Source organism: Schistocerca serialis, chromosome 3 (genome assembly GCF_023864345.2).
Source record: "Schistocerca serialis cubense isolate TAMUIC-IGC-003099 chromosome 3, iqSchSeri2.2, whole genome shotgun sequence".
NCBI lineage: Eukaryota > Metazoa > Arthropoda > Insecta > Orthoptera > Acrididae > Schistocerca > Schistocerca serialis.
This window is the reverse complement of record NC_064640.1, coordinates 936,733,344-936,805,432: the sequence shown is the minus strand read 5'-3', so window position 1 is coordinate 936,805,432 and position 72,089 is coordinate 936,733,344.

Below are 72,089 nucleotides of genomic sequence, written 5' to 3'. Positions count from 1 at the left end.
CATATATTCACCGCAAGCCGCCGTACGGTGGTTGTTCGAGGGTAGGCTGCACCACTACCAGTTATTTCCTTTCCTGGTCCACTCGCAAATCGGGCGAGCGAAGAGCGACTGTCTATGTTCCTCCATATGAGCGCTAATTTATTTTATTTTTATCTTCGTGTTTCGTACGCGAAACGTCCGTTGGCAACAGCGTAATTTTTCTGCAGTCAGTTTTAAATGCCGATTCTCTAAATTTTCTCCGTATTGTCCCTCGGAAAGAACGTCGCCTTTCCTCCAGGGATTCCCATTCGAGTTCCCGAAGCATCTAACGGGCTGCACTAATGTCTTATATGCAGTCTCCTTTACAGATAAACCACACTTCCCTAAAATTATCCAAATAAACCGAAGTCGACCATGCGGTTTCCTTACTACAATAGTTACATCCTCGTTCCATTTCATATCGCTTTGCAATGTTACGCCTAGATGTTTATTCGACGTAACTGTGTCAAGCGACACACTACTAATGATGAATTCGAACATCCTGTTTTTCCTACTCATCTGCATAACCTTACATTTTTCTACATTTAGAGCTAGCTGCCATGCATCGCACCAACTATAAATTTTGTCTAAGTCATCTTGTATCCTCTTACAGTCACTCAACGACAACACCTTCCCGTACACCGCAGCATCATCAGCAAACAACAGCAACTAGCTGCCCAACCTGTCTGCCAGGTCATTTATGTACCAAGAAAGTAATAGCGGCCCTATCACACTTCCCTGGGGCACTCCTGAATATACCCTGTGATGAACACTCGCCGTCGACGACAATGTATTGAGTTCAGTTACGTAAGAACTCTTCAAGCCACTCGCATATCTGGGAACCTATTCTGTATGTTCATACCTTATTTCACACTCTGCAGTAGGGCACTGTTTCAATTGCTTCTCTGAAACCTAGGAGTATTGAACCTGCCTGTTTCCCTTCATGCATAGTTCGCAGGAATTTTGCACGAGTGATGCTTTCTAAAACCGTGCGGATTTGTGAACAGAAGCTTTTTCGACTCAAAAAAATTTATTATAGTCGAAGTGACAATATGTTCAAGAATTTTGCAGCAGATCGATTTAAAGAATAATGGTCTGTAATTATGCGGGTCCTTTTTTTTCTCTTATTATATACAGGACTCATATGCGTTTTTTCCCAGTCACTTGAGGCTTCGCGTTGTGCAAGAGATTCGCGATAAATGCAAGCTAAGTAAGAGGCCAATGCCGTAGAGTTCTCTTTGTAAAACCAGATTGGGATCCCATCCTGACCAGACGACTTATTTGTTTTCAACTCTTTCAGTTTTTTTCTACGCCATTGATGCCTATTACAATGTCCTCTATACGGGCGTTTGTGCGATGGTCAAACGACGGTATGCTTGTGAGATTCTCCTGCGTGAACGATATCTTAAATGCGAATTTTAAAACTTCGGCTTTCGTTATGCAGTATTCTGCTGCCACACCAGACTCGTCAACGACTGATTGGATAGAAGACGTAGACCCGCCCAGCCATTTTACATATGACCAGGAATTTTGTTGGGTTCTCGGCAGGAGCTAAGGTAGTGGTACTCTTCACGTATCGATCATTTTACAGACGCACGGAACTCTACTAACTTTTACCTGTCGTTATTTGCGCGTTCTCTCTTGAAACGAGTGTGCAACAGCCTTTGCTTCCTCTGCATTTTCCAAATTTAATTGTTAAACAACGGGCTGTCTTTTCCGTTCTGAATCCACTTGCTTCGCACATACTTCTCCAGAGTACGATTTACTATCCTTTTACTGAAAGTAAGTCATTTAGTTCAGTGTCTAAAATGGCTGTTAACAACTGCTTATTCGCTCCTTCTCGTAGAAAAACTCTCCTTCTAGATTGATTTATTATATTTAGTGACCATAGTCAGCAATCACTGTCTTTATACTGACACCGTCGATGAAGTCAGACCAGTCTGTAGCTACAAGGTCTAAAACATTTCCACTGAGTGTGAGCTGTCGAGCTACACTGCTGGCCACTGTAAATGCAACACCCTGAAGGAAGCATCCGAATCAAGTGAAATTTACACCATGGGTTTGCAGCGATGAGATATGCAACTGATTAGAATTTCAGCGCAGACGCACATCATGCGCGCCTGTGGCGCCACCTCATAGCGCCATTTAAGGCTTGGCGATTTCGACGAGTGTACGTTCGGCACGTGTGTTTACCTTGTGGTTGTTTCACAATACAATCAGTTATGCCTCGTAGACAACAGCGAACATCGTTTGATCAAATATCCGAGTTCGACAGAGGAAGGATAGTGGCTTACCGAGATTGTGGATTATCATACAGAGAAATCGATAGTCGTGTTGGACGAAACCAAACAACTGTAATGCGTGATTCTTGAGTTTCTCCCGGCGTATTTGATAGTCAAAATATCCACGGGTATGCTGCCGGTCTATAGTGTCCAACGGGCACAATATTTCGGCGATCATACATGTCGCCATCATCAGGTGAACTGACGGACTGAGCTCCTGCGAACGTGCCGGCACGGAGATCCGTACACTATGGCTGCTCAGAGGGAACTGGGTTCGGTCGCGGCGGCGGCCGATTTAAATACCCTCCGCCCGCGGCGCGCTCCCTCCGCCGTCCGCGCCCAGCGCCACGGTCGCGCGGTGGAATAGATTGCGACGGCGTCTGAGATGACGTCGGTGTGATGGCTCTGTCCGCCGTGGTCGTCACAACTATACGTTTACTCGATTTACTCTTGATTAACCCGATCGCTGGTTCCCAAGCCTTGCTAAGATTATAGCCACAGTCACGGTTTATGAGGTCGTCATTGGTGCGAATTTCGATGGCCTCTCTAACAACGCTGTCCCAGTACCGCACGAGGATTCTGGTACAGACGTCGAGATACTGGGACAGCGTTGTTAGAGAGGCCATCGAAATTCGCACCAGTGACGACCTCATAAACCGTGACTGTGGCTATAATCTTAGCAAGGCTTGGGAACCAGCGATCGGGTTAATCAAGAGTAAATCGAGCAAACGTATAGTTGTGACGAACACGGCGGACAGAGCCATCACACCGACGTCATCTCAGACGCCGTCGCAATCTATTCCACCGAGCGACCGTGGCGCGGGGCGCGGACGGCGGAGGGAGCGCGCCGCGGGCGGAGGGTATTTAAAAGAGGCCGCCGCCGCGACCGAACCCAGTTCCCTCTGAGCAGCCATAGCGTAAGGATCTCCGTGCCGGCACGTTCACAGGAGCTCAGTCCGTCAGTTCACCTGATGATGGCGACATGTATGATCGCCGAAATATTGTGCCCGTTGGACACTATAGACCGGCAGCATACCCGTGGATATTTTGATTAACTGTAATGCGGATATGTGACCGTTGGATGCAGGAGGGTACGACGGACCGACGTGGTCGATCGCATTCACCTCGGTGCACCACTGCATGTGCTGATAGGCAAATTGTGTGCATGGCAGTGACGGATCGCTCAGTGACATTCCGAACCATAGCACAGCACATTGCGTCTGTAACGCATCATCCAGTGTCTGCGCGTACCATTCGACGCCGTTTACAGCAGAGTGGTCTGTCCGCAAGACGTCCATTGCTTCATCTACCATTGACGCAGAACCATAGACGTCTCCGTCGCCAATAGTGTGATGACAGACGGATGTGGACGGCAGAATGGAATGACGTTGTCTTTACTGACGAGGCACGCTTCTGTCTGCAGCACCACGATGGTCGGATTCGAGTGTGGAGACACCGTGGAGAGAGGATGCTGGACAGCTGCCTTATGCACCGCCACACTGGTCTTGCACCGGGTATTATGGTATGGGGCGGTATTTGATATTACTCTTGCACGCCTCTAGTACGCATTGCCGTTACTTTAAATAGCCGGCGCTACATATCCGAGGTGCTGGAGCCAGTTGTTCTTCCTTACCTTCAGGGCTCGGCCACAGCCATATTTCAACAGGATAATGCGCGACCACACGTGGCACGCATTGTCCAAAGGTTCTTCGTCAATAACCAGATTGAATTGCTTCCCTGGCCGGCTCGCTCTCCGGATCTTTCGCCGATAGAAAACATGTGGTCCATGGTTGCTCAACGAGTGACCCAGATTACATCCCCAGCTGCCACACCAGATGATCTTTGGCAACGTGTGGAAGCTGCTTGGGCTGCTGTACCCCAGGAACACATCCAACGTCTCTTTGACTCAATGCCAAGACGTGTGGCAGCGGTGATCTCCAACAATGGCGGCTACTCTGGCTACTGATTCTGGCAGGAACCACATGTCACAGACGTCTGTAAACGTAATCATTTTATACTTGGTCAACATGTTATCTACAAAATAAATTTTGTTGTGCTACCTCTTGTCTTTCTTGGTGTTGCATTTACGGTGGCCAGCACTGTAGTTGCTCAAGATAGTCTTTGGTAAATGTGTTCAAAGTAATTCCGTAGATTGTCTGTACCCTTTACAATGGACTTATAGACGTCCCAGTCTATATTTGGTAGGTTAAAGTCGACTCCAACTAATACTGGACGATCTTGGTTTTTCCGTGCTACTGGTCCTAGTTCATTCTTTGAATGACGGTAAAACTGTCAAAGTGGAGTCTCGTGGCTGGTAAAAACATCGAACAATTAACTTGACATGTTTGTTATACGTGGCTAGATAACATCACTGTGACACTCAAATTCAACTAGCTTTTGTCAAATGCTATGAATACTTCCCCTCCGACAGCGTCTAATCCGTCTTCCCGATGTACGTTCCTTGGCTTACTCAATATCTCATCGCTTTCTACTTCAGGTTTCAGCTAGCTCTCGGTTCGGAGAACAATTTAAGCGCGAGAAATTTGCTAGAGGTCAATATAGTATAAGAAAGGTTGTACTTCTATATGCACGCAAGTATGTTTCACATCTCTTCCTAAATCACTGGAACGATTTCAACCAAACTTGGTACATATATCTCTTACTGTGTGCAGTGAATCGCTGTGGGAGTAAGAATCACCTGCTTCTCAAAGGAGTGGAGGTGAAAAAGCAGTGAAACCGACGACGCGAGAATACCCATATTTTATTGATCATATTTGAACTGCGTGGAAATGAAACTGCAGGGAGAAATTCGCTAGAGATACAGGTGAAATATGTGTACAAATACAAGTGAAGTATGTTAGACATGTGTAAAATACGTTTGACATGAGCATGCGTGGACAAAGGCACGGATAAAAGTTCATCCTAAAACACTGGAACAATTTCAACACTTAGTGACTTGCAACAAACTTTACACATTATTTCAGACTTTTAAGAAATTTTTTCTCTGTGACAACCACCACAAAATGACGAAAGGAAAGGCGTTTATAGCTTACTACATTTTCGTTGCTCATTCAGTAAAACTGCCGCATCAAGCATGACGTTTTAATTTATTACTTCGTGACTACTACCTGTATTCGCCACATATTTTGCAGATAGTATCCACATGTGCCGCCGAATGTTCCTACAGAATTATATCATTCTACAACACATAAGCCGGCCGCGGTGGTCTAGCGGCTCTAGGCGCTCAGTCCGGAAACGCGCGACTGCTACGGTCGCAGGTTCGAATCCTGCCTCGGGCATGGATGTGTGTGACGTCCTTAGGTTAGTTAGGTTTAAGTAGTTCTAAGTTCTAGGGGACTGATGACCACAGATGTTAAGTCCCATAGTGCTCAGAGCCGTTTGAACCATTTTTACAACATATAGTTCAGAAGATGTGACTCCATAAACATTGAACAGCGTGAAAATGAAACAGCAGGACGAAATTCGCTAAAGATGCAGATGAAATATGTGTACAAATATAAGTGAAATATGTTAGACGTTTGTAAAATACGTTTGACATGAGCGTACGTGGACAAAGGCACAGGTAAAAAGTTCATCCTAAAACACTGGAACAATGTCAACCAAATTTGGTACACATACTTGTTATGATCTAGAAAGAGCCTTCTACTAGAGCTGGGGTGGTAACATCGAGAAAGAAGTGGGAAGGAGACGATGGACAGAGAATGGGGAGAGAAGGAGATGGACACGGATAGGAAAGAGGAGGATATGGACAAAGTGAGAAGAGAGGAGGAGATGAAGAGCGATAGAGAGAGGAGGAGATGGACAGAGAGAGAGGCAGAAGGAGATGGTCTGGTAGACGGACAGGAGGAGGTGGACAGAGAAGATGGACAGAGGGAGGCAGGACGACTTGAAAAGAGAGGTGAAGAAGGAGGTCGAAATAGATGTTGGAGGAGTAAATGGCCAGAGGAGGCAGGAGTAGGTGGACAAAGATGGGAGGAAGAACAGATAGACAGAGGGAGAGGCAGGAGAAGGTGACTGGAAGGGGTGGAGAAGATGGACAGAGGGGTGGGGGAGGAAATTCACAGAGAGATGGGAAAGGAGGAGACGTACTAATAGAAGACTGGAATAAATACATATCCAAGCAACTCCAGATGTTTGTCCTTAGGATAATTTAGGTTATGTAGTGTGTAAGCTTAGGGACTGATGACCTTAGCAGTTAAGTCCCATAAGATTTCCCACACTTTTCTTTTTTTAACAACTCCAGGCATTCAGCTAATTTGCGATAAAATTTTGACAATTCAGGTGTCTTTACTGTGAATGTGGTCTGATTTCGCTATCTGTGTGTAGTGTGGCGAGTTTTTATCATGAAAGTACCTCAGACTACAACCTAGGTTAAAAAAAACACATGATCTCCACAAGTACTCTGCCACTTGAGTAGCTGCTTTTGTTATGTAGTGACCCATGGTTCATCAAAGGGAGCTCTGCATTTCCGCATCCAATAATGCAGGTGCTGATATCTACAGCGGAGACCATCACAGTGTTGACGAAGCCTTTGGTTGAGACCTTCCATAGCTCCAAGCCAAAGGATCCTGATCAGTTCTAAGAATAATGCTGCAATGTGCAAGCTCTGCTTGCACCCCAAATAGGACACCAGCAGCCTTCAGTACTTCCGCCAGCCACCTGTATCAACTGAGGAAGGTCTCAGAACCCAAGCAACAGGCGTCTTTGGTGCTGATTGAGCCTCAACTTTCAGACGACTGCACCATCCTCCGCCCTGCACGCTTGATAGCCACATCCCGGATGAGCTCTCCCCCCTCCCCACCCCTCCACCTTGCAGATATAGCGAGGGCACATTGGCTTTCTTTGCAGTCACGAACGCTGTTTCCCTAAGGGAATCTATAACACCTTTAATGTCGGCGCTGCATTTGACTAGAAAACCCCTCCCCTGTGTGCCTGCTCGTATCCTGCTGAGGGACTGAAGGAATGGCCACCTGTGCGCTCACAGCGCGAATGGGCGAGGCCAGACCGCCAGTGTCCACACTGGTCTTCCACCTCGAGCGACACAAACGCATTACCACCCACCACTCACCCTGCTGTGAGGGCGGATCTAATGCGTCACGTACACTAGCAGGGGCCTTGGTAGCAGTGCCTGTGGGCAAAGCAAGCGACACCTGAGGTGTCCCATGTGATGCGCCAAATTGTCCGCCACGGTTGCACCCTCAGGCAGCAACCCGAACAAGGCTCACCATAGCCAAAAGCGCATTTAGCTCTTCGTGAACTGCAACCACCTACTCCTACGTCAACACACAGCATGTACACATCCTATAAACTCTAACATGAGTAACTGAAGAATTAAACTATAGCAGCACTAACAGAAACCTAGATATAAGTTGATACACTGCTAATGTTTCACCAAAGGAGACTAATACTTTAATGAGTGGTGTAGCTGGCTGTTTGGAAAAATGACAACAGATTGCCTGACTCTACACTTCAAATTAACAAAAACGCGAAATTACATCTCTTAAATAGAAATATACCCCTAACAAAACATAGAGAAAGCTAAATACGTAACATGTCATAACTGTTATTTTGCACTTAAGCACAAATTATCAGTCCAGCAGCGTGTCATCCTCTTACATAAAGACAACGATCAATTCCATGTCATTGTACCATGTTTGCTTCAAAAGGAAATTCTTCACCTTCTGCTTCAAGGCCGTTGGGGCACTGTACACACAGTGTAGCTCACCCACCAGCATTCCACATGGAAAAAAATTTTTGATTGGCCCAAGCAGAGTGCCCCTTGGCAGTGTTTGTGGGTTGAAGCCGGAATTCTCGTTGGCTTATTGTTGTACACGACCTTAGGTAGTTTCCATTCGAGATGCCCATGCATTCCACCATAACAGCTAGCACTATCAAGACTCTAACGTCGCTCTTTCACGTGGAGGTTGTTTCAGACAAGGAAACCCAGTTCGTATCAGCAGAAATTCAGTAGTTTTGTGATGCCAATGCCATCAAGAATGTGAGAACTGCACTACTTTACCCTCAATCCAATGGTGAAGTGGAACGCTTCATCAGGACTTCCAATCAACAGAGGAACAACGTATGTGCTTCCCATACATAGAAGCAAGCTTTACTGCACTTTTTATCGTCCTAGCAATCCCAGCCAGGCAATGTCACATTACCACCAGAGCTCTTGCATGTACGCCAGCAATGGACTCAGCCCTTTGTCCACAGCGCTGTAATGGAAGTTTATTGTGTTTGGTCTGATATTCTTCAGAGTTTTTTTACATATACAGATGTTGGAAATGAGGCGTAATGACTGAAATCATGGGCCACTCTTTGTGTGTTGTACAGGATCCCACTGGGCTGCAAAAACGCCATCAGATCGGCTTCGTTCGTGTACGATGCGTGATCCTGCCGCGAGTTACCTCTTTTCATATTCAATGCCCGGAAGGATCCCTTAGTCTCAGCCAACATCACCTCCCTCGGGTCCCACGCCACCGGCGCTGAGCTAGGAGCCGCTGGACGTCGATGCTGCGCCGTCGCCGTCACTGCAGCGTCAGCAGGCTCAGGCGTGGCGGCTGGGCCCCCTTCGAACTGTCGCCTTCAGGTGGCCGCCGTTAGAAGAGGCCTGGGCATGCATAGGTGGTCACCCTATGGAGGGATTTTCGGCTGATTTTTCGAGGTATCAGCAAGAGGAATATCAGGGTGCAGGCAGGAGCTTGTCATCAGCTGAAGTTTCGGTTCCTGCATCCTCAGTGGCACCTGCACTGGGACTCGCCTCCTCCTCCCCCCCCCCCCCCCCCCCCTCGTCGGCCACTCTGCCATTACCACCAGTCACTGTACACCACGATGGCTAGGATTTTTTTTGTTTTTTGGTTGTTTTTTTGGGGGGAGGAGGAATGTTTGTGCACTATTGATACCACACAACTAGGACACGTCTAGAAGCTGGCATGTGACTGCACTGGCAATATGCCATTGGCTCCAAGACGCACCCTCTTCAGCCCATGCTGCCAGCGCCTCCACGGTGCTGACAAAAGTATGCCGCACCGAACTTTAGTCTAGTCTGTCTCTTGGTTCAGTTCCGCCTGTCTAGTCGAAGCATTGTGAGTTATCCTTTGTTGTTACTATGGATATCGAACCGGCCTATGTCAAAGGCTAACTTTTGACTGTGCTCTGGAGCTGCTATTAACCAGTTAAGTAAAAGAAGTTTCTTGAACACTTCGTGTGCATCTCATTATTTCGCTCTCTGTCTGAGAACCCACCAACTTCTTGGCATCCACCACCGGGCCAACCAAACACATTTAGTCGTTCTGCAGCAATTTTTATAATGATAAACACATAAAGAAAGTTTTTTATCACCCCAGTTCCCAGAACTCCTGAAGACAGACGTTGACTGTGGATATTGTATCACAGATACAGTCCCTTTGACTGTTCAGAGATGTCACTAAACCCGCTCAAAGATGTAAACAACCACACATGAGCAGCGCCTATTAGACGGAAGGGGTTCGACGGGCGATCATTTCCTGTCATTACACCAGAAAGGAGGTACACGGTTCGTGTTGTCTGTAGTTCAACCATGCCTAGACGGATAATACCAAGGTTAGATCCCGTCCGCATTGCTACTTTGTTCCAGGAAGGGCTCTCAACAAGGTAAGTGTCCAGGCGTCTCGGAATGAACCAAAGCGATGTTGTTCGGACATGGAGGAGATACAGAGAGAGAGAAACTGTCGATTACATGCCTCGCTCAGGCCGCCCAAGGGCTACTGCTGCAGTGGATGACCGCTACCTACGGATTACGGCTCGGAGGAACCCTGACAGCAACGCGACCATGTTGAATAATGCTTTTCTTGCAGCCACAGGACGTCGCGTTACGACTCAATCTGTGCGCAATAGGCTGCATGATGAGCAATTTCACTCCCGACGTCCATGGTGACGTCCATCTTTGCAACCACGACACCATGCAGGATTAGCATCACGTTCTCTTCACCGATGAGTGTCGCATATGCCTCCAACCAGACCATCGTCGGAGACGTGTTTGGAGGCAACCCGGTCAGGCTGAAAGTTTTAGACACACTGTCCAACGAGCGCAGCAAGGTGGAGCTTCCCAGATGTTTTGGGGTGGCATTATGTGGTATATACTACAGTATTTCTGAATTTACGCCGCTGGTGGTCATGGAAGGGGCCGTAAGGCTGTACGATACATGAATGCCATCCTCCGACTGATAGTGTAACCATATCGGCAACATATTGGTGTGCATTCATCTTCATGGACGACAATTCACGCCCCCATCGTGCACATATTGTGAATGACTTACTTCAGGGTAACGACATTGCTCCACTAGAGTGGCCAGCATGTTCTCCAGACATGAACCCTATCGAATACGCCTAGGATAGATTGAAAATGGCTGTTTACAGAAGACGTGACCCACCGACCTCTCTGAGGGATCTACGCCGAATCACCGTTGAGGAGTGGGACAATCTGGACCAACAGTGCCTTGATGAACTTGTAGATAGTATGCCACGACGAATACAGGCATGCATCAATGCAAGAGGACGTGCTACTGGGTAGTAGAGGTACCGGTGTTAACAGCAATCTGGACCACCACCTCTGAAGGTCTCGCTATATGGTGGTATAACATGCAATGTGTGGTTTTCATGAGCAATAAAAAGGGCGGAAATGATGTTTGTGTTGATCTCTATTCCAGTTTTCCGTACAGGTTCCGGAACTCTCGGAACCGAGGTGATGCAAAATATTTTTTGATGTGTGTGTGTCTGACACGACTTAAGGAATTTTCCTTCGATGCTTCTTCACATATTAGTCTCAGGCAGAATCTGCCATGTGTCCTTTAATTGGAATCAAAAGGGCAGTACCATACTTCATACTGTCGTACATAAAATTATGAATCGAATATGTACAGTTTCGGTCTCCGAATGTTACCATGGACATTTTTCTGAATTTAAATGATTGGTTTCTTTCACCAACAATTCATATCATTGTCCTTATCCCCCATGCATATAAATCTAGCTTGACTATGGTAGCATCTCCACACTTGTGACTCTGAAGTACCTCTGTTTCTATCGGACCATACAACTACAGTGTTTTTCCTTTTGTCCACGTTGCATTGGCTGACTTGGAATCGAATTAGGTTCAGGAGCTGCTAAAAGCTGAGTGTCTACAGAATCTAGTTCGTTCATATATCATGATAGTCTGGTTAGATTTAAATATAGATCATACTTTTATTCAGTATGTTCTGTATTCGGATAATCAAGTGTCGACTACCAGAGTAGATGTGTTACAATGATGCAGTGAAAACTGGGCATGGCCAGCGCCTCCACTACAAAAAACTGAAGTCAGGGGAAAGCAGCCCATGGAATGAATGGTGGAAATCAGGCGGCAAGTGTAATTAGATTTCACTTGCCAGTCACACACGCTACGTGCAAATTTTCTAATTATTCAAGAAATAACTGTTGAGGTGATCTTGACCTAGAATTTTTAAGTCGATTTCAGGTTTTCCTTTATTCGATAGCAAGTTGTGCCATATTAAATGTGACATGCTCACTTTCTAGGACTGTATAATTGAAGAAGATTATGAGAATGAGTCTCTCAAGTGTAGAGGTGAGGAATGAATTAGACGACACCACGACACTGCAGCATGATGATGACATAGTAAAAGACGTAACTGAAATGATCAGCAAAAAAAGTACAGCGTATACATGTGTGGACTAAGCAAGAACAGTCAGCTCAGATACTAGAAGCAAATACGAGCCTATTTTCTATTTTGTTAGGGACACCTGAGAATCTCATGTACCAGTTTCGGGTGAAACACCATCAATAGTTACTGGTGCAGCCCCATCCAATATCAGTCTTGTATGAAGATCAGTTCGAGGCAGAGATTGATTCAGTGTTAGAAGCATGCAGTATAAAGCCATCAGCGAGTAAATACTAGTACAACAGGCCACTGCTTTTTGTGCCAAAAAGGGGTAGCACAATCAGTCTGGCCTTAGGCTCAGGACAAAACAATACCGTCATCGAAATGGAGACGGACTGACCAGAAACTTTTGGCGAGCTACTCCAAAGATTCCATGAAGTTAAAGTGTTAACTTCAGTCGACCAGAGGGAAAATTACTGGCAGGTGAAATTGTGCTGGGAGTAAACAGTATTTTAGCGTTGTGGAAAGTGATTTCAGTCCGGGAAATTAGCTTTTGGATTGAATGTATCTTCATCAGTGTTTATTCGACGATTAAAGACCAAAATCGCCTTATTATTGAGTAAACAAATCACGCTTTATGTGGATGATGTATTCTTAGCTGAAAAACCATGGACAGAGCACAACCGAATTTAAATAAATATGAGTTTGGTCAGAATCAATTAAAATGTTTAGGTCACGTTGTCTCACGTGAGGCTATGCATTCAGACCCAGAAAAATTATATGCAATTGGAAAGGTTCTGGTACTGCATGTGAAGTGACAAGTGCGAGCATTTCTCGATCTCATAAATTTCTATAAATCTTTCATAAAAAAAAATATTCACCAACACCACACTTGTGAAGTTTCAAGTACAAAAGGAAGTTTGCAAGTGGAGTGAGGAGGTGAAGAGAAAATTTGAAGAAACAGAAAGAGCATCGTTGTCGGCTCTAATATTAGTTCACACCGATCTGAATAAGGATTTTTGTTTGTCATTGAACTGTTCCTGATCTAGCTTAGGTGTGACTCTCTTCGTAGTCATGCAGCTAAGCTGTAGTCGGAAAACAAGGTACTGCAGTTGATAATGTCAGCATAATTAACTCATGAACAGTTAGCACAATGGGCAGAATTTCAGTTTAAGATTATTTATGTCCCAGGACCACAGACTGTAGTGACTCATGCACGATCCCATGCTGTAATTGGACTTTTTTGAGGAAACGACTAAGAATTAAACGGGAACCAGTACAACATGATGTGTATGTATCAAGTAGCTTACTAAAAGTACATGGGAACAACCCTGGCAATTCTCATCCATGAGCAAAACACAGTCCCCACTTCGAAATTAGTAAAATCGAAAGCAGGAGACAAGAGAGAAGTAACGTTCTACAATTTCTATATGGTACAGAATAACGCATTGTTTTTCAGGAGAAATCCTGGAAAAGTGAACTGGGTAATATATTACCCAGATGAGCTGATAAATAAATTAATATGGTGCGAACACCTGAGATCTCGTCATTTCGCCCCACAGAAAAGTTTCACAATACTGATAGAGTTGGGTTCATCTTAATAATAAGGAAAGATAAATAATAAGAGTACTCATCGCCTGTAACGCATGCCAGAAGGCAAAATCACCCAGTGTTTCACACAAGTCGCCCCTGTTTCCTATGGATCTGGCACATCATCCTAAAATTGCAGTGGTGGCTTTCTTTGGGCCATTACCACAAACCACAGGGTATTTCAGTATGTCTTTGTTGTCATAGATCTTGTTTCTGAATTTGTCACTCTTACTCCTTTATGCAGTGCAACAGCAAAAGCTGTGATGATGGCAATCACAAACCGTTTTCTGAAGTGCGTAGGGTACGTTGAGAAAAGTATCTCTGATAACGGATAGCAGTTTTAATGACAACAAAGGCAGACAATCCTCAAGCAGGGGCAAATAAAATCTTTATTTACGTCGGGTTATCACAGAATGTCAAACCTGGCTGATCATTTTATGAAGAAATTACGAAAATTGTGTCAACTGTTTCGCAATAGGTAGCACTGTAGTTGGGACTAATTCGTAAATGACTTTCAGGCCGTAACGAATGAGTTACCCCATTCATCAAGTTGGATGTCTCCCATGACAGTTTTTGAAAAGAAGCTGCCGCCCAATGGCATTCGAGAACTGTTGACGTCGTGAACCGGCTGAGATTGTTCAATTCACAACTGATCGTATCAAGATAGAGACAGGGGGAAAGAAACGCAAGAAGATTTGACAGTAAGGCGGAAAGTGTGTCAAAGAACCATACTATTATGCAGAACAATTTTTTTAATAAATATTCTGATTCTTTTCGTACTGGGAGCGTTGTACCTTGAAATTCCGTTGAAACGGAGACCTTGTTAACGAAGAAATCGAACGAATTACGTCAATGCTCGTCTCCTACAATTTGCGATATAAAGGCACTCCGTCTGCAGGCCACAAGTGGCTCATCGGGACCATCCGACCGCCGTGTCATCCTCAGCTGTGGATGCGGTTAGGAGGGGCGTGTGGTCAGCACACCGTTCTCCCGGTCTTTACGATGGTTTTCTGTGACCGGAGCCGCTACTATTCGGTCGAGTAGCTCCTCAATTGGCATCACGAGGCTGAGTGTACCCCGAAAAAATGGCAACAGCGCATGGTGGCCCGGATGGTCACCCATCCAAGTGCCGGCCACGCCCGACTTCGCTTCACTTCGGAGATTTGACGGGAACCGGTGTATCCACTGCGGCAAGGCCATTGCCCACAATTGGCGATATGAGGATGCATAATTCACCCAGAAACATGAACGTATTGGTAGTCCAGGTGTCATGGTGTTAGGAGGCATAATGTAGCATTGGTGTACTGACCTCAAAATCTTTGAACACGGTAGATTCAAATGTTCAAATGTGTGTGAAATCTTATGGGAGTTAACTGCTAACGTCATCAGTCCCTACGCATACACACTACTTAACCTAAATTATTCTATGGACAAACACACACCCATGCCCGAGGGACGACTCGAACCTCCGCCGGGATCAGCCGCACAGTCCATGACTGCAGCACCTGAGACTGCTCGGCTAATCCCGCGCGGCCACGATAGATTATTGTGACACTGAGTAGGAGGGCTGTTCCATCCGAGCACAGTTTTGATATCAAAATGATATGAAAATTAATTAATTGATCAAATAATTACCCCCACCCCCAGATGACGTCATGGGTTTCCCCTATGAAGGTGTCAATGAACCTGTTTAGGAGGAAAACTTTTCAACAAATAATGGTGATGCAGCGGGATGGGCTGAAGGTGCATTTCACAACTCATACTTGTGCTGGAGCTGTTCATGGCCGGTCAATCAACAGCGCAGGAGACAATTTCGCGCGCCCACAGCCAACCCTTTTTACTGATCGCCTGTGTGTCTCGCTGTTTGAGGTTGGAGCTCGCTACAGACGCCTCCCACTGCATTGCTTGGCAAACACCCTTGTGCTCCAAACTGAAATAAAAGGTGCTCTCTTTACTGGTTCAAATGGCTCTGAGCACTGTGGGACTTAACTTCTGAGGTCATCAGTCCCCTATAACTTAGAACTACTTAAACCTAACTAACCTAAGGACATCACACATATCCATGCCCGAGGCAGGATTCGAACCTGCGACCGTAGCGGTCGCGCGGTTCCAGACTGTAGCGCCTAGAAGCGCTCGGTCACCCCGGCCGGCGCTCTCTTTATTTTGCACAACTTTGTCCTATTCCACTGCCCTGAGAGGCCACCTCGGTATAGCTGCTGTGTAGCTTGTGCATTGGTACATAGTAATAATGGATAGGGCAGCAAACCATCGCTGAAATGTAGGCAGTCCAATATATGATACCACAACTGATGTAGAATATTCCACTTTTCTAATTAGACATCGAAATTGTCATGAAAAATATAAACAGCACTCATAAACAACAGGTCATAATGTAATACTTGTACTGGGAATTGAGAAAATCATTGTAATAATACAACTAGGTGCAACTACAGTAAAAACCGACCGTGAAAGCACACCAGGAGAGAGGGATGGTAGCTGCAAATGTGTTCAGCCCCATGCGCGGTCACGGACTAACCAGCTTAAAGCCAGTCTTACCTGCACTCCAACCTCCCCTCATCTCTCCCTCGCCTCACCATAGGTAATTATACTGGACTGTTCTATCCTGTCACTGATGGTCCTCCAAGACATCCATCTGATGGCAGTGATATACTGTGGAAATTAGTCGCAGATGGACAAAAGACTCAATAACAGGATGCTTCCTGCAAGCCATTGAATGTATTTCTTGAAAATACAGTCTCCGCAGGAACAACTACAAAATTACAGAGAATTCTCCAGAATGCTTTTTCTGACCTCCACTGCTGTCCACTACCGCCATTCGCCATCCACCATCAACTGTCATAGCTGACAGCACAGTCTTTGGCCAGCCACAGTCAGAGACAGCATCTCCAGCTGAGCACATGGCTGGGGGTGACCAGCGCTATCGTTGCCGACAAAAGCTACACACACACACATTAGGCCGTGAATCCAGTGGGCCATAGAACAAAGCTATATAAATGATGGATATCACAACTGGATGCTGTTCGTCTAAAAGTGCATCTGAACTGTCTATGAGGCACGCCACGCCCCACACTACCAGTAGCACCCACCCCCCTTCCGCCTCCTACACGCAAACGCATGCTGTTCTCAGAGAGAAGGTACTTCAGAGTAACAATTGTACTTAACCGCAATGCACCTCTTATACGCGAGCATCTATTAGAAAAGGAAGCACATTCGCTACGATAATAAAAGTCCTGTTTTCACGAAAGTAGGCGCAGTTCATTTTCTTTTAGTATCATCACTAAAATCAGTATACTTTTTACGTTCGACTGCTGGCTACAGTTCACATCTACCCCCCCCCCCCCCCCTCTCTCTCTCTCTCTCTCTCTCTTTCCCCACATCCAGTTATTCTGTGAAATCCAATGATGTGAAAAGGAAAGAAACTACAGCACTGCTACCGATGACAGATGAGCAAACTGGAGAGGTCGGAGCTCGATAGCGATACATCTGATAGATATATTAACTTCTCTCACATGTGCTTTACATGTCTCATGCATAAAATCGAAAAAACTTCCACTATTTTCCTGTGAAAGCAACCAATTACTGCAGAATGTTATTCTCATTTCGAAACTTCCATCTCAGTAAAGGAAAAGCGAGAATTTAAACTTCAGTAAAACAAACACACACACACACACACACACACACACACACACACACATACACTCAGACAGTCTAACGAAACATAGCAGCGATTTCTTTCAGTGTGATGGACAAAATCACATGGTTCGAGAGCGTCGCTGGCGTTCAAATCAGTGTCTGTAAATAAATTTTCATTCACGTGTGTATTACAAATATTTCAGTCCATGAAATAACATTACAGAACACAAGCTTTCATGTTATCTCTTCACAAACACAACCATTTTACGCTGGGAAACAACAAGCTAGAATTTAAGAGGACATTGTTGTTTATACGCTATGGCAGGACCCGTTTTAGCAATACAATGGCTGCGCGGGATTAGCCGAGCGGTCTCAGGCGCTGCAGTCATGGACTGTGCGACTCGTCCCGGCGGAGGTTCGAGTCCTCCCTCGGGCATGGATGTGTGTGTTTGTCCTTAGGATAATTCAGGTTAAGTAGTGCGTAAGTTTAAGGACTGATGACCTTAGCAGTCAAGTCTCATAAGGCTTCACACACATTTGAACATTTGAGCACTGCAATGGTAATCTTGCTGGCGTTTACAAAACGTAAACAAACGAATTGTGAGGGAATGCATTGTAATAGAACCTCCTAACATCACCTGGCGGAGAACCCTATAAGGTTCCACCGATACATCGAAAACAAACACCCTCCGCGTGCTGACATCTGACATTTTTACTCCATAACTCGCCTTTTCCGTCCTATCTGTAAAGTTCGTCACCCATACTAGAACAAGAAGGCCACACCCAGGAGACCATCATTCGCAATACTTTGATTAAATGAGTCTGCAGACAAGCTCTCTAATGTGTCGTAACAGTACACAGGTTTGTTTCTAGTCTTCGAGTTTCCAATGTATCCATCATGTGCACCACTCATTGAGCCTCATTTAGGTATTAAGCGAGTGTTACTGTGCTTTTCACGACCGTGCTATCCAAAATGCATGTAGGTCATCGGGAAGAGGGGAATTCTTTGGATTTTTAATAGGCTGGTGTATAAGACACGCAAACATCCTCATATAAAGTGAGACAACGTATGGGTATGTCAGCAATATGGCCATATACGTGTGGAAAACGGTCGAAAAATATGAAAACTGACATAAAATCGTTAATCATTGAGAAAAACCTTGCAGAATTCCGACATATTGATAGGAAATATCTGCACTTTAGGCGAACAACACATGATTTTGATAGCCATAATTTATCACGCTTTGCTCTGTGACCCACTGGAATCGCCACCTAATGTGTGTGTGTGTGTGTGTAGCTTTTGTCGCCACTGATAGCGCTAGCCGCCCCCAGAGATGTGCTCAGCTGGAGATGCTGTCTGTCGCTGTGGCTGACCGAAGACTGAGCTCTCAGCTATGACAGATGGTGGGGGATGGAGAAGGGCGGTGGTGGGCAACAGCGAATGTCAGAAAAAGCATTCTGATGATGATGATGATGTTTGGTTTGTGGGGTGCTCAACTGCGCGCTCATCAGCGCCTGGACAAAGTCCCAATCCTTACGCAGGCCATTTTGTTTCACAATCCAATCTGGACGCTGTCACAAATGATGACGATGATGATGATGAAATGATAAGGACAACACAAACACCCAGTTCCCGAGTAGAGAAAATCCTCAACCCGGCCGGGAATCGAACCCGGGGCCCCATGATCCAGAGGCAGCAACGCTAGCCACTAGACCCCGAGCTGAGGACGAAAAAGCGTTCTGTAGAATTCTCTGTAAGTTCGTTGTTGTTCCTGGGGGGGGGGGGGGGACAATCTTTCTGAGAAATGCCTTTAATGGCTTGCAGAAATTGTCCTATTATTGAGTCTTTTGTTCATCTGTGACTGATTTCGACAGACCGGAGACAGTATATCACTAGCACCATGTCGATGTCTTTGTGGACCATCAGCGACAGGATAGAACACGTCTGTATCTCTACCTACGGAGGGAGGATAAAATTTGTGATAAGGTCTTATGGGACCAAACTGCTGAGGACATCGCTCTCTAAGCCTACACACTACTTAATCTAACTTACGCTATGGACAACATACACACCCATGCCCGAAGGAGGACCCGAACCTCCGACATGGGGAGCCGCACGGACCGTGCCCCCGCAGACCGCGCGGCTACCCCGCGCGGCTGGAGGGGAGGTAAGACTGGCGCTAAGGTGGTTAGCCCGTGACTGCACATCGACGTCAACACACTTGCAGCTGCCACCCCTCTCTTCTGACATGTCCTTTTCGGTCGGTTTTGCAGTAGCTATGCTATTTCAATAGTCTTTCTCAATTACCAGTACAAGTTTGCATTGCGATTCATTGTTTACGAGTGCTTTTCTTTTCATGACAATTTCGATGTTTAATTAGAACAGTGAAGCATTTGCATCAGTTGTGTTAGTATGTATTGACCTTCCTACACTTCAGTGATGGTTTACTGCCCTGTCCCTTCTTACTATGTATCAGTGTAGAACCTACATAGCAGCTATACCAAGGTTACATCTCAGAGGCAGTGGAACAGAACAAAGTTGTCACAAAATAAAGAGAGCGACGTTTATTTGAATTTCGAGTACCAGGTGCTTGTCAGGCATTGCAGTAGGAGGCGTCTGTAGGGAACTCCAACGTCAAACAGCGCCACACATACACATGTCGTAAAAAGGGGTGGATGTGGGCGCGCGAATTCGTCTCCATCATTTGCTGGAAAGTATTCCCCAACGCTTGTTTATTATATCTTCTTTCCATTCCTCATGCAGGAGGCTCAGGACACAGTCCTCAGCTGTACTCTTAGAGCTAATACACCTATTAAACTCATCTCTGTCCAACACCAGTTACTCGACAGTTGAGCACATTTCCCGCCAAAAATAAAGATAGTATCTTCCATTTCAGTCTTTCACCTGTCAAGCTACAGGTGGAACAGAGAGGTTTATTTCGACTTCTAGGTGAAGAAATTATCCTCTGTAGATTTGCTGTTTATTTGATGTACATCTGCCACTATTTTCTGGTGGTAATGTGAAATTTTTTCCAGCAGGATAACACTAGTTGTATGACTTAAATTTTTGAGCTGTATCGTGGTTTTAGGCGCTCCATGTATAGCGCTATGCAAATAGATGTGTAATTAGGCCTGATCTTTATTATTAATTACCTAATTGGGACCGATCTTTTCTCAGGTTCCCACGAGAATAAATAAACTACACTAAGCTAACCTTCCTCTCCTGTAGCTGGACAGAGACTGACCGTTTCCCTGTGTAGGGGGGTACACTTGCGCTTTTCACCCAGAAGGACTGGGGTTCTAGTCCCAGAAAGGAAACCCACCATTTTGAATTTCCAGAAAATTTCTGGATCGGGGTGGGGCTGTGACGTCAGCACAGCCTTGGGACAAAGAAATTCCCGCCATCTTGAAATTCATACGACATTTTGAATTTCTCACCAAAATTCGAAATTACCACCCATAGGGTAGGTGGGGGAGAGGGTGGGAGAGGTGGGGAGGAGAGGGGGAAAAAATGGTTCAAATGGCTCTGAGCACTATGGGACTTAACATCTATGGTCATCAGTCCCCTAGAACTGAGAACTACTTAAACCTAACTAACCTATGGACAGTACACAACACCCAGCCATCACGAGGCAGAGAAAATCCCTGACCCTGCCGGGAATCGAACCCGGGAACCCGGGCGTGGGAAGCGAGAACACTACCGCACGACCACGAGATGCGGGCGGAGAGGGGGAGGTGGGTGAGGGAGGGGGGATGGGGAAAGCGTAGGAGGAACCCACGTGTGGGCTGGAGAACAGCCATTACTCCATCTGGGGTGGGGGTAGTTAATTTATCAATTAATTAATTTTCAGATCGATTTTATACCAAAACTGTGCTTGCACTGGCTCTGTTCTCCTACCACACTGTACACCTTCCCCATGTATGTCTTTTTAGTGTTACATTTCGGCCCAGATTTCATCTTTATGGCCGGCCGCAGTGGCTTGGCCGGCCGCAGTGGCCGAGCGGTTCTAGGCGCTTCAGTCCGGAACCACACTGCTGCTACGGTCGCAGGTTCGAATCCTGCCTCAGGCATGGATGTGTGTGATATTCTTAGGTTAAGTTAGGTTTAAGTAGTTCTAAGTCTAGGGGACTGATGACCTCAGATGTTACGTCCCATAGTGCTTTGAGCCATTTGAACCTTTCATCTTTATGGGTTACAGTGCCGTCCGCTTCCAATCGGGCAGATGGTGGAACTCTTGCAAAGAGAGGATATTCTGCGAATGGACTGGCGTGCCTGTTCCTCTGATTTAAGTCCCATAGACTACGTTTGGGATGCATTGCGGAGACATAACGCAGCACTAAAGACCAACCAGCAGTTTTCAACAGTGCTAGTGGAGGAATGAAACGCCCTATCATAAAAACTCCTTATCGATCTTGTGGCCAACATGGGAGCAAGCTGTAGAGCATGTAGCGTCATCGGTGGTGATCGCACAACCTATTCAGAACCAAATTCCGCCTTTTGTATTGTTCCAGGACAATCATGAATCGCGGTGACTTCAGTGTAATTATTGTGGCCGTGCGGTTCTAAGCGCTTCAGTTTGGAACCGCGTGTCCGCTACGGTCGCAGGTTCGAATCCTGCCTCGGGCATGGATGTGTGTGATGTCCTTAGGTTGGTTAGGTTTAAGTAGTTCTAAGTTCTAGGGGACTGATGACCTCAGACGTTAGGTCCCATAGTGCTCAGAGCCATTTGAACCATTTTGTAATTATTGTCTTTGGTTAAAAATATCAGTTCTGTTCGTCTCATTGAGTATTTCTTTCATTTATTTTCTGTACTCTACTGTAGTAGTTCTTTCCGCGCATGTACAAGCTTCATCGAGCTGTGTTACTTGGCATTGACACATCATGTGGAACTTATTTTTGTCATCAAATTTGCTCATCAGTGTATTTTATGATTTAATTGTGTATATATCTCGACAGATACAGGATTCCAGCAGAACAGGAGCGCAGCAGATTTGCTTTAGAAGCAATTGCCGACATATTCTCTGTGACAGATTATGTTTCAGAAATCAGTTAATTAGTGCAGACGCTAAAAAATGGAAGTCGTGAGACTATATTGTATTTCGCACTGCTTCTAATTTACTGTGAATGAGAAGAGCATTTTGAGCGAGGAACTTGTTAGACGAATCTCTGAAGTCAGTTATCGTGATATGTAGAATGCGCTGACAGTATCTTTTCTTACGAGTTTCTGATTGGATCGCTGGGTCACGACAATATGCACAAATTTTTATTGAACCATATGTTTTAATAAGTACTCAGCGTGTAGAAATAGATGTGCAGATAGTTGTTGATAAAAGGATTAGTAATTAGATGTATGGGATAGTAGCAGTTGTAAAGTAGTATTTAGAGTATAGTTAGGAAATGAGTGAGCAGATTAGAGAGCGACGATTTTATATAGTTGGAAGGAGTGGAATGATGATAGTTCGGACTTCTTCCACTGTGATTACATTCTCCACCTAGTTCCACTACCTGACAATTTTTTTTACATAATTGTAATTAGTAATTTTTTTTATTACATTACAAAATATTATACGAAGGGTCGCAGCTGTAAAGTCATAACCTAGGAGCCTCTATATTAGTTTGCGTGAAAAATAATTTTGTTTGTAGCATTATATGTTGAGCTAACTATGTGTACTACGCTACGAGAGCAGGTACGACCACAGTCCCTGAGGACAACGTGGACAGCGACGAGAAGAGCTACACTGGCATGCAGTCTTTCGGCGTTCTGGGCCCTGCTGACCGTCCCTCGCCATTTGGGGAGCGACCTGACTACCTGAGGCGTCGACCTTAGTGGTTTTCCATTTGCTCCCCATTCTCAATTGGAGGGTGGTCCGACGACCTTGCTGACCAAGATACGGTTTGGCAAACACGAAGATAAACAGCAGAAATTCTCGTCGTGTGCCGACGGACATTGTCTTGCTGAAGTGTAAGTCCAGGATGGCTTCAAAGAAGCACATTAGAACGGGGCATAGAATATCCTCGTCGTACTGCTGTGCTGTAGGTGTGCTGTGGCTGACAGCCAAGCGGTCCTACTATGAAAAGTAATGGCATCTCAAGACATCACTCCTGATTGTCGGATTGTGACACTCAGGTTGGTATCCCAACACCGTATGGGGTGTCTCCAGACACGTGTTCCGTCGGAAATCTCATTGACTGGAGTAGAATTATTGTGTTCAGGGATGAGTCTCGCTTTGAACTAAGGCCCAATGACCAGCGAATCCGTCTCTGCAGACGCCCCAGACATCAGTGGGAAACACCCTGACTATCGTCTGCCATATAACCTAACAACCAGGAGTGATGGTCTGAGGTGGGACTGATGACCTCAGCTGTTAAGTCCCATAGTGCTCAGAGCCATTTGAACCATTTGGTCTGAGGTGCCAATTATTTTCGCAACAGGACCCTTTTGCTTGTCACGCGCGGCATCATCATAGAACAGCGGCACGTCGACGGTATTATACGTCCCGCTTTGTTTACCTTAGTGGCAAGCTATCCTGGGCTTACATTTCAGCAAGATATGGCCCACCTGCACACGGCGAGGGTTTCTTCTGTTTTGTGCTTGCTGAACCATACCTTGACCAGCAAGGCTTGAGGATCTCCACCCAAATTGAAGGTTTGGAGCATTATGGGCAGGGCCCTCCAACCAGCTCGGTATTTTGACGATCTAACGTGCCAACTGCACAAATGTGGGCACGATATCTCTCACGAAGGCATCTAAGAACTCTATCAATCAGGGCTAAGCTAAATAACTACTTTCATAAGGGCCAGAGATGGACCAAAGCGTTACTGACTTGCCCAATTTGTGAAGTACTTTCTCCTCAATAAAACGTCCACTTTCTCTGTAACTGTAATCATCTGTTTGTCTGTACATGTGCATCACATCTACCGATTTCTGTGCCATTCAGAAAATTTCTTCACGGTGCATCTCCTTTTTTTATCTTTGAATGTATAATAGAGTAATATCTGAAAAAGAGCTGCAAATATATTTATTCAAACCGTGATAAACGGTGCAAAGACCGCAAACTTGTCTTAAATGCTCATAAACGTAAAACTGTGAACATTACAAAAATAGCTAAAATTTGAATGAGGCACAACCGGAATCTGTCAGCATATACTACTATTTGATGTAACTGTTTGCAGGATGTGAAATGGAGCGATAACATGGGATCAGCGGCAGATAAATCAGGTGGCCGACTTCGTTTAACTGGTTGGATACTGGAAATGAGCAGTCTGTGAAGGAGACTGCGCACGGAACACTCGTGTGGTCCAAAGTAGATATTACTCTAGTGTGTGGGACCCGTATAAGACTAACTGGAGATTTTTAAAGTACACAATGAAAGGGATCAAAAATGATCAGAGGTTCGTTTGATCCATAAGTGAGAGTTATAGTGATGCTGAAAAACTGGCCGACGCTTTAACTGTCTCGCGTAAACCTACTTACAAATCAGCTTCAAGGGAGTAATGTAGGAATATTCTACAACACCTTACGTATCGCTCCCTAGGAACAGCGAAGGCAAGTTTAGCATAACTGCAGCGTGCAAAACGGATTCTTGTAATCATCTTTCCCCTGATCCATATGCGAATGGAATGGGAAGAAGCCCTCGTAAGCGGTACAACGGAAAGTGCCCTGTGTCACTTCACAGTGGTTTGTAGAGTATACATGCCCCTCATGACGTCATGGTGGACGTGATATTGAACTTGTATCTTTCTTCGTATGTTGCCAGAAAATACTATTTCTGAAGGTGCGAGCTAAAAATGTTGTCGAGACCGTCGTTTCAGTTTAGATTGGCAAGTTAACAGCCAGTGAATAAGAGCACCTGTGATATCATTAGTTTTCTAGTGGTTTACTCGTCCTTCTGCAGCCCTCGAGGCTCTGCCAGGAGCGGCGCGACTAAGATATCTAGCTGTCGACAAGATATTAAACATTAGAGAGTGAGCGGGTCAGCGGGAGCCGGGCTCACATCACAAAAACAAACACCGCCCCGCATCCAGAGGCACGCTGCAGGCGAGCAGCGGTGATAACAGAACAAACAGCCCGCCCCCCGGAGCCGGCACCGCCGCTGCGAGCTTTGAAAAATTGACATTCTTCTTTCACGAAACGAACAAAAAGCATTAAGGAGCGGGGGCGGGGTGGCTCGCCCGGGGACAAAGGGCACGAAAATATTGAACGGCAGGTCGGCGCTCGGCGTTTCCTCTAATTCGGGCCGGAATGCGAGGCAGGCACGCGCACGGCTGACAGTTGACGCCTAACGAGCGCAGCTTCCCGCACTTCATTACGACACAATTCGCACTCTCGCCCCGCTCCGAGCCCTAATCACGGGACAACTACGAACTTCGCGAAGGACGAGGAGGGAAAATGAAAGAAAACCTGCCACATTTGTCTGATCTCACCAGAATGAAAACTGACATTTAAATCCTACTTCATCAGAACAGCTTACTATTGTACTTCGTTTTCGTATTTACTTAGCTCGTAAACTACGTATACTAATTAAAAGCAGCGATAGTAGTTGTAATGAAACATGCTGTGATTGATTATATGAAGCTGCTGCGTCTCATGAATGGTTCACCTCGAAAGATTTCACGAGACCGGTTTGGTATTAAACGGACAGATGTACTGTCTATAGCTTTAATATTCGGCTACCCCTACAAACGCCGGCCGCGGTGGTCTAGCGGTTCAGGCGCTCAGTCCGGAACCGCGCGACTGCCACGGTCGCAGGTTCGAATCCTGCCTCGGGCATGGATGTGTGTGATGTCCTTAGGTTAGTTAGGTTTAAGTAGTTCTAAGTTCTAGGGGACTGATGACCACAGATGTTAAGTCCCATAGTGCTCAGAGCCATTTGAACCATTTGAACCCCTACAAACACGCCGCTCACGTGTTACTAATGCTTATCACATATACATGACTAAAACGAAATATTTAAGCGATTTTGCGATACCGGTACTTCTGCATTTCTTTCACCAGTGGTAATTACAAATAATGATTATAAAATACAGAAATAATGAAAAACAGACACTATAAAATAAATGGATTCAGTATCGACGCCACTTTCATATTCTTTCACTTTGTCTTCAAAAAATAAAAATTCCACTGTACAGCAACTTGTTAAAAATTTTATGATAACTGGGCGGCCATAGGTCGATCGTAGCCTGTGCGGTAAAGTCGTGGTATAAAAGGGTCCCTGTCTCTCCACATTCATCTGATTCATAGTAGACCGGCGATTGCCCCCTATGGCTTTGCGGAAGCGACGTGACGGCCAATCCACTTTGCACTCTGCTGACCTTCGAAACCCGATCTTTTGTGTAATCTCCGATATGCTATATACCATGTGTCTTGCACCGATTATCATCTCACTTTCAAAATTTACTAGCATGCGACGTCTGCCATGTTGACTACACATATGACCGTAACAAAAGGCGCTGTAGTCGCAAGATGCAGCGTCATACGCAGCACATCTTCTAGTAGGACAATCCTTCATCCGATCTGTGGATATTCTGTTTAAATTTGTCTTCTTAGTATATCTGTTTACAAGAAAATGGGCTTACGTGTTTCTTTACTCAGTCTGTTGTATTCACACTGAATAATGAGCCATTCTGATGTAAAAAAGATACTGTGGATGCGAAACCCTGTTCCGTTGAAATAGAAGGCCCTATAGCCTTAATCAGATATCCTTAAATGAATAAATAAATAAACATAATTTTTCTATCGAATTTTCTTTAACTTCATTCTTGATGTAATTGATAATTTCTTTACTCTCCTGTCCTGAATTTACAAACAATTCGCAGTGGGGCCGAGAGCTGGAAATTGTGGAGATGCTTAACTAACTTTAAGTTCGACACGTTAGCGCTATGGGCAACATATGTATCGCTTCAGTTTTTTGAAAATGATCTGACACACAGAGATTCACTACTTTTGTGTGGCTACATGTTACAGGTGGAAAGAAGGAAGATGGCGATTTTTGCTTGCACGCAACTACGACAAAAACAAAAATAAAACAGTCCGTTTTATTAGGGGAAATCAAATGAAAACGAGACAGATGGAAAAAATTAAAGAAACTGTTTATTATTTCGAATGTAGTCATCATTAGTGTTAACGCATTTATCTTTCTGTGAGACAAGACTGCCAGTACCTTCACGGGAAAATGTCAGCGGTTACCTACGGAGCCACGATTATACCCATCCGTGCACCTCTTCGTCCACAGCAAATCGGCGGCCTCTTTCTTCAGGGCTCCAAAAATATGAAAATCGCATGGAGAGGGATCCAGAGTCCATGTACACTCCTGGAAATTGAAATAAGAACACCGTGAATTCATTGTCCCAGGAAGGGGAAACTTTATTGACACATTCCTGGGGTCAAATACATCACATGACCACACTGACAGAACCACAGGCACATAGACACAGGCAACAGAGCATGCACAATGTCGGCACTAGTACAGTGTATATCCACCTTTCGCAGCAATGCAGGCTGCTATTCTCCCATGGAGACGATCGTAGAGATGCTGGATGTAGTCCTGTGGAACGGCTTGCCATGCCATTTCCACCTGGCGCCTCAATTGGACCAGCGTTCGTGCTGGACGTGCAGACCGCGTGAGACGACGCTTCATCCAGTCCCAAACATGCTGAATGGGGGACAGATCCGGAGATCTTGCTGGCCAGCGTAGTTGACTTACACCTTCTAGAGCACGTTGGGTGGCACGGGATACATGCGGACGTGCATTGTCCTGTTGGAACAGCAAGTTCCCTTGCCGGTCTAGGAATGGTAGAACGATGGGTTCGATGACGGTTTGGATGTACCGTGCACTATTCAGTGTCCCCTCGACGATCACCAGTGGTGTACGGCCAGTGTAGGAGATCGCTCCCCACACCATGATGCCGGGTGTTGGCCCTGTGTGCCTCGGTCGTATGCAGTCCTGATTGTGGCGCTCACCTGCACGGCGCCAAACACGCATACGACCATCATTGGCACCAAGGCAGAAGCGACTCTCATCGCTGAAGACGACACGTCTCCATTCGTCCCTCCATTCACGCCTGTCACGACACCACTGGAGGCGGGCTGCACGATGTTGGGGCGTGAGCGGAAGACGGCCTAACGGTGTGCGGGACCGTAGCCCAGCTTCATGGAGACGGTTGCGAATGGTCCTCGCCGATACCCCAGGAGCAACAGTGTCCCTAATTTGCTGGGAAGTGGCGGTGCGGTCCCCTACGGCACTGCGTAGGATCCTACGGTCTTGGCGTGTATCCGTGCGTCGCTGCGGTCCGGTCCCAGGTCGACGGGCACGTGCACCTTCCGCCGACCACTGGCGACAACATCGATGTACTGTGGAGACCTCACGCCCCACGTGTTGAGCAATTCGGCGGTACGTCCACCCGGCCTCCCGCATGCCCACTATACGCCCTCGCTCAAAGTCCGTCAACTGCACATACGGTTCAGGTCCACGCTGTCGCGGCATGCTACCAGTGTTAAAGACTGCGATGGAGCTCCGTATGCCACGGCAAACTGGCTGACACTGACGGCGGCGGTGCACAAATGCTGCGCAGCTAGCGCCATTCGACGGCCAACACCGCGGTTCCTGGTGTGTCCGCTGTGCCGTGCGTGTGATCATTGCTTGTACAGCCCTCTCGCAGTGTCCGGAGCAAGTATGGTGGGTCTGACACACCGGTGTCAATGTGTTCTTTTTTCCATTTCCAGGAGTGTATGACGTGTAAGGGCTTCCCTGCGAAACTTCTGCAGCGTGCTCGAAACAACCTGGCTAAAATTTGGGTGGGCATTATCCTGCAGCAGAATGATGCTGGCCATCAACATTCCCGGTGTTGCGACATGATAGCGCGTTTCAATTTTTGCCAAGTGTTCACGTACCGCTGTGCGTTAATTTTGGCACCGTGATCGAGAAAGTCAATTAGCAACGGGCCCTTGCAGTCAAAGAGAAAGGCCATCATTCATGAATCTCCCGGAGCTGGCTTCCCTGTCGTTTCGACTACGCTGCAAATGTTTCACTGGGAATCCCTTACACATCCTCTATACAGCCACGATCTCTCCCCATTCGATCTCCATATTTTTAGTTTCCCTGAAGAAAGACATTCGTGGTCGTCGATTTGCTTCGAACGAAGAGATGCATGCCAGCGTACAATCATGGGTCCGTAGGCAACTACAAACATTTTTCCATGAAGGCATCGACCGTCTTGTCTCGTAATGGGATAAATGTATTAATAGATATGGCGACTACTTTTGAAATAATGAAATAATAAACAGTTTACTCATTTTCCCATCCATCTCGTTTTCATTTGTCCTCTTCTTATAACTCAATTAATAATAACATGACAGGCTGCAGAAAAGGTATTTAATGAAAAAACTGGAACCGTTTGTTTACGGTCACACACTTGTAACGGTATTTTATAATAAATGAAATTAAAAACCACAAATACTTACTTAACATAGTGATATGACACGTCTGCAGACCTGTTCCGTCGAAAGACTCATAGATTTTAATGGCAACGGAAACATGCAAGATTTGCGACTCTTTAATAGAAGAAGGAAGGTTAGGGTTTAACGTCTAGTCGGCGAAAAAATCATTAGAGATTTGAACGTGTGAACGAGGATCTGAACCGCTGTACTTCTGAATGCGACTCTAGTGCTTTAGTACTGCACCATTCAACTCGGTAAAAGTGACTCTCTTTAGCCACAGTGTTTTCAAAGCGTATATGATCATCCACCCTAGTCGGCAATCTTATACCATTTTTCCGCCGTTTTTTGCTGTTTCCTTAAAATTTGTCCTTCGAAAGCTGTCGTTGATCTCTCCACACATAAACCGTACCATCTGAAGAGTCGTCATTGAAAGATGTTCAGCTGCTACGTTCGGTGCACTGTTTTCTCCAGTACCTTAGATTGGCACGCCGGGCGTGTTATAGCCTTGGTATTTCCTGTCCTCATTGCTACGTAGGTGACTGATGTCTACAACGACAGGGTGAGGTATCTGAACTAATGCACAGTTTTACTGCTTTAATCATCCTTTTCATAGCAATATATTACCATATGAAGCTAAATGAAGGATGCCACATTTTTGATACTGTTATACAGATGTTAAAAACTGTTCAGCTACAGGAAAAGGACGAGGTGCATTCATGACATTTCTTTTCATTTCAAGGGAGTAAAAGATGCCCACGCTCCCTGTCGCCAAATATTAATATGAGGTGACTTAGCACCATCGAAATGAGCTGACGTGTTATCTCATCAGCAACTATAATGCAGGAATTTGTAAGTTCATTGTTGAGATGGTTGCTTTCTAAAGGCCATAACCGAGTTCCTTTCCACGTTTGTATAATCTAAGTTTCTCTTCTGCCCCTAATAACCTCATCATAAAAATGGATCTTTAAAGACTGCTACCTTTATTCTTTCCATGATGTGCAAAGAATGGTCGTACCATATAGGTGTATCGGACAGTGCTAAGAAATGGAGACAATGGGCCTAAAATGAAATGTATATTGGAAACAAAAATAGACAAACGGAAACTTACCATGAAGACAAAACAATGGTTCGGTAGCGGAGACAGAAAGGAATTAATATGGAAGAAATACTTACTGCTTGGCTGCAGTATGAATTGCTTAGGGCACTGAAGGATTTATGTTCAAACAAAAACATGTCGGTTGGAGTCAAAAAGATATCTTCAGAGTTATAAAAAAAATGAACAGTACCTATGTTAATCTGGAGATCACTGGAACCGGTTTCAGATATCTATGAAGCAATAGATGGGCTGTGAGATTTCCAAACCAATTAAAGATATAGACGAGAGAATATTGTAGCACGACCCCGCTCACACACTGCGTTACTAAATGGTTGACGTAGGTATAACATAACAATGCAGATACAAAAAGTGAAGACGCTCTAAAGAATAACCAGTGTCGATTTCAATAACTTTCAAAATGCCTAAGAAACACTTGCGACTTGACATCTAGTGAGACTTGGATGCATTACAGGAAATCTGGACTAATTTATAGAGCTCGAGAAAGATGTTGATAGTGTAGCGTGGAATGATAAATCAAAAGTGGGATTGGAGTGGATGATTAAACCAGGTGGAAATAAAGACGTGGGAAACGCAGATCGTTTCACATGAGTCAATAAACTATGGTGCAATTGTACATTTTTATTGGAGCTTGTAAAAAGAGTGGTTGGGAACAGGAATATGGATACAATGAAGGAGAATGACAATAATATTATGTTCCTGGACTATATTAAAGAATGAATTGCAAAAACTCTTTGGGAATGTCTGTTTGGTGAATAGTCTGTTATAAATGGACCGAAAAGTTTTGAAAAGTAGCAAAAATGAGGGCGAGATAATTTCATAATAGCTGGATTAAATTATTCCATGGAGATAAAACTTATATAATCGTGGTTGGTGGTTATGGTCGATAAGGGGAAATAAAGAAGACGATAATCACAGAAAAAACAAACGAAAGACTGATGACAAAGTAATGGCACTATTTATTTAAATGGTTGTGTGAAATCTGCGATCTAGCTATGCCTTTACTTTTAATGGTTCATCGTTATCCAGATCACTTCAAACGAAACAAGAGCACTACAAGTTTTTGTTAGGACGCTTCACGACTAAAATATTGCCTCTCAGTTCCACAGCGAGAGCCGCCTCTAAAGGAACGCGATAGACATGACATAATACACAACCAGCTGACAAGTGGCGGCCAGATTGGAGTGGGTGGTTCTCTGCAGAGGGAGCAACCGGAGCCGAGCGTAATCTCGAATTTTACTCCCAGGGGGAGTGGAGCGCGGCTGATACAATGGTCAGCTCCTGCTCCATTTGTCATCTGGCCTCTGTCCTCCGGCAGACTAATAATGCTCTGAAAATTCGAAGCAATGGATTTGTGCTACCAAAGGCCAGATCTCCTCCGGGAAGCAGGCACACATGTACATGGCTATATTGCTCTTCTTATTTTCTTTTCCGAGTGAGGCGGCAACATTTTTTGCTGCGTGTCGGTGGGAGAACACAAACGTTGTAGTCAGATACTTACGTGCTCCATACATCGCACTGACATTTAATTTCATGTTGTGGAACTTGTCAGTTGAAACACAGATGCACTTATTTTTTACAAAAATCCATTTAAACGGTTCCATACTGACATATTAATGATTCTCCATTTTTTTTCTACTCGGGTATCTCTCTGTTCTATGGAAGGAATTCTCAAGAAGGAATAACTTCAATCTAAATCTGAAAACAGTAATGTTGTCTGAAACTACCTAGAAGATTAAAAGAGTGCCGCACCGCGCCTCGAATCTGGAACATTGCCTTTTGCGGACAATGCTCTTAATGACTGAGCCATCCAGGCTCTATTCCGAGCCAACGGCTCGCCCACACACAAGCTCTCTCCTTAATACCAAAATGGGCTAGTACTCCCGGAAGGTAGGTTACAGCGAATAAATGGCTTAGCTACAGCTTAAGGGCTTGTTTTAAGAATGAAAGACAATGTTGGTTGTTCGTGTGGCAGACTGGCAGGCAGTTTTAATCTGACAGTAAGTTTCGTAAAGGTGCACACACTGCTACAAGACGGACGTTCCATCCTGTCTAGTGCTGTCTGTCAGAAATTTGGTTTTCCTTAGATAGTTTGTCCAAGGATGTAGTAGCTTCCGCAAAGTTAGATTCACTATAGAGCAGTGCAGATCATTTTCTTTCTAATGTTGTATTTGTGAACACTGAATGAATTAATGGCAACATATCACATCCATGTATAAATCTAGTGTGAGGCTGAAATTACACTACTGGCCATTAAAATTGCTACACCAAGAAGAAATGCAGATGATAAACGGGTATTCATCGGACAAATATATTATACTAGAACTGACATGTGATTACATTTTCACGCAATTTGCGTGAATAGATCCTCAGAAATCAGTAGCCAGAACAACCACCTCTGGCCGTAATAACGGCCTTGATATGCCTGGGCATTGAGTCAAACAGAGCTTGGATGGCGTGTACACGTACAGCTGCCCATGCAGCTTCAACGCGATACCACAGTTCATCAAAGTAGTGACTAGCGTATTGTGACGAGCCAGTTTCTCGGCCACCATTGACCAGATGTTTTCAGTTGGTGAGAGATCTGGAGAATGTGCTGGCCAGGGCAGCAGTCGAACATTTTCTGTATCCAGAAAGGCCCGTACAGGCCCTGCAACATGCGGTCGTGCATTATACTGCCGAAATGTAGGGTTTCACAGGGATAGAATGAAGGGTAGAGCCACGGGTCGTAACACATCTGAAATGTAACGTCCACTGTACAAAGTGCCGTCAATGCGAACAAGAGGTGACAGGGACGTGTAACCAATGGCACCCCATACCATCACACCGGGTGATACGCTAGTATGGCGATGACGAATACACGCTTCCAATGTGCGTTCACCGCGATGTCGCCAAACACGGATGCGACCATCATGATGCTGTAAACCGAACATGGATTCCTCCGAAAAAATGACGTTTTGCCATTCGTGCACCCAGGTTCGTCGTTGAGTACACCATCGCAGGCGCTCCTGTCTGTGATGCAGCGTCAAGGGTAACCGCAGCCGTGGTCTCTGGGCTGATAGTCCATGCTGCTGCAAACGTTGTCGAACTGTTCGTGCAGATGGTTGTTGTCTTTCAAACGTCCCCATCTGTTGACTCAGGGATCGAAACGTGGCTGCACGATCCGTTACAGCCGTGCTGATAAGATGCCTGTCATCTCGACTGCTAGTGATATAAGGCCGTTGGGGTCCAGCACGGCGTTCCGTATTACCCTCCTGAACCCACCGATTCCATATTCTCCTAACAGTCACTGGATCTCGACCAACGCGAGCAGCAATGTCGCGATACGATACACCGCAATCGCGATAGGCTTCAATCCGACCATTATCAAAGTCGGAAACGTGATGGTACGCATTTCTCCTCCTTACACGAGGCATCACAATAACGTTTCACCAGGCAACGCCGGTCAACTGCTGTTTGTGTACGAGAAATCGGTTGGAAACTTTCCTCATGTCAGCACGTTGTAGGTGTTGCACCGGCTCCAACCTTGTGTGAATGCTCTGAAAGGCTAATCATTTGCATATCACAGCATCTTCTTCTTGTCGGTTAAATTTCGCGTCTGTAGCACGTCATCTTCGTGGTGTAGCAATTTTAATGGCCAGTAGTGTAATATTGCCATCTTGTTAAAAAGAGGCTTACAAGATTTCTCTTGTGAGTTCCAGTAAAACCCAAACGAATGGGTGATTGTTAAAAGGTAACTTTTTAATAGTTTTGTTAAAATATTTTTTCTTGTATGTTATTAAATAGTGCTTTGGTAAAATTACATATTAAAATATGTACACAGAGCTACAATTCGGTACACACCTAATAGGAAACCAGAAAAAATTATTTTGTCTTGTCGACTTAGTTACTTCTAACACTCAATAAAATTTAAAGTATCATTTTTCTTCAAAAAACGCAGATTTTTATTAAATAATGAGTAATATCATTCTTCTTCTTCTGCTCTGCTTATCCATTAATGGATGTTGTCGACCACATGTTGCATCTTTCTTCTGTGAACAGCAGTATGTAGTAGCTGGTCTATACTTCGTAGTCCTGTCCACTGCTTTATATTGTCCTACCAGGATGTTCTTCTTCACCCTTGTCTTCTTTTTCCTTCAATCTTCCCTTCTATTATTAACTGCAGAAGCATATATTTGGTGTTCCGTACTATATGTCACAGGTATGCAGTTTCTCTTCTTTTCAGCACTGTCAACATTTCTCGCTGCTTGTTCATTCTTTCCAGTACTTCGGGGTTGGCTATTCTTGCAGTCCACGGTATTTTAAGCATTCTGCGATACATCCACATCTCAAAGGCCTCTTCGTTGTTGTCATATTTTGTGTCCTTCCTACAGAGCCATATAGAAGCACGAACCAGATATAGCATTTTACAAATCGGACTCTAAGGTTTAGGTCTACGTCTGTGATTGTGAGAATATTCTTAAAGGCGTTTCGGGCGTTCTCTATGCGACATTTTATTTCCAAGTCTGTTCGCCAGTCTTCACAAAGCCAGTTCTTGAGGTATTTAAACTTTTTGACTCTTTGTATTACAGGACCTTGAAATCGTAGATTTGCATCTTTGAATGAGTCGAACTCATTACCTCACACTAAAAATACAAATCTTTAGTAGTTAATGAATACTATTAATTACAAAGACTTCTTTTTCTGAACCTTGTTAATTATCATTGTGAGAAACAGATACTACTGGGCACCGTAAAAGTTGATGGTTTCTACAATATACGGCATAATTGTCTTTCAGTCTTCAATTTTGCTATTTTTGATAGGTATTTTTCCTTGTGGATAAGCTTCTTGACTAGATAAAGATACTTGATTAGTGTTCTTGAGGATAAAGGTGTTCAGGCTTCGAAAATCACCTGATCTTATGTACACACTTGTTCCTACACTGCTCATGAGAGTATTCAAAATAATGATATTTGGAAAAACATACTGCTCTCTTACTTTTCTTGGAAGATATATGGTTTCAAGAGAAATTGTCAACTTCTTCTAATAAGTAGGCCACCAAGTAGAACACTTACTGACCATGTCGGTCTCGACAGGCGTAATTGTCCTTGCATGTTTTTTTCTCAGCATTGGCTATAAGCTCGCAAACACAGTCACATATCTTATTCGGCGTTTTATTACCCTGAATGTTCGGTCACATGGTTTGTATGAATGACCACGTAAAGGAAAAAAAAGCTGTTTAGTCGTTTTAAACCTGCACATAATGGTTAGGGCAAGACAGGCTCTTGACAAGGTATAAATTTTATTTAGCATGGGACAATTATCCAGAAACAGCTGTAACTCGGTAGCTGTATCGGGTAAATGGTTTTCAATGTAGTCCAACAGGAAGGAAGCAACTTTATCGGGCCCTTTGTGGACCTGGCCATCAAGGCGAATGTATTAATGGGCTAATTCTGTTTTGTTGTAGAAAATAGAAAAAACTTTCATTGTGAGTTTCCTCAAGTAGTAAATTTCATGAACAGGTATCTTCGATAAACTTGCATTTTGCATATAGTCAAATATAAGGCCTGAATTTTTTTTCATTTTCTTTACACGTTTTTGTTGTTTCATTAAGAGCAGATGTGAACTGTTTAGCTCGACTCATCTGCGCCATTAATTCTGCAGTCACAACTTGTTTCTCAGTATCCTGTAAATGAGGGCTACATTTTGGCAACTTTTTTTCTTCACAAAAGCAACAGTTGTCAATCTGTGGTTTTCGAGCTTTAGCTTAAAATTTTCTTTGAAATATGTATTGAGAAACTCATACTTGATATTTGTACCAGGATATTTTACGTTATACAAATCATATATTTCTTTAACGGACAGTTCAGATGATAAATAACTGAAGTTTGTACCAGATACATAGTGCGTTTTGCACACGGGAAAAGAGCTTATATGTTCATGTATCTTCAAAAGTTCGCATGGGCCAAATTTTCCCATACACAAGAACGTCTGCCACGTTTGTCACGTGTAATTTTACTTCCAGAAGTAACTGTCTAATACGTTTAATTAGCTTCTCAGTCATATCACACAGCTTTAAACAAAAACTCCCGGCACGACGAATTACATGGTATTTAAATGAGTTTCTCCTGAAAGATGCATCATCATTCCTAGCATCTCTGTCATCCGTTTTAAATGCAAATCTTGTTGATCTTTAGATTGCACATCAGCATATAAAGAGTTTTATACCAAGGCTTTATCTATGTCAGCAAATTTCGTAAAGATTAATAAGATTGAAATGAATAACGATTATTTTAGTTCCCAGCGGTAATGTTATGTGTAAACAAACAGTCTCGTAGTTCCAGGCATTTACCATTAGGGACAAATCTACTGTCTACGTACTGAACTATTCATTGTGGTAAGCTACATATCTATATCTATATCAGACAGTTTCCGAAACATACAACAGTACGTTTTACAATAATTAGCTCCTTACCTGCAAGTTGAAAGGGTTGATCTACTCTGGTGCTCTTTTCCCCGCGTCCATTGCGTTCTTTGACTTATAATTTCAACTTTATAATGACATACCTCTTGTAAGGTTTTGGGCGTTCCTTCCTCTTTCGTGTTTTTGATAGACTGTGATGTAATTCGCTACTTTCACTCATTTTTACCATAAGTTCATAACACTATAATAAAAACTTTCACTTTTTGCCACTCATTACCATACACACAGCACAACCAACAAAAGAAGCAAAAGAACAAGTTGCAGAACACAATTTGCACTGTTACCAACAACTGAGTATTAAAAGCGACAGGAGTCAATGAATTCGATACCTTTTCTCACTCACTTCAGAAAAGACACTGTCTGTAACAAGCAGAAAGACTGCTTGACTCAGCCACGTTTTGTCACTCAAACGTGTCCCCTACAGAAAGCGAAAATGTAATTATCTCGAAAAGCCAAAAATTTGACTGAGGTACCTATTAACAAACAACCATTCAGACGTATTGTTATGAACCTGCGGGTTGACGAGTGAGAATTACTGACACGTATAATTTCTGATAATCTATATTTATTTTTTTACCGCTGTTGTGTCAATTTTTCCTTCAGAATTTACTTCAGACATTTTACTTTCATGCCGAAGCACGACCGTTCACTTTTTCTTCGTTATTCCCAGTGAACGACTACGCCGCAGAAAAAAAGACACGCAACAGACGGCTACTTTGGATCACGGAAGCTGTTTCGTGTCGTGGAGTCCAGCTGCCGCGGGAAGACCATTTGCCCTGCGTGCGACTGAGTGCGGCCTTATCGCGCAGCAGAAGGCGGCAGGAGCGGTTAGTAGAGTGAGCGGTACCTGCAACTATCTGGGTCCGGCACAATTTCCGCAGAGGAAATGAGAGACAGACAACAGCTGCCCGTATCTCCCGCGCCGCATTAGCAGCGGCCGAAACCTACTGCCCGGCCTCGTAGCGCAGTGCGCACTTGTTTAATACCGGCCCACAACCGCTGCCTTGCCGACGATAATCGTGAAGCTGTTTCGTGAAATCAGGTTTGCTCTCTAGTTACGAGCACAGTTAACAGTAATTCTGGTAAATTCTTGCATCTAAGAAATCCCGTTGAATATAATACGACTTAAATCTGAACAAACTATCCAGAAAGTAAATTAACTTCGGCAACATTGTGTGTATTTACGACTGGTAATGTCGATGTAAAAGCAGTACGAAGTCGACAGACGCAAGAGTTCTGTTTGAGGACTGGACGATGTCGTACAGCACCGAAGATTAACTATAATGTACACTACTGGCCATTAAAATTGCTACACCACGAAGATGACGTGCTACGGACGCAAAATTTAACCGACAGGAAGAAGATGCTGTGATCTGCAAATGATTAGCTTTTCAGAGCATTCACACAAGGTTGGCGCCGGTGGCAACACCTACAACGCGCTGACATGAGGAAAATTTCCAACCTATTTCTCATACACAAACAGCAGTTGACCGGCGTTACCCGGTGAAACGTTGTTGTGATGCCTCGTGTAACGAGGAGAAATGCGTACCATCACGTTTCCGACTTTGATAAAGGTCGGATTGTAGCCTATCGCGATTGCGGTTTATCGTATTGCGACATTGCTGCTCGTGTTGGTCGAGATCCAATGACTGTTAGCAGAAAATGGAATCGGTGGGTTCAGGAGGGTAATACGGAACGCCGTGCTGGATCCCAACGGCCTCTTATGACTAGATGACAGGCATCTTATTCGCATGGTTGTAACGGATCATGCAGCCACGTCTAGACCCCTGAGTCAACAGATGGGGACGTTTGCAAGACATCCATCAGAACGAACAGTTGGCCGGCCGCGGTGGTCTCGCAGTTCTAGGCGCTCAGTGCGGAACCGCGCGACTGCTACGTTCGCAGGTTCGAATTCTGCCTCGGGCATGGATGTGTGTGATGTCCTTAGGTTAGTTAGATTTAAGTAGTTCTTAGTTCTAGGGGACTGATGACCGCAGCTGTTAAGTCCCTAGTACTCAGAGCCATTAGAACCATTTTTTTTGAACGAACAGTTCGACGACGTTTGCAGTAGCATGGACTATCAGCTCGGAGACCATGGCTGCGGTTACCCTTGACGCTACATCACAGACAGGAGCGCTTGCGATGGTGTACTCAACGACGAACATGGGTTCACGAATGGCAAAATGTCATTTTTTCGGATGAATCCAGGTTCTGTTTACAGCATCATGATGGTCGTATCCGTGTTTGGCGACATCACGGTGGACGCACGTTGGAAGCGTGTATTCGTCATCGCCATACTGGCGTATCATCCGGCGTGATAGTATGGGGTGCCATTGATTACACGTCTCGGTCACCTCTTGCTCGCACTGACGGAACTTTGAATAGTGGACGTTACATTTCAGGTGTGTTACGACCCGTGGTTCTACCCTTCATTCGATCCCCGCGTAACCCTACATTTCAGCAGGATAATGCACGACCGCATGTTGCAGGTCCTGTACGGGCCTTTCTCGATACAGAAATGTTCGACTGTTGCCCTGGCCAGCACATTCTCCAGATATCTCAGCAACTGAAAACGTGTGGTCAATGGTGGCCGAGCAACTGGCTCGTCACAATAGGCCAGTCACTACTCTTGATGAACTGTGGTATCGTGTTGAAGGTGCATGGGCAGCTGTACGTGTACACGCCATCCAAGCTCTGTTTGACTCAATGCCCAGGCGTATCAAGGCCGTTATTACGGCCAGAGGTGGCTGTTCTGGGTACTGATTTCTCAGAATCTATGCACCCAAATTGCATGAAAATGTAATGACATGTTCTAGTATAATATACCGGGTGATCAAAAAGTCAGTATAAATTTGAAAACTGAATAAATCACGGAATAATGTAGATAGAGAGGTACAAATTGACACACGTGCTTGGAGTGACATGGGGTTTTATTAGAACCAAAAAAATACTGAAGTTCAAAAACTGTCCGACAGATGGCGCTTCATCTGATCAGAATGGCAATAACTCGCATAAGAAAGTAAGACAAAGCGAAGATGATGTTCCTTACAGGAAATGCTCAATATGTCCACTATCATTTCTCAACAATAGCTGTAGTCGAGGAATAATGTTGTGAACAGCACTGTAAAGCATGTCCGGAGTTATGGTGAGGCATTGGCCTCGGGTGTTGTCTTTTAGCATCCCTAGAGATGTCGGTCGATCACGATACACTTGCGACTTCAGGTAACCCCGAAGCCAATAATCGCACGGACTGAGGTCTGGGGACCTGCGAAAGTTGAGGCTGAGCACACGATCACCACCAAACGAAGCGCTTATGTCGGTCATTTTGTGAACTTTGTTTTTCTTTGGTTCTAATAAAACCCCATGCCATTCCAAGCATGTGTGTCAATTTGTACCTCTCTGTCTACATTGTTCCGTGGTTTATTAAGTTTTCAAATTTATACTGACTTTTTGATCACCCGGTATTTGTCCAATGAATACCCATTTATTATCTGCATTTCTTCTTGGTGTAGCAGTTTTAATGGACAGTATTGTGTATGTTGAACATTTTACAGTAATGGGTATGTAGTATTTACCTTTTTAATTTCTCTAGTCTGGCAGACATATAGAGCGTGTAATGGGTGTAAATGCAGATATACTGTACTGAACAATATTACATCAGTATCAACTTTATTTTCAGACTAATAATTATTCCTATTGGTAGTAGTATATTTTTAGGTTGGTTAGTACTTCCAAGTACATGTGGCAAGAACCAGCCATTGATGCTTACTTTCCGTTGGTCATAGATTAGGTGTTGAAGTGTGGACACAGACAAAACGATTAGCCCTATACTGAGTGGCGTAGTCCAGTTAGTGGTGCAGTTAGTTTTGTGCAGAAAACATCAGGTTGTAAAATTTGTGAAGTGTTTGTGGGAAGACTGTTCGACGCAGAGAAAAAATAAGCAACACTTTGATGTGTGTGCATAAGAAGGTACCACACACAAAGATATCTGCACTTGCACCCATTGCCGGCCGGGGTGGCCGAGAGGTTCTAGGCGCTACAGTCTGGAACCGCGCGACCGCTACTGTGGCAGGTTCGAATCCTGCATCGGACATAGATGTGTGTGATGTCCTTAGGTCAGTTAGGTTCAAGTAGTTCTAAGTTATGTGGGACTGATGACCTCAGAAGTTAAGTCCCATAGTGCTCAGAGCCATTTGAACCACCTGAACACCCATTACGCCCTGTATACATACAGGGTGTATGAAACTACGTGTCAGTAACTTTAATGATTTATTCTTGGCATCAGAAAATTACAAACAGTTCGTATGAACATGGGTCAAAAAAGGCACTTTAAGTGACGGATCAAAGGAATTCCCTGCAGTGACCCCTGGTTGCGTAATTTCCTCAAATGTGCATTTTCGCTCACTGTCTTGTTTACAACTGGTCATTGAATTTTTATGTTTCGTCTTGTTGTTGTTTGTTATTTTCGCGAATAACTTCCATCATAACGCATCGCAACGATGTATCCAGTGTCTAAAATTACGGTTATCCACTACATGTTTGGACTTGCAGATGGAAACGGGGCACAGCATGTCACCTATATGCCGAACGTTACCCCTGTAGGCAGTTACCTTACGCAAAAACGTTTCTACAACCTCGCCATCGTTTGATAGAGACACGCTCAACTGACAGAAAGATGCAGATGGTGCGAGACCACTTGATGTATATTCTACATGCGCCAGAGCTTAAAGAACGGGTTCTTAGTACTGTAGATTAAACTCCATCAACTATTAAGAGAACTGCGAGAAGGAAAGACGTCAATCAGACGACGAAACAAAGGAATTAAGATTAGCGTTTAACGTCCCATCGACAGAGCAGTCATTAGAGGTTGAGCACAAGCTTATATTACGAAAGGATGGAGAAGGATTTCGGCTGTGTCCTTTTTTGAAGAAAACTATCCCACCACTTGCCTGGAGCGATTAAGGAAATAAAGGAAATCCTATCTCCGGATGGCAAGAGGGGGGATTCGACCGCCGTGCTCCCAAATGCGAGTCCAGTGTGTTAACCAGTGCGCCACCTCCTTTGGTATCACCTGACGATATGGACCATTCTGCATGCACATCTTTTGTACCCGTCTCACTTTTAACGGCTGCTGGTGTTAAATGAGACGGACTTCGAGCCTAGAATAACCTTCTGTGAACGCAAGTTAGAGTTGTGTGCTGCGTTTCTGCAGTTATTAGCACGTTCCTTATTCAGTGATGAGGGTCGCTTTTCACGTGATGAGATCTTCAGTTATCCTAACCATCATGTCTGGTATTATGAAAACCCTCATGAAGATCGACAAGATAAACATCAACAGAGTTTCAGCGTCAACATGTGAGGTGAAATCATTCACGATCATGTAACTGGCCTCAACATGTTTCCCCAGCTTCTTACTGGACAAACATATCTATTGTTTCCAGACATGAATTGCTTCATTTTCTTGGCGATCTATCTCTAGACGTCATCCAACGAATGTGGTTTACGCACGACTGTGCTCCACCTCAATTTACACGGGTAGTTTGCTAGTATCTGCATAATTAATTTTCGAACAGACGGATTGCTTGAGGGGGACCCATTGCATGGCCTGACCCATCGCCAGATTTGTATCCAATGGTATCTCTCTTTGAGAACATGTAAAATTCTTGGTGTATTCAACTCCTGCACGCATTGTCGATGTTCTGAGGGAGCATATCCAAACTAGATTGCACCAAGTATGGAATACACCTGGAATTTTCCATAATCTACGGCAAAGTATAGAACGCGAGCTCAGATACATACGAAATGCAAGACCTGCAAAGTATGGACTGGCTGTTGACCCTGAACGTAAACTAACGTTACCTATTATCCGTAATAAGGGGATAAGTCTCATTAGTTTTCTACTACAATATTCACAATAAATTAATGGAAACATTAGCACCATAATATTTCGAGGGATGTCCGGTCGGAGCGACCACAGGTGAAAAGAATAGATGGAATTAATTGGAAGAGAAGCAGGTGCAAGGCTGAAATTCATTGGCAGGTTCCTAAGGAAATTTATCCACGAAATAAGTAACTTACAAAACACTCATTCGAATATTGGTGAGTATTGTCAACCAGTCTACGACGTTTATGAGGTTGTTTTAATAGTAGAGCTAGAGATGATCCGACGAAGAGCTGCGTGTACCGCCATGGGTTCGTTCAGTAAGCGCGAAGGCGTTACGGAGGCTCAGCACTCTCTAGAGTCAGGTGCTGCAAGAGAAACGTCTTTCATCAAACAGAGGGTGTCTGTAAAAATTCAGACAGCGTACTTGTAATAGGGCAGGTACTGTTTAAAAGTTACGTTGGCTAACAAAGTCGTGGGGCAGCCACAAAACATGGTAGGGTGTCAGTGTAATAGTATATGCCACCGGTATGCATTGAATGGTTAGAGTTGCAAAGGGGCCTCATTGTCGGTCTCCTTTTGGACGGCTGGTCGAATCGTACAATATCCATATCTGTAAGGTAGTCGGATGTGACAGTGACTTGATGGATTGCATGGTAATGTGTGGTCAGCGATGCGCGTCGACAAGATTCCGGTCGACGACGTCTGATGAGCACAGAGGATCAATGTGACACCAAGCATATTGTAACCCATTCACTTAAGCGCATTATATCCAATAGCTCCGTACGACATTCTACGTCATCCTCCACTATTGGTCGGAGACTAGAAGCAGCCCGACTAGGTAATTAGCACCTCATGAGTAGATTGCCGTTCATACCGTAACATAAACAGTTGCTATTGGAGTGGTGCCGTGACTGGAAGCGTGGACTGCTAATGAATGGCGTCGCATTGTATTCAGGGATGATTCACTGTTCTGCACAATTCCGGATGACCATTGGCAATGAGTATGGCGGCGACCTGGATAGAGTTCCTTTCTTTCAATGTTTTGGAGTGGCACAACGGTGTTGATCCTGGCGGCACGGTGTGAAAAGCCATCGGATTTGACTTTAGGTTACGGTTGGTAGTCATTAAGGGAACTGTGACTGCACAACGGTACATCACATATATGCTATGTTCTCATGCGTTACCTCTCATGCGATAATAACTGGTTACATCTTTCAACAGTACACCGCCCATCCACAAATGGCACGTATATCTATGAACTGTCTGTATGATGCTGAGGTGCTCCTGAGGCCACATAGGTCCCCAGATACACTGAATACCCCCCTCAATCTTCCCCCCACCCCCACCCCCTGCCGAGCTCACAGAACTGATGCAACACGGCGTGGTATGGACTCGACTAATGTCTCAAGTAGTGCTGGAGGGACTTGAAATCATGAATCCTGCAGCACTGTCCCTAAGTCCCTTAGAGTACGAGGGGGTTGAGATCTCTCCTGAACAGCGTGTTGCAAGGCATCCCAGATATGTTAAATAATGTTCATGTATGGGGAGTTTGGTGGCCAGCGGAAGTGTTTAAACTCAGAAGAGTGTTCCTGGGGCCACTCTGTAGCAATTCTGGACGTGTGGGGTGTCGAATTGTTCTGTTGGAATTTCCCAAGACCGTCGGAATGCACAATGGACATGAATGGATGCAGGTGCCCAGACAGGATGACTACGTACGTGTCACCTGTCAGAGTCGTATCTAAACGTATCAGGGGTCCCATATCGCTCCAACGGCACACGCCCCGCACCATTACAGAGCCTCCACCAGCTTGAACAGTCCCCTGATGACATGCAGGGCCCATGAATTCATGAGGTTGTCTCCATACCCGTACACGTCCATCCACTCGATACAATTTGAAACGAGACTCGTACGACCAGGCAACATGTTTCCAGTCATCAACAGTCCAATGTCTGTGTTGACGGGCCAAGGCGAGGCGTAAAGCTTTGTGTCGTGCAGTCATCAAGGGTTCAAGAGTGGCCCTTCGGCTCCGAAAGCCTATGTAGATGATTTTCGTTGAATGGTTCGCACACTGACAGTTGATGGCCCAGCATTGAAATCTGCAGCAGTTAGCGGAATTGTTACACTTCCGTGACGTTTAACGATTCTCGTCAGTCGTCGTTGGTCCCGTTCTTGCAGGAACTTTTTCCGGCCAGAGATGTCGGAGATTTGATGTTTTACTTGATTCGTGATATTCACGGTACACTCGTGATATAGTCGTGCGGCAAAACGCCCACTTCATCGCTACCTCTTAGATGCTGTGGCCCATCGCTCGTGCCGCGACTGTAACACCACGTTCAAACTCACTTAAATCTTTATAAATTGTTGTTGTAGCAGCAGTAACCGATTTAACAACTGCGCCAGTCACTTGTCTTAATAGGCGTTCCCGAGCGTAGGACGTATTCTGCCTGTGTGCATATCTCTGTATTTGAATATGCATGTCTATACCAGTTTCTTTGGCGCCTTAGTTTGTTTCCCTGACAGAACATGAGTGGGACCGCCTCGGATGTCAACTCTATCCCAGTGCCAGTTGGTTGGTTGGTTGGGGAAGGAGACCAGACAGCGTGGTCATCGGTCTCTCCAGTGCCAGTGTCCAGCATATTAAGGACGAGTTACAACAATTGTTGGTCCTGCTTGCCTCAGGTCCGAGGATACAATAGATTTATGACACACTTCCCAATCGAAGCAGTTCATTCATCCAGGCCATAGGGCGTCCAACGTCTCACTGATAAGTGGGCTTATACTGCCAAATTCTTTGAAATTTGACTCGATTTTGTAATCAATGCGCTACGGTCGCAGGTTCGAATCCTGCCTCGGGCATGGATGTGTGTGATGTCCTTAGGTTAGTTAGGTTTAAGTAGTTCTAAGTTCTAGGGGACTGATGACCTCAGAAGTTAAGTCCCATAGTGCTCAGAGCCATTTGAACCATTTTTTGTAATCAATGAAAAAACATCACAGTCCCTCTCAACCTTTCCATTTCGTTTATCTTCCACTTCTGGGTGCTTCACATTTTTTGTAACGCAGTGTACATAAATGATGCAGTCGATAACAGTGGTGGCACCATGAGGCTATTCACGAACGATGCTACTGTCTATACGAAAGTTGCAACGCCAAAACAATGCAGTGGAATGCAGGAAGACTACAGAGGATCAGCTATTGGTAAAGAAACTGGCAGTTGGCCCCAAACGTAAATAAGTGTAACATATTGCGTATATACAGGCGAAGAGATCCACTGTTTTAAAAGTTTATTTGACACTACAATAGTGAAGCCATAGGCACAGTACATAATTTTTTTTCTTTGAAAAGGAAGGGTTACATTACCGGTTTCAACGAACTACGTCGTCATTTTCAAATGTAAAAACATCAGTTGGCGAATATATAATGGGAATTATACCCATACATCTGAAAAAAATTGCGAGAAATTATGGTACCAGACAACTGAGGCAATGGTGGCACAACCAAGTCATTACACGTTGTACCCATGCTTGCCCAAACGTTCATTCCATGCCCTAATGTAGAATAGGTAAAAACTACACCATGGTGAAATTTTCCAAGAATTCTTGCAATGTGTCCTGCTGTGACACAACGATTGTATGGCTGATACAAGTTCACAATTCTGAGTATTAAACACATATATGTATATTTAACCATTGTCATGGCGCAAACTCCCACGAGATAAACACATATAATAACATCACCGTAAGTGTACCAGACACAGCAAGGTTCTATATGGAATGCAGCACATACTTTTACTACGGTCCGAAAAAAAATTTGAAAGCACAGTGTACTTTCATATAGGACTGACACACTACTAATTGCTAACATAACATTGCTCCATTTGCCTGGTAGACCATTCTGTCACTAGAGGACATGAATATATTATAAAAACACAAGAAACAAAACAGGTCTTATATAATGTACAATAACAGGAGCTAGATGGCGCCAGTGACAAGTCTTAACGAAACTAGTTTCTAGTTGAAATATAAACACAATCTGAACACTGGCGCACAACCCAAAACATTCCTATAAATTATTTACAGCTTTAAAATTAGCTAGCACAGCATAGTCGATAAAACATGAAAACAAAGAAACGAAATTTCGTCTCAATACAGCTTATAGCAACCAAAATATTGTTGAATACATGTTACAAAATGCCAGTCTCATGTTTCCCATTAAGATGTCATTTGTTACAGTCTTTCACACAGACAATTACAAAAACAAATTAAAATCCTATTTATCACAAGTATAAAGGGCTGGATGTGCTGTGTATTTGAATGGGGGACGGGGAAAGGAAGAATGTAATTTAATTTTTTATTTTTTTATAATATATGTACATGACCAACCGATGCATGATGGGACAGTGGACAACAGCAACATCAAAGTTACAGCAAAACTGAAACTACGTTCTAGATACTATATTCCACCTATCTTAAGTAATGATACAGACAACTTATGATAACAGGTACACAGTGTGTACAAGATATTAACTAATAGAACAGATACATAAAAAAGCAATTTATCACATTGCTATTTATATGTAGTAGTCAAATCACAGCATCTAACAAGGTAGGTTATACAATCTGCAAGATTCGTTATCTTACGTAATGGGATAAACACCACAGAAAACAGAAGTATTGAATGCAACTAAAATTACATGCTATTACACAATTGCAAAGTACATTTAGTGTCTAAACTGTGCCTTAGTGATATAAAAACAATCTGATGCTAACTTGTAGTGACTTGGTTGTGCCACCATTGCGTCAGTTGCCTGGTGTCATTATTTCTTGTCATTTTTGTCAAATGTATGGGCATAATTCCCATTATATATTCTCCAAGTGATGTTGAAAATGACGGCGTAGTTCGTTGAGACCGGTAATGTGACCCTTTCTTTTTAAAGAAAAAATTTTATATACTGTGACTATGGCTTCACTATTGTAGTGTCAAATAAACCTTTAAATTACATTTTAATCACACTCCTTATGACAATCATATCAGAATACAGATCCACTATTGTTCGATTACACTGTTGGCGACAAATCACTGGAAACAGTAACTATCCTAAAATACCTGGAGTAGCCATCCGAAGCGATCTGAAGTGACATGACCACATATGGTAAAATAAACAGTAGGAAAAGCAGCTGCCAGACTAAGACTCATTAGGGGAATCGTAATGAAATGTAGTTTATCCCGTAGGAAGTGGCTTATGAAACACACGTTCAATCAATTCTTGAGTACTGTTCATCATTCTGGCACTCTTATCAAGTAGGATTAATACAAGAGTTACAAGGATCCAAAGAAGAGCGGTGAGTCTGGTCAAGGGGGGTGTATACTCAGCACGAGAGCGTTGCGAAGATGCTTAAAGAACACCCGTAGCAGACGCTACAAGAGAGGTGTTTGCTGTTGAAATTTGGAGAGCATACGGTACAACAAAACACTCAGGAAACATATTACTTTCTCCCACGTAGTTTCGCGAAACGACCACGTCAAGAAAATCACAGAAATTAAATGACGGAAGTAGCTTTTTCCATCCGTCGTTCTTCCCGAGCATAAAGATGATTCACAGTAAACTGCACCTTTCGTCACGCGTTCGCTTGTACGAGGGCGTGTACTGAAAGTAATACTTCCGAATTTTCGATGCGAAAACTCTTAAAGCTTTTTTAACAAAGCAAATGTTGTTAACATTCTTCATGCCTACATATTTGCAGCCCTCTGTGGCTCTAGGACTTCGAATTATACCATGTAACATGGCGGTGTGTAACGTAACTATGTCGGCGAGTAGAAACAGTTGCTGTAATCGAATACAGAGTTCGAAGAAATCATCCACACTTGGAGCACCCTCTTCTTCAGAATGACAGTGTCAGACCACATACGAACGCTGCAACATCTGCAACAATCTGACGCCTTGGTTTTCCTGTCATAGATCATTCTCCGTACGGTCCTGACTTGGCCCCATCCGATTTTCATCTGATTCCAAAACTTGAAGAACTCCTGCGGGACATCACTTACATAGTGTTGAAGAGGTGCAGGCAGAGATGAGGTTGTGGTTCCGTCAACGACGTCAAATATTCTACAGTGACGGTGTCAACGAACTGGTCTCTCGTTGGGAGAGATACACTACTGCCCATTAAAATTGCTACACCAAGAAGAAATGCAGAAATGCCTGGACATTGACTCAAACAGAGCTTGGATGGCGTGTACAGGTACAGCTGCCCATGCACCTTAAACACGATACCACAGTTCATCAAGAGTAGTGACTGGCATATTGTGAGGAGCCAGTTGCTCGGCCACCTTTGACCAGACGTTTTCAATTGGTGAGAGATCTGGAGAATGTGCTGGCCAGGGCAGCAGTTGAACATTTTCTATACCCAGAAAGGCCCGTACAGGACCTGCAACGTGCGGTCGTGCATTATCCTGCTGAAATGTAGGGTTTCGCTGGGATCGAATGAAGGGTAGAGCCACGGGTCGTAACACATCTGAAATATAACGTCAATGCGAACAAGAGGTGACCGAAACGTGTAACCAATGGCACCCCATACCATCACACCGGGTGATACGCCAATATGGCGATAACGAATACACGCTTCCAATGGGGGTTCACCACGATATCGCCAAACACGGACGCGACCATCATGGTGCTGTAAACAGAACCTGGATTCACCCGAAAAAATGACGTTTTGCCATTTGTGCACCCAGGTTCGTCGTTGAGTACACGATCGCATGCACTCCTGTCTGTGATGCAGCGTCAAGGGTAACCGCAGCCATGGTCTCCGAGCTGATAGTCCACGTTGCTGCAAACGTCGTCGAACTGTTCGTGCAGATGGTTGTTGTCTTGCAAACGTCCCCATCTGTTGACTTAGGTGTTTAGACGTGGCTGCACGATCCGTTACACCCATGCGGATAAGATGCCTGTCATCTCGATTGTTAGTGATACGAGGCCGTTGGCATACAGCACGGCGTTCCGTATTACCCTACTGAACCCACCGATTCCATATTCTGCTAACAACCTCGACCAACGCGAGGAGCAATGTCGTGATACGATACACCGCAATCGCGATAGGCTACAATCCGACCTTTATCAAAGTCGGAAACGTGATGGTACGCATTTCTCCTCCTTACACGAGGCATCACAACAACGTTTCATCAGGCAACGCCGGTCAGCTGCTGTTTGTATATGAGAAATCGTTTGGAAACTTTCCTCATGTCAGCACGTTGTAGATGTCGCCACCGGCGCCAACCTTGTGTGAATGCTCTGAAAAGCCAATCATTTGCATATCACAGCGTCTTCTCCCTGTCGGTTAAATTTCGCGTCTGTAGCACGTCATCTTCGTGGTGTAGAAATTTTAATGGCCAGTAGTGTATGTTCGTCGTCAGGGTGTCTAAGCTGAGAAATAAATATGTAGTCATGAAAAATAATGATGTAGAATATTAATAGCGTTTATTTCATTGAAAAAGCTTGAAGGGTTTTCAAATAAAAAATTCTAAGAGATTACTTTTAAGCACGCCCTTATACAACGTGGTCCATTGATCGTGACCGGGCCAACTATCGCACGAAATAAGCATCGAACGAAAAACTACAAAGAACGAAACTCGCCTAGCTTGAAGGAGGAAAGCGGATGGCGCTATGGTTGGCCCGCTAGATGGCGCTGCCATAGGTCAAACGGATATCAACTGCGCTTTTTTTTAAACAAGAACCCCCATTTTTTATTACATATTCGTGTAGTCCGTAAGGAAATACGAATATTTTAGTTGGACCACCTTTTTCGCTTTGTGATGCATGGTGCTGTATCAGTCAGGAACATATGACTCACAATTTTAGACGAACAGTTGGTAACAGGTAGGTTTTTTAAATTAAAATACAGAAAGTAAGTATGTTCGAACATTTTATTTCGGTTGTTCCAATGTGATACATGTACCTTTGTGAACTTATCATTTCTAAGAACACGTGATGTTACAGCGTGATAACCTGTAAATACCACATTAATGCAATAAATGCTCAAAATGATAAATGCTCAAAATGATAAATGCTCAACCTCAATGCGTTTGGCAATACGTGTAACGACATTCCTCTCAACAGCGAGTAGTTCGCCTTCCGTAATGTTCGCACATACATTGACAATGCGCTGACGCATGTTGTCAGGCGTTGCTGGTGGATCACGATAGCAAATATCCTTCAACTTTCCCCACAGAAAGGAATCCGGGGACGTCAGATCCTGTGAACGTGAGTGCTTCGACGACCAATCCACCTGTCATGAAATACGCTATTCAGTACCTCTTCAACCGCACGCGAGCTATGTGTAATCTTGTAGTAACATAGGTAGAACATTACATAGGAAATCGGCATACATTGCACCATTTAGATTGCCATCGATAAAATGGGGGACAATTATCTTTCCTCCCATAATTCCACACCATACATTAACCCGTCAAGGTCACTGATGTTCCATTTGTCACAGCCATCGTGGAGTTTCTGTTGCCCAATAGTGCATATTATGTCGGATTATGTTACCGCTGTTGGTGCATGACGCTTTGTCGCTAAATAGAATGCGTGCAAAAAATCTGTCATCGTCCTGTAATTTCTCTTGTGCCCAGTAGCAGAAATGTACACGATGTTCAAAGTCATTGCCATGCAATTCCTGGTGCATAGAAATATGGTACGGGTGCACTCGATGTTGATGTAGCATTCTCAACACCGACGTTTTTGAGATTCCCGATTCTCGCGCAATTTATCTGCTAGTGATGTGCGGATTAGCCGCGACAGCAGCTAAAACACCTACTTGGGCATCATCATTTGTTGCAGGTCATGGTAGACGTTTCACATGTGGGTGAACGCTTCCTGTTTCCTTAAATAACGTAACTATCCGGCTAACGATCCGGACTCTTGGATGATGTCGTCCAGGATACCGAGCAGCATACATAGCACATGCCCGTTGGGCATTTTGATCACAATAGTCATACATCAACACGATATCGACCTTTTCTGCAATTGGTAAACGGTCCATTTTAACACGGGTAATGTGTCATGAAGCCAATACCGTCCGCACTGGCGGAGTGTTACGTGATATCACGTACTTATACGTTTGTGACTATTACAGCGTCATCTATCACCAAGCGAATAATGGACCACCCTGCATATAGTCAGCCCGAAAGCGACAGTGCGATGCTCACCCAGCTCCAGTGAAAGACACTACAAGAGAAATGTTACGAGGCAGCAGGAGGGGCTTGCTTTGAAACTCTTCGGAAGGCATCAGCAACATACTACTGCTTACCACACACGTCTTCTGAAACGGCCGTGAGGGCAAAATCAGAGAAACCTGACCTTATATAGATTCTTAATGACTGATGTTCCTTTGGCACTCATCATTCGTGTATGAAACAGGAGGAATGTGAATTATGATGGTACAGGATTTGCCCATCAGCACTCCACCGTAAAGTGGCTTTGGAGTATAACTGTATACGTGAAATAAATGTTAGTATAATATTACAGGTGAAATGATTTTATGACTTTACTGTTAATTTGTACTACCTTGGCTTCAGTGCGTTGATTATACACTGCCTTACTATTATTAGCTGGAAATCTCAAAATTGGGGATGTTCTCTTATTTTATTTTGTTGCTAGGTCTCCTTTCAGGCTTTCTCCTTTTAGTTCGTATATTTGTTATCACAGACAACCTACACTAAAGGCAACTAACAAAATGAAATATTGCTAGCAAAATCGACGACGTTCATCTGTCTCGTTTTAGCACGTAACCTTTTAACTTTCCCCCAGTTTAAGCTTGCGAAAAATATTCGATGGACTGTTTAGAATAGCTTAGCTGATAGTGGCATTCCTTGTCTGACACATCTTTCAGTTCTGATTTTAACAAATTAGATCTAGTGGAAACTGTACCATGGATGTATTTTCATCAATATATTTGCGCATGTTTAACCAATACCTTTTTTCTTGAGGTCTGTTACTGAAGATTTCATTGAAACAAAGTAAAACGCTCACTCAAAGTCTTTGAATCCGCGCAAGATAGTAATTCATAATTATTTCTCCAGTCTATAATTAAATAACTACCTGAAAATAGTTCATTGTGCTAAATCCTCTTCTAAAGCCAACTTGTTCTTTCTCTTGAGTGAAATCGATTGTTTTCCTATGCGATTATCAAAAATGGCAGTGAATATCCCGTACAATACGGAAAGAAGTCTGGATGGTCTAAAGATTTATCATGTCTTATCTGTTTCATTTCTTGTGAAGTATACAAGTACCGGTATAGTGTTCCTGAAATGTAGGGCACTCATCTTCTTTCACGTGAATAGTTTTGAAGATGCGTATATTATTATTCTCCCGACTGTAATCGCTTCTATTACAACACGATCTTCTCTAGGAGCTTTCCCTATCTTCACAACTCTATTGTCTTTATGCACCTTACCAGGCGTTACTCTGGGAATGCCATTACTTTGATTACTGATTATCTGTACTTCTGATTCATCCCCTGAACAATAGAAGCAAATATGGAAATCGATTTCTCATCTATGTTTTTCTCTGTTGTTACGTGAAATGTAATTCTCTAAATAAGCTTCTGTTTCTTATTCTCTTTATGCTCTAGTTGTTTTCAAGTGCTTCTTTTACCAAATTTCCGTTGTACGTTCTCACATCCCCTCCAAAAAATTTCCGGGAATTTTTCCATAGTTTGGCACATCCTCAAATATTCCTTCGATCCTTTGCTGGATACGGCTTCTCTTCAATTGTTACTTTCTTCTTCTTTAGGTTTCCCTTTGATTTTGGTTTCCTTGAGTACTTTCATTCCACAATAGCTGCTTCCGCCTATGTTTTTATGATGCTGACTTTGTTCTTATTTAAACTGGAGTATACCTTCCTATCCTTAAGTAAATTTTCATAATCTGCATCACTGACTTCCGTCCCGTTCAGTCAGTGTAGTGTTTAAGAGTGCGTTACATGAAACTTATGAAACCATTGTCAGGCGGGATCTTCTCACCACATACCGAATTCACAACAACAGAGAAAGATCATAAGGTCGCGTTAAAGAATGAACAAAGGACTGAATTATTGTGTACACCACTTCAGGGTTTCATATCTGACATGGAAATTGGTGAATAGGATAGCAGAGTCTCAGAAGGTAATGCCTAACTATACGCTAGTTTTCCTGTCGGTTATACAGACCGAGAGAATAGAAGCTTTCGAAATATGGTGCTACAGAAGAATGCTGAAGATAAGGTTGGTAGATCACGTAACTAATGAGGAGGTATTGAATAGGATTGGGGAGAAGAGAAGTTTATGGCACAACTTTACTAGAAGAAGGGATCGGTTGGTAGGACATGTTTTGAGACATCAAGGGATCACAAATTTAGCATTGGAGGGCAGCGTGGAGGGTAAAAATCGTAGAGGGAGACCAAGAGATGAATACACTAAGCAGATTCAGAAGGATGTAGGTTGCAGTAGGTACTGGGAGATGAAGATGCTTGCACAGGATAGAGTAGCATGGAGAGCTGCATCAAACCAGTCTCAGGACTGAAGACAACAACAACAACATACAGACCGAGTGTGGTCTGTACTGTTGGACAGTCTTTCACTCGCCATGCACTCAAATCTTTATGGAGTATTTGGCTGCAAGCATTCTACTCCACGTAGGCAAGACGTCTCGTTATGACGTCACAACGTAATTTTCTCTCTGTGTTAATTACTACAACTCAAACATGCGATGATACTTTTATACATTGTCTTCTGGAAGAAATATACTCTGTTTCGGTCGAATTCGCAATTGCCATTAATATTATAACTCTTCGCATTCAAGTGAAAGAGTTTTTGTCGGTGGCGCTTGAGAATAGCAATCTTTGTTTTATTCTAACAACGCAAAGTTGACAGCACTGTCTTGTCATTTAAAGCTGATTGCACGGGTGCCAAGCGCTCCACTACTGCCTCGCTTGTTACAACTATGGCTATCGTCGATTGTTGGACTACTGGTATAGTTTAATGACACTCAACAAAAATCTTCATATCGCCAACAAATGCACTTTTTGTCGGATTGCTAACTATAATGAGACCTCTGCAAGTGTAGTTACCGAGATTCTGTCGATGTACATCGGCCGACCGATGACGGTGTTCGTACGCTGAAGGTAATATATGTGCATATTGATGTGAGATTAACGGAAGTACCGATGGGCAGTGGCGTTTCTTAGCCGTCAGTTAAAACATTCTTCTGAAGAGAATTGAAGAAAATGTGGAGGATTTGCTGAGTGAAGATCAGTTTGGATTCAGGCTGGGATTAGGAACAAGGGAAGCGATTCTGGCACTTAGGCTTATATTTCCTTTGTAGACCTGGAAAAGGCATTTTATAGCGTTATCTGGCAGGAGATGTTCAGAGTGCTGAAGAAAGTAGGTGTAAAATACGAAGACATGAGGGTGACGCACAGCTTCTATAAGAACGAAGCGGCTATGATTAGGAATTTTCATCAGGAGCAAGAAGTTAAAATTAGAAAAAGCGTGAGACAACGATGGGATCTTTCTACTCTTACATTCAGTGCTTACATCCAGGATGCTATCAACATCGAGAAATTATTGGGCAAAAGACAGACATGCTGCGTTACGCATATGATACTGCTGTCGCCAAGAAAGATCTTGAGAAGGTCCTCAGCACAATGGAAAGGATTTTCTGTAATCAGTATTGTATGAGAATAAACAAGGGAAAGATTAAAGTAATGGTACGTAGTGCTGAAGAAGAATGTGAATCTTTGAGAAAAAGAACTGGAAGAGCTAGGAACGATAGATGAAGTTACATATTTGGGAAGCGGGATTACAAGGGATGGAGAAGCCGAGAAGAAATTGTGAGCAAAATGTAACAGGCCAAATTGCATTTAATTTAAGAAAGAACTTACTCACCAGCAAGAACATCAGATTGAAGTAAGAACACGAATTATGAAGGCATTTGTTTGAAGTGTTACCATATACGGTTGTGAAACTTGGACAATAGAAAAGCAAGTGCGACGACCGTTAGAAGCCTGGGAGATTTAGTGCCACAGAAGAAAGATGAAGATCAGCTGAAAAGATACAGTCACCAATGAAGAGGTACTAAGAAGGTAGAGGAAACCAGAGCTCCGTGAAGGCACATCCAAAGACGAAGAAAGAACCTCGTAGTACACGCTTTATGACGCAATGACATTACTGGACCAATGGCAGAAGAAGCTACTGAGGGAAGAAATCGCCAGGTACGACCAGTGATGTCGTACATGTAGCAGATAATGAATGGTGTGGGATGCAGTACATACCTGGAAATGAAGAGAGAGACAGATATAAGGGGAGAATGGCCTACTGTTACGGCCCAATCGCGACCGACTAGCTGCCGTTTCATCTCTACCTATGGCGTCATTCAGATGCGGCACGGCGGGGCATGGAGTCGGCACACGCCTTTCCCGTTCGTTGTGGGTTTTCTTGCCACTGGAGCCGCTACTTTTCACTCAAGTAGCTCCAGTCCTTCGACCAAGGAAAATTCCCTGACAGTATAGGGAGTAGTACCCAGGGCCTCCGCATAGTAGCAAGACACGCTGACCACGCAGCTGCGGACGCGGACAAGTTACTTGATGGCTTCCCCAAAATTATGTTTTATGATAGATTTAAGGTAATACAGTTATCAAATATTCAAGAGTAAGTTATAAATTTCGTTTACTCTGTCCTACTGGCTATTGGACGCTCCTTGTGCTTTCTAAATTAACCTTGTCGTCACAAAAACTGTCAGTTATCTGTGAAACAGAAATGTCAGCTTATTATGATATTGGTTTGTATGATTGTACTTTATTATTTATTTTATATAAATTTAAAAATCTTTGCGTTAACCTTACACACCGTAAACTAACGCGCAGATTTTAACAGTACCGGAACTCCTTCGAAATTTACAAATTATTATAGAGCAAATATTTAGCAACATAGATTTTTAGAAAGACTGTTGCACCATCTGATGCTGTTGGTTAATATTTCTGGCACACCTAAAGTGGTAGCAAGTTCCTCTTATATTGACCTTTTCCTTTACTTCAATACGAATATAACTTTTCAAACAAGTTACTGCTAAACAATCTTACGTTTACTTCGGCCTGTACAGGCTCCACGACGTTTGATGTTTCTAACGTAATTCGTAAATCATTTCTAATCCCATTAAATACTTCAAAATTTACATGTCTATTACAACTAGATTCAACCATACCGTTCACAGAACAGTAAAACACGCACACACACGAAATACTCTCGTCTTTTCGTCTTTTTTGGTATGTCTTTCAGTGGATATACAACGAGTGTACGGGATGGGTGTCTGTAACTTATTACAGGAATTTCGATTATTTACATCATTTTGACTTATCTTACAATTTTGCAGTTCTTTGCAATTTCATTAAATTTAATAATTCTGAGACAGAAAACTTATGTCCCTTCTGTGATGGTCATAAAATAATTAGAACAAAGAAAAAATACCAACTGAGGCTTCATGTTACGTACTGTGATCGCCCTCCACCGTAGCGACGACGCTGTTGGCCCAGAGTGACCCTTTAATCCAGTGTTACGATCCGAGCTGGCCGATGGCGACCCTTGTCATGCACACGTTTGTGACCACGGTATTTAACCCTGGCGGCGGCGGATTTATCCGAATCGAGGTACTCACTGAGGACCTTTGACACGGTGACCCGCAAGAGGCCTAGGGCCCGCTCGACCTCCTCAGATGGGGCGCGCCATGCAAGTTGCCTCGGCCATCTTACCGACACCAAACGCGCTCAGCTCTTTCCCCGTGTTTCGTTCGTGACTGTCATGCGGCTCTCACTTTCGCTTCCTTCAGAACTTAATCATTTTAGTTTTGTTGAAATAACGCTAGGTGCAAGTTTCGTGTCAGAATATGCTTTAAATGACGGCTAGCGGCGTTAACTCAAATACACTGACGTGACAAAATCCATGGATTCGTGTGAAAAGGTTCCGGCGTGATTATGGCCTGTCGACGACAGTTAACGGTCTTTAAACGTGGAATGATAGTTGGAGCTAGACGCATGGGACATTTCATTTCGGAAATCATTAGGGAATTCTACACTCCTGGAAATTGAAATAAGGACACCGTGAATTCATTGTCCCAGGAAGGGGAAACTTTATTGACACATTCCTGGGGTCAGATACATCACATGATCACACTGGCAGAACCACAGGCACATAGACACAGGCAACAGAGCATGCACAATGTCGGCACTAGTACAGTGTATATCCACCTTTCGCAGCAATGCAGGCTGCTATTCTCCCATGGAGACGATCGTAGAGATGCTGGATGTAGTCCTGTGGAACGGCTTGCCATGCCATTTCCACCTGGCGCCTCAGTTGGACCAGCGTTCGTGCTGGACGTGCAGACCGCGTGAGACGACGCTTCATCCAGTCCCAAACATGCTCAATGGGGGACAGATCCGGAGATCTTGCTGGCCAGGGTAGTTGACTTACACCTTCTAGAGCACGTTGGGTGGCACGGGATACATGCGGACGTGCATTGTCCTGTTGGAACAGCAAGTTCCCTTGCCGGTCTAGGAATGGTAGAACGATGGGTTCGATGACGGTTTGGATGTACCGTGCACTATTCAGTGTCCCCTCGACGATCACCAGTGGTGTACGGCCAGTGTAGGAGATCGCTCCCCACACCATGATGCCGGGTGTTGGCCCTGTGTGCCTCGGTCGTATGCAGCCTTGATTGTGGCGCTCACCTGCACGGTGCCAAACACGCATACGACCATCATTGGCACCAAGGCAGAAGCGACTCTCATCGCTGAAGACGACACGTCTCCATTCGTCCCTCCATTCACGCCTGTCGCGACACCACTGGAGGCGGGCTGCACGATGTTGGGGCGTGAGCGGAAGACGGCCTAACGGTGTGCGGGACCGTAGCCCAGCTTCATGGAGACGGTTGCGAATGGTCCTCGCCGATACCCCAGGAGCAACAGTGTCCCTAATTTGCTGGGAAGTGGCGGTGCGGTCCCCTACGGCACTGCGTAGGATCCTACGGTCTTGGCGTGCATCCGTGCGTCGCTGCGGTCCGGTCCCAGGTCGACGGGCACGTGCACCTTCCGCCGACCACTGGCGACAACATCGATGTACTGTGGAGACCTCACGCCCCACGTGTTGAGCAATTCGGCGGTACGTCCACCCGGCCTCCCGCATGCCCACTATACGCCCTCGCTCAAAGTCCGTCAACTGCACATACGGTTCACGTCCACGCTGTCGCGGCATGCTACCAGTGTTAAAGACTGCGATGGAGCTCCGTATGCCACGGCAAACTGGCTGACACTGACGGCGGTGGTGCACAAATGCTGCACAGCTAGCGCCATTCGACGGCCAACACCGCGGTTCCTGGTGTGTCCGCTGTGCCGTGCGTGTGATCATTGCTTGTACAGCCCTCTCGCAGTGTCCGGAGCAAGTATGGTGGGTCTGACACACCGGTGTCAATGTGTTCTTTTTTCCATTTCCAGGAGTGTATATTCCGAGATACGCAGTGTCAAAAGTGTGCCGAGAATATCAAACTGAGGCATTACCTATCACCACGGAGAACGCAGTGACCAGCTGCCTTCACTTAACGACAGAGAGCTGCCACGTTTGAGTAGGGCTGTCAATGCTCAGAGACAAGCAACACTGCGTGAAATAACCGCAGAAATCAATGTGGGGCGTACGACGAACGTTTCCATTAGGACATTGCGGCGAAATTTGGCCTCAGTGGACTATGGCGGCAGAGGTCCGACTCGAGTGCCTTTCGTAACAGCACGACATCGCCTGCAGCGCCCCTCCTGGGCTTGTGACCATATCGGTTGGACCCCAGATGACTGGAAAACCGTGGCGTGGTTAGCTGAGTCCTGATTTCTGTAGGTAAGAGCTGACGGTAGGGTTCGAACCCCATGAAGCCATAGACCCAAGTTGTTAACAAGGCACTGTGCAAGCTGGTGTTGGCTCTATAATGGCGTGGGCTGTCGTTACGTGGAATGTACGGGGTTCTCTGATCCAACTGAACCGATCATTGACAGGAAATGGTTATGTTCGGCAACCTGGAGACCATTTTGAGCCGTTCATGGACTTCATGTTCCCAAACAACGATGGAATTGTTATGGATGACGATGCGCCATGTTACTGGGCCACAATTGCTCGCGATTGGTTAGAAGTACACTCTAGAGAATTCGAGCGAACGATTTGGCCACACAGATCGCCAGACATGTATCCCATCAAACATTTATGGGACATAATCGGAGATCAGTTTGTGCACAAAATCCCGCACTGGCAACACTTTCGCAATTATGGAGGCTACTGAGGCAGCATGGCTCCGTATTCTTGCAGGGGACTTCCAACGATTTGTTGAGTCAAAGCCGCGTCGAGTTGCTACACTACGCCGTGCAGAAGGAGGTATGACACGATATCAGGAGGAACTCATGGCTTTTGTTGCCTCAGTTTATGCAGAAGTAATCTTGTTGAATGTTGTACTCTGTTTAAAGTATCAGCTCCTTGACAGAGTCAATGGCGACCACAGAATGTACGCCTACGAACTGAGTTTCGAGAAGAACAATATATTTCAAATGGTACCACAAATAAATGAAACTGATTTCCGTTTGGGAAAGCTAAGGCAGTGCAGAACATCCTGCATAATCTATGCGTGTGACAGAATTTTTTTAACTATTTATTTAAAATAATCAGGTTCACCGTTATGAGCATAATTTTTCTGACATCCAATGGACTGTCTATTAATACTACAAAAGTTATCCAGTGATTCTCCTATCAATGAAAACAGGTCTGATTAAAATATTACCTGGGATTCTTGCCCGTACTCTGACTAAATAACTGTTACCATCGTGCTTTTCTGATGACACTAATAAAAAATTTGAAGTCTTTTTCTTCATCTGGTTTTTAAGTGGGTGGATTTACCTAATTTTAGGATGCCAAAATCAGTTGTTCTATACCACATCATATTTCCTAGATATACAACAGAATCAAACACAGTCCTGGCGAACATTGAGGAAAATTAGAACTCAACACTATGCAGATAAATGACACCAATTACTTCATGAATTATTTTCAACTTTAATCTTATGTAGCATTCTAAAAATGCGAGAGGTGTTCTGTTTTTTTTTTTTTTGTTTTTTTTTCATCACTCTCTCTAACAACAGACCATTATCTAAGGGCTCCAGTGACCCTGATAACGGCGTTCCTTTGTACGGATGTCTTAGTGAAAGCATTCACCCTGTTCATTACTTACGGCTCCCAAATTTTTCGCAAAGAAATCAGGGCGGGGATATAATAAGCTCATTTTAAGCGACATTCTACAACCCATGTTCTTGCAGCTGTCGGACAGATAATTCATGTTGGAAATGTAGCTGTCATCTCTTCTGTATCCCATAAAGCCAGTGTCAATCGTTTTGAAAAATGAACAGCAGCTAATTCCATGTTTGTGAGTTTGGTATCAAAGGTTGGAATTCCATCAGTTTTCATATTTGCGGTCCAACAAATACAGGGAAGAATGAGGAAGCACCGATCATTTAAGGAAATTGATCACTCAGATAGATTGTATCCATCTCAAAATTTAAAATTTTGTATAAAACGATAGATAAATACATCCTACCGCCTATGGTCAAGAACTAAATGTCGCACAAGTTCTTTAGCCAGAAATCCCAAAACGAATAAACAGCTTCGATTGACATTTCCCTACCTGTGGGGTAATAGCGATCATATATTTGTCTCATGTACTTTATATACTAAACACTGAAATATAATTATTATACACATATATTTGATCCACTGTTTTAAATTTTTTTACTAATAATAGAAGCTACATTAATTTTAACCCAAAGATTGAAATAACTGACTAGCCTGTGACTCTTAGGGTAAAATTATTAAATTTATGGCTTAGAAAACAATATTACTGTCCGATACAAACATGTTACGAACTAATAACGTAATGACACAATGGTTTAAATGCAAATATTAATAATCAAGGAGGCCTTGTAAGAAAATTAAGTGCATAGCCTCTCTGAGGGAAATAAATAATAGTTTGAGTCAATTTGTTATTTAAACTTAAGCTTAGACCTACTGTTTCTTCAAGTAAATGTCAAACAAATAGTTCAAAGCTGAATCAGCCCCACTGCTGAGCACTATAGGACTCAACATCTGAGGTCATCAGTCCCCTAGAACTTAGAGCTACTTAAACCTAACTAACCGAATGACATCACACACATCCATGCCCGAGGCAGGATTCGAACCTGCGAGCGTAACAATCACGCGGTTCCGGACTGAAGTGCCTAGAACCGCACGGCCACCACGGCCGGCTTGCCCAAATTCACGGCAAACGAAGCATATATCTTCATCTTCATTGCCTAGCAAATCATCAAGTTCATCATTGTCACACGACTAATCTTCTTATGTTAATATCACTGTCTTCAGTACCTGAAGCAAACTTTGAATTGCAGTTGTGTTTCTTAGCTTTCATCCGCTTTATTGGTTTATTTCGCTTTGTCCCTTCCGGCCTACGTTCCTTAGGGTTCAAATGGTTCAAATGGCTTTGAGCACTATGGGACTTAACTGCTGAGGTCATCAGTCCCCTAGAACTTAGAACTAATTAAACCTAACTAACCTATGGACAGCACACACATCCATGCCCGAGGCAGGATTCGAACCTGCGACCGTAGCGGTCACACGGTTCCAGACTGCAGCGCCTAGAACCGCACGGCCACCCAGGCCGGCCGTTCCTTAGGGGATTTCTTGTTTAGTAGTTTGTCCTCAGTTCTTTCTTTTGAGGACTTCCACTGAAAATTTTTGAATGTTGTTTGGGTTTTCCTTTTTCTTTCTTTGCTTTGTTTTGGCCTTCTGTAGATGGTACTGGGATTAACTCTTCAAAGTTTGAATTAGACCTACATTTTGATAGAGAAATTATGTCAAGAATTTCTTTTGGCTGAGACGCTGGAGCCAAATGACCATTTGACACTGATGTGGATGGCTTGCTTGTCAAACAGAATGCTGAATGCCCTGGGTGATTCGACTTCATTTTGCTTGTAGATGTTGTGCTCATTGGCTCATCACTGTCTACGGCTATTCCTGGAATTTCATCACGTTGCAAGATGATTTCAGCATGCAAATAATCTTCATCTGCGAATGTACCTGCATTCGTAGCAAAAATACCTGTTCGTCTGAACCCAGAAACAACATTTTCAATAGGGGCTACTTTGGAATACGCAGTGTTAAGCAATCCAGCAGTCTCATATGGGTTTATTTTCTGTAGGCAGGTGGATCTGATTTTGAGATCACATTCACGTGTAAAGGGAGATTTCAAAGGCGAATACAGTGAGACGTCCAGGGGCTGAAGTCGATGAGACGTATGTGGTGAGATGAAGAGCATAATTACGTCATTATCACGACACATGTCATAGGACTATAAGTTTGGCATGGCTACCATGGTCGTCAAATACCAAAAGCACTTTACTGCTTACACCAGCATTTGAGTGGCGAATGAAGCGCTTAAATCAAGTAACAAATAAAGCTTCGATTGACCAACCGTTATAGGAACAGCACAGACGGAGAGTAATCCTTTTGCAAATGTGTGGACACTCTTTCTAGGGGGAATATAAAGAGAGGCGGAATATTGCCCCTTGTAGCAGCATTCATCCAACAAATCATAGTTATCATTTTCCCTCACTCCCAGGAGACCACAGTACCAACTACTTTTTTTTGTCATTGTAGTGCTAACCACTTTTCCAGGGTCTTGGATAGTTACCACGTCCTTGTCGTTCATGTAAAAACACGATCCGATGTGAAAGCCAAATTTATCATCACAGCTCCCAAACGATCAAAAAATATTTTTACTTTCTGTCTGTTAAAGGTTGGAAGATGGTTGATACTAATTAGTTCTGGTTTTCGGATACTTAAGGGAACCCATATGAAAAACCATAAAGCCAGTCTTTACCAGCTAAGCAGGAAACTTTGGAAAAATTGTTATGCACATTGTTAGCCTCGGCATATGCAAAAGCCACTCTGCGGAGTTGCAGTGGTGTTAGTGCAAAAAAAATATTGTCCATCAGCTTTATTCATCAGCAAAAACTGTCTCCTACTCTTGAGTAAAAACTGCTTTTCGGCCAAGAAGTGGACTTCTCGAAATTCCCTTAAATTTTCTGTCACGCAGCGCTGCGAGTGGAATGTTGAACCGTTTACTTGCTGCTCTTATGGAATGCCCTTCATTAGTAAATAAGATCGCCTGTTGCAGCATTTCATCAGTCCATTCTCCCTGGTAGTAGTTCTTTTCCATGTCCTAGGCATCTGAAACAGGATGCACTTTCTTGCAATCTACTATAGCTAAAAGTAATACAGATATAAAAGGTCAACGCATTAGTACTGTGCCCATTACTCGATCACCATTCCCCCACTAACTTGACGGTGCAACTCAACAGGTGTGCTATAGAAGATTTTCATGTTTTAACACTACAATAAGATAATTAGAAACATAAACCTTGAACTCAAATGATGTTGAAAACGTTACCAATACATTAGCACAATTAACTCATCAAAAATACATATGCAAGTGTTACTTATGTTGCTTCAAAGACGTGAAGAAAGAAGAAGGAATTTTTTTGGAAAGCATTTGTGTACTTCACTGCATAATAATACGAAACTTGGTTAGTGACCGATTGTAGTTAGTTCAACCGCCTAGAGCACAGCACTCGCCAGACTTCCTTAGAGCAGACTGTACTGACGTTAACAACCCGATCAGCGATGCCCGCTGATCGGTGCTACCTCACGTTCCCCTACCTCATTTCAGCTTTGCTTTACTCAGTTTAGGAATTTTTTCTTTCAAATGATTGACGGCCCTATACTAAAAAAAAGCTAAAAAGCTCGAAAAGGTTACGTGATAGAACATTTTGAAAAACAGATTCGGTTTCTACACATTAAAGAACAAGTGATATATCACATACCATATGCAAAGTAGTTCTTGAGTAGTGTAAAACGCAAATTTTCTTCATTCTGGCGATGAGTATTATGTAGAATGAAGACTTTATTCCTTCATAATCACAGATAACACTATGCTTATAAAATTTATTTCCGCGGCAAACATACGCAAAGACCATGTTCAACAAAAGAATCTTATAAGAAAATTGTGTTTATACTCGCTGAAAACTGTGTAGGTAATACTGCTCATACCGTAAAATTGTCCACACGTGTGGCCGAGCGGTTCTAGGCGCTTCAGTCTGGATCCGCGCGACCGCTACGGTCGCAGGTTCGAATCCTGCCTCGGGTATGGATGTGTGTGATGTCCTTAGGTTAGTTAGGTTTAAATAGTTCTAAGTTCTAGGGGACTGATGACCTCAGAAGTTAAGTTCCATAGTGCTCAGAGTCATTTGAATCCATTTGTCCACACGGTCGATCGTTAGGCACTCTCTGCTGCTTGTGTTCTTGGGTTTCTAGAGTAACCATATTCTTAGATCTGGTCTTTAATCCTCGATCTGATATTAATGCTCAGGACTGACTAACTACGACTTTCAAAACTAACATGCTACTCGCACTCGTACGAAAGTGCGCAGGACTTTTCACGTATCTCGGTGATACATAATGCATATACGATCTATTTAAGATGTCTTGTTTCATCCATACATTATATTCGTATGTGCCCTGGTTTGAATAAATTATCTTCTGACATTGCTGGGATGATTATACACAGAGAAAAATATTTACTTAATGTACGATCTGCGGACGGTCTTTTCACATTCTTGTACACCTAACAGGTGCGATGGAAATTATAGCTCGGAAATATAGGAAAGTAGTAATCAAGTTTAAATGACTTGTCCGTCACTTTCTTTGGTTTATTTCTAAAATCGCCTCCTATGAGTTGACGAAGTGAATTCCACACACCGCGTATCGTCAAACACGGTCATTTTCAACAGTGGGGATAAACTGCAGGAAACAATGCTTAAGATGTTGAGAAACATATAAAGCCTACTGAACATATCTTCAGAAATGTGTGACTGCTTTCACAGATGCCATTTTATTCGTACAATACAATTAGCACGAAAGCAGAGTACAGCTCGCTGCCGTATCGTCTGAATTGTTCGAGGTGGTCCCCATGTGTTCCTTACTACCGGATCCCCCACACATCCAAATACACAACCCTGTATCCTGCCTTAACACGTCGTCACAGTCAGTGTGAAAGTGTTGTTCCCCGTGCACGTTTCACACGGATTTATTATACAAGAAATAACTTTTCGCATTCAGCCGCACCACGTCGGCCCTATTTTGACAGAGGAAGAAGTTGATGAGGTTCCTCCGCAATGTAACGACGAAACTGGCTGGTGCACATTAATGCAGCAGCCATATAACATTTCGCACCGTCAAAGGCACTACTTTCAGAAGGGAGGCAGTTTTCCCTGCTAGAAATGCAGATATACCTCGCCTGCGCGGCTTCATGGAAAGATCCGATCGTGAATCACCCATGTCTGCACATAGACACTGATGTCGTAGGGGAAGGTTTGGTAAAGTGGCCATTGCACATTTTTTGCCATGAACGGTATTGCTGCTTGCCGAGAAGTCGTCAGACTAGTTCTAAGACACACCATCAGTGTTGTTAGTGAAGTTGAAAGAAGAATCTTGTTCTGTTGTTTTTTAGTAGAAACTTTTCTGATTTTCATTTGTTTGACGTAGGGCAAGTATTCTTGTTACCTCATTTATACATAGAGAAATACTTCTTTACCATACCGATATTTAAAGATCGTCTTTTTGTTTTCGGTCTGATTGTTTCCAAAAAAGTTAGTTAATTCCATATATCAAGCACAGTACTATAGATCACATTACCTTCTAAACACTTTTATATAGAAAGTTGTAATCCGTTATTCTATCCCTTTGTATCGATTTTGAATTTATTAGTTTATGGTATTTAAAACAGTCTCTGTTCTGTTATAATTGGCCTGATACAAAACACCGATTGACAACGGCCTGGTCTAGCCGCTTGTTTACTTGGGAATCGAAATGCATAGCAAATAGTCCCAAAATTCCGCTACTTGCCCCGTGGCGTGCTGGAGTTTCGGGTTCCGCTAAATAGGACAGGAGTTCAATGCACGCAGGCGGATGCAACACGGGTTGCGGGGGCTGCGTGGCGTGGACTGGGCGGTGTTTTAGGTTAAAGGATCTCGGGGAAACACAAAAAGGGCTTCGTGTCAAAGGGCGCAGGTCGAACCAAGGGAGAACATAGATCTAGGAATCATCGGTATAACCGTTGCATATTGTCGTATCGATGTTGGGAAAGTACCAGAGCTCCATGTACAAATAGAAAGCATTGATGCTCGAATCGTTGTAGGTAGTGAAAGCTGTCTGAAACCGTAAAAAAGTTCAGCCGAAATTTTTGCGAAGGACCTAACGGTGTTCATAAAGGATAGGCTAAATGCATTTGGCGGTGGCGTGCTTGTTGCTATTAGAAGTAGTTTATCTTGTAGCGTAATAGAAGTAAATAGTTCCTGAGATTATGGGTAGAAGTCATTCTTGGCAACAGAAATAAAATAGCAACTGGACCCTTTTACCGACCTCCATACTCAGATGATACAATTTCTGGAAGGTCCAAAGAAAAGTTGAGTCAAATTTCAAACAGGAACACGACTCATACAATTATAGTTGGTGGAGACTTCAATTTGCCTTCTACATTTTGGCGAAAATACATGTTTGTATCCGGATGTATGCATAAAATCTCGTCGGAAATTTTGCTAAACGCATTACCTGAAAATTATTTCGAGCAATTAGTTCATGGGCTCAGTTGAATAGTAAATGGTTGTAAAAACACAATTGATCTCTTAGCAACATATAAACCTGAGCTAATAAAAAGCATCAAAAAGGATACAGGGATAAGTGAACATAGGGTTCTCGTAACGAGACTGAACACCGTAATTTACAAATCCAAAGAATAAACGAAATGTATAACTACCCAAAAAAGCAGGTAAAAATTCGCTTGACGCCTTCCTGAGAGACCATCTCCACTCCTTCCAAATTAACATTGGAAGTATAGACAAGATGTGGCTTGAATTGAAAGAAATAGTATTGGCAGAAATTGAGAAATTTATACCAAATAAATTAATAAACAACGTGACTGATCCCCCATGGTTCATAAAACAGGTCAGAACACTGTTGCAGAAACAACGAAAAAAGCAACCAAACTTTTAACGAACCCAAATCCCCAAGATTGGTGATCTTTTACAGAAACTCGAAATTCAGCTCGGAAATCAATTCTAGATGCTTACAATACTTTCCACAACAAAACTTTCTCTCGAAACATCCCAGAAAGTCCTAAGAGATTCTGGTCGTATGCAAAGGACCCTAGCGGCAAGACACAGTCAACGCCTTCTCTACGTGATAGGAATGGAAATGTTATCGATGACAAAACTGATAAAGCAGAATTACTAAACACAGCCCTCCGAAATTCCTTTACCAAAGAAGACGAAGTAAATATTCCAGAATTCGAATGAAGAACAACGCTCAACATGAGTAACGTAGAATTAGATAACCTCGGAGTAATGAAGCAACTTAAAACACATAATAAAAGCAAGTCTTCTGGTCCAAACTGTATACCAATCAAGTTCCTTTCAGAGTATGCTGACGCAATAACTCCATATTTAACAATTATACATAACCGCACACTCGACGAAGGATCCGTATTATAAGACTGTTAAGTTGCACAGGTCACACCACTATTCAGGAAAGGCAATGGGTGTAATCCATTAAGTTACAAGCCCATTTCTTTTACCGTCGATATGCAGCAGGATTTTGGAACATATGTTATGTACGAACATTATGAATTACATCGAAGACAATGATCTGTTGACACACAGTCAACATGCATTTAGAAATTATCGTTCTTGTGAAACATAACTAGATCTTTCCTCACAGGACGTGTTGCATGCTATCGAAAATGGATTCCAAATTGATTGCATTTTTCTAGATTTCCAGAAGGCTTTTGACACCGTACCTCACAAGCGGCTTGCAATCAAACTTCGTGCTTATGGAATGGTCACAATTCGTAGTAACTGACGGACAGTGATCGAGTAGAACAGAAGTGATTTCTGGCGTTCCCCAGTACCATATTACAGGCCCTCTACTATTCCTTATCTATATAAACTATTTAAATGACAACCTGAGCAGCTGTCTTAGGTTGTTTTCAGATGAAGCTGACATTTATCATCCAGTAAAGTCATCAGAAGATCAAAACCAATGGCAAAACGAATCAGATAAGATATCTGCATGGCGCAAAAATTGGTAATTGACCCTAATAATTAAAAGCGTGATATCATCCACATGAGTGCTAAAAGGAATCCGTTAAACTTCGGTGACACGATAAATCAATCAAATCTAAAGGCAGTGAATTGGACTAAATACCTAGCATTACAGTTATGAATATATTAAATTTGAAATAACACATAGAAAACGTTGTGGAGTAGGCGAAACAAAGACCGCGTTTTATTGGAAAACGCTCAGAAGATGCAACAGATCCATTAATGACACTGCCTAATTACGGTCCTCCGTCCTCTTTTGGACTACCGCTGCACAGTGTGCGATTCTTACCCGTTAGAATTAACGGAGTACATCGAGAGAGTTCAAAGAAGAGCAGCACGTTTTGTATTATAGAGAAATAGGGGAGAGAGAATCATGGACATGATACATGATTTCGGGTTGACATCAATAAAACAAACGCCTTTCTCGTTACAGCAATATCTTCTCACGAAATTTCAGTCACCAGCTTGCTCCTTCGAATGCGAAAATATGTTTTGAAACGATTATCATAATACAGGGTGTTTCAAAAATGACCGGTATATTTGAAACGGCAATAAAAACTAAACGAGCAGCGATAGAAATACACCGTTTGTTGCAATATGCTTGGGACAACAGTACATTTTCAGGCAGACAAACTTTCCAAATTACAGTAGTTACAATTTTCAACAACAGATAGCGCTGCGGTCTGGGAAACTCTATAATACGATATTTTCCACATATCCACCATGCGTAGCAATAATATGGCGTAGTCTCTGAATGAAATTACCCGAAACCTTTGACAACGTGTCTGGCGGAATGGCTTCACATGCACATGAGATGTACTGCTTCAGCTGTTCAATTGTTTCTGGATTCTGGCGGTACACCTGGTCTTTCAAGTGTCCCCACAGAAAGAAGTCACAGGGTTTCATGTCTGGCGAATAGGGAAGCCAATCCACGACGCCTCCTGTATGTTTCGGATAGCCCAAAGCAATCACACGATCATCGAAATATTCATTCAGGAAATTAAAGACGTCAGCCGTGCGATGTGGCCGGGCACCATCTTGCATAAACCACGAGGTGTTCGCAGTGTCGTCTAAGGCAGTTTGTACCGCCACAAATTCACGAAGAATATCCAGATAGCGTGATGCAGTAATCGTTTCGGATCTGAAAAATGGGCCAATGATTCCTTTGGAAGAAATGGCGGCCCAGACAAGTACTTTTTGAGGATGCAGGGACGATGGGACTGCAACATGGGGCTTTTCGGTTCCCCATATGCGCCAGTTCTGTTTATTGACGAAGCTGTCCAGGTAAAAATAAGCTTCATCAGTAAACCAAATGCTGCCCACATGCATATCGCCGTCATCAATCCTGTGCACTATATCGTTAGCGAATGTCTCTCGTGCAGCAATGGTAGCGGCGCTGAGGGTTTGCCGCGTTTGAATTTTGTATGGATAGAGGTGTAAACTCTGGCGCATGAGACGATACGTGGACGTTGGCGTCATTTGGACCGAAGCTGCAACATGGCGAACGGAAACCCGGAAACCCGAGGCCGCTGTTGGATCACCTGCTGCACTAGCTGCGCGTTGCCCTCTGTGGTTGCCGTACGCGGTCGCCCTACCTTTCCAGCACGTTCATCCGTCACGTTCCCAGTCCGTTTAAATTTTTCAAACAGATCCTTTATTGTATCGCTTTGCGGTCCTTTGGTTACATTAAACCTCCGTTGAAAACTTCGTCTTGTTGCAACAACACTGTGTTCGAGGCGGTGGAATTCCAACACCAGAAAAATCCTCTGTTCTAAGGAATAAACCATGTTGTCTACAGCACACTTGCACGTTGTGAACAGCACACGCTTACAGCAGAAAGACGACGTACAGAATGGCGCACCCACAGACTGCGTTGTCTTCTATATCTTTCACATCACTTGCAGCGCCATCTGTTGTTGAAAATTGTAACTACTGTAATTTCGAAAGTTTGTCCGCCTGAAAATGTACTGTTGTCCCAAGCATATTGCAACAAACGGTGTATTTCTATCGCTGCTCGTTTAGTTTTTATTGCCGTTTCAAATATACCGGTCATTTTTGAAACACCCTGTAAAATAAGGGAACGCTCACGCAGAAAGATATAGGTGTTCGTTTTTTCGGCACGCTGTTCGAAAGTGGAATAATAGAGATTTCATATTTCTAGATTTCCAGAAGGCTTTTGTCTCCGTTCCCCACAAGTGATTTCTAATAAAGTTGCATCTGTATGGTGTATCGTCTCAATTGTGCGAACGGATTCATAATTTCCTGACAGGAAGGTCAGTTCGTAGAAACTGATAAGGAGTCACCTGGTGAAACCGAAGTGATAGCTGTAGTTCCTCACGCAAGTGTTATATGCCCTCAGTTGTTGTTGATCTATATAAGCGGTATAGGAAACAATCTGAGCAACCGTCTTGAATATTTTTCCTTATGATGCTGTCGTTTCCTCCAGTCAAGCCATAGTAAGATTAAAACGAACAACAAAATGATTTAGACACGCCATCTGCATTGTGCGAAAAGTAACAATCGACGGTAAACAATACAAATTCGTGAGGTCCTTCAGGTCAGAACTGGTACTAAGAAAATTTTGTTCACTTTGGGTTGCACGATAAGCTACTCAGTTCTAAAGGCTGTCGACTCAACTGGACAGCTATTAATCACAATTACGAATAACTTACGCTGGAACCAT